This window comes from Scyliorhinus canicula, chromosome 5, assembly GCF_902713615.1.
Source record: "Scyliorhinus canicula chromosome 5, sScyCan1.1, whole genome shotgun sequence".
NCBI lineage: Eukaryota > Metazoa > Chordata > Chondrichthyes > Carcharhiniformes > Scyliorhinidae > Scyliorhinus > Scyliorhinus canicula.
The window spans coordinates 223,755,237-223,827,012 of record NC_052150.1 but is presented as its reverse complement, the minus strand read 5'-3'; the positions used below and the strand labels follow the sequence as shown (position 1 = coordinate 223,827,012).

The following is a 71,776-nucleotide window of genomic DNA, read 5'->3' as shown; positions in this document are numbered from 1 at the left end:
ACCGTGCCGGCGAGAACGACAGCGGTGCCGTTATCAGTGCCCCTAAGCTGGTATCCTCGCATGACGCCGCCTCTAGCCGTTTCCATGCCGCCCCCTCGTTCATTACCCATTTCCTAATCATGGCTATATTAGCCGCCCAGTAATAACCGCAGAAGTTCAGCAGCGCCAGCCTTCCTTATCCCCCCCCCCACCCCACCGGCTGCACTCGAAGAACAGCCTTTTAACTCGCGGGGTCTTGTTTGCCCACACAAATCCCGTGATATTCCTGTTCACCCGCTTGAAGAAGGATTTGGAGATGAAGATGGGAAGGCACTGGAAGACTAACAGAAACCTGGCAAGGGCCATCATTTTCACGGACTGCACCCTACCCACCAGGGAAAGCGGGAGCATGTCCCACCTTTTGAAGTCTCCCTCCATCTGCTCTACCAGCCGAGATAGATTGAGCTTGTGTTGGGCATCCCAGTTCCTAGCCCCCTGTATACCCAGGAACCGAAAGCTCCTCTCCACCCTCTTGAGCAGGAGCTCCCACAGTCTCTCCTCCTGGCCCCTCGCATGGATCACAAATAGCTTCCCCACGTTCAACTTGTACTTCGAGAAACTCCCGAAGTCCTTTCAGATCCGCATGACCTCCCCCATCCCCTCCAGCGGGTCCGGAATATACAGGAGCAGGGCGCCTGCGTAGTGCGAAAGACAGTGCTCCTCCCCTCCCCCCTCCAGTTTCTTGACGTCCTCAACGCCATGGCCAACGGCTCAATTGCCAGGGCAAATAGCAGGGGGGACATGGGGCACCCCGGCCTCGTCCCTCAGTGCAGCCTAAAATACTCCAACCTCAGTTGATTCGTGGACACACTTGCGATGGCAATGCATTCCTCACCAAATCCAAATCTATTTCAATACACTTAAATAAATAAGCGCCTATTCCGAGTATTTGAGTCACTCGTCGACGTATTGTCATCCCACCTAGCGTTACCACAATTGGAACTGTGTGGTGGACTGGGGGTATCTGGCACAGTACGAAATTACCTTTAATTCCGCGGGTATCCCCACCCATCAATTGTGAGCTGTAGGCCGGTTAGTTGTGAACTGTGTGTCCGGAGACAGCCAACCCTTTGCGTCGTCTGACCCGTGGGTACAGACTGACTGTCATCATTTGATCAAAGGATTTTATTTGCAACAGACAAGCAAGTTACTCTAACAACCACCGTGAGGCTACACATGAACATTCGGAAATAACACCGTCTCGCACGTCCTGGGAGAGGCCATCCATCTGCCGTCGCCCGACCCTTCGGGGTTCGGGCAAATGGGACTGTCAATAAGATGGTAGGTGTGGTTCACCAGAACCTCTCTGCCGGTCACCACCGGGATCCAAACGAACAGACCAGCATGCCGACACAAACGGGAGTACGTGACCATGCACTTCCACTCCATCCCGACCTCCTGGACGTCATCCGGACCTCGGGCATTGTGTTGCTCATTCGAGCCGTCGCCCTCCGATGTTGCGAGGCTCATGCACTTCCCCCATCTGGCTGGTTTCCAGCACGCGTGCTGCATGAGCCAGACACGGCGGAACTCCCCCTCAAAAGCATAACTTTTTTAATTGGGTTGCCAGCGGGTATGAACATGTTGGTGATGGCCAGTCGACTTTGAATCGAACCTCCTTCTGCACCTAGAGGTTACGTCGCGAGTATCCCCAGAAACTGGGGCGCGACTCATTGCAATATAGATCAGCAAATTCCTGCAATTACATGTAACTGGTGACCCGGGACCGAAACAGTGACCCAATATTAAGGGCATCTGTCCAGTTACTCACGCTTATTCTCGGCCAGTTGTTTTAGCCGGTTCCTGCTCCTCTCCCCCATCATAGGAACCGTTGCCCGGCGGGACCAACGCGGAGGCGCAACTCACTACGGTATAGAATGGTGCTTAGGGTAAGATTCCCGTAGCTACTGTAACTAATTACACTCTTTATGAGTGCCTTTTTCGAGTATTAATGTTGCTCGTCGACATGATGTCTACCACCTAGCACGAAATCTCAGCCGTTGGCTGTGAGGTGGAACTTATTCCGTAAAGTTCGCGGAAGCATCGTGTGTTTTCGAAGTCTTGTACTTATCCCTGAAAGTTGTTAACAATTCTAGTGTCAGTGAAATGGTTAGTCTGGAGATCATTTGGGCAAAGGACTGGTACCTTTCAATGCCGAGAAATTTGAACAAGGAGTTATTAAGTTCCAGCCATTTGCCTCTAGAACCCATTACGAAGCCAAAATGTTTGGGATCGGAGCCTCCAGTTAGCGCTGTAGTCTCAGAGCCCAGGTGTTCATATTTTAGCTTTTTTTTCTGCCATGCTTTTTCGAGTGACAGGTTGTCATCTTCATACCGGACTGTGACATCGACAACAGCAATTTTCTGTTCCCTCCGGAAGATGATGTCAGGCTTCCAGAGGGTGCCGTCTATTTCTCTTATTCTCGGCTCTAAATAAGTTGTCCAGCCGTATTTTGAGACAAATTTCTGTAATTGGTCTAGGATTTTGTTGTGCCTTTTTATTCTGGCCAGTTTAACGGATGGGCAGCAACCGGAAATATGTGAGAGTTTCATTTGGTGCATCGCACCTCCTGCATGTTTTAATGAATTGCGGACGGCCCCTTGTTAGGGTGGTTCTCGTAGGATAAAGATTGGTTCTGAGCAATAAATTATTAATGAAGTGTCGTGCTTTCATTATATGGAAGGTATTGATCCACGAGTTTGAGATCTTATCATTGTGGTAGTATGTAATGCCAGAGCCTTGGCTAACCAATTTCCTCCATTTTTCGAACTCCCATTCCCTCCACGTAGCGTACCGATTTATTGGTTTCGTACACGGCTGGAGTTGTTCGAGTAATATGGGCGCTGCCACTGCTTCCAAAATACCAGAGTTCTCCTCGTCATGATTGTCTTCCGTTGTTTTTATTTTTGGGGCGAAAACTTCTATTTCTTTAAGGACCTTGAGTGACCTTAGTTTGTTGATGGTTTCAATATTGTTCTCGCCCCGATATTGGAATGATGCTCTTATAATCATATCAGAGGACTTCTCAAGTGCTTTGCGTTTGCGAATAATAGCTGATGGTACTTTGAGCTTTGGCATGCCCAGTCCGCCGCTCCTGTTGGGTGAATACAGGATACCGTCGGAAACGTGTGGTGGAAGGTGTAGGATGTTCATGATGGAGTTGCGGGTGATCTGATCCAACTTGCAGAGAGCGTTCTGCGACACTTCAGATAGGATCAAGTGGAAATATAGCCTAGGAATGACATGTGTTTTCAAGATTGCTATCTTTTGTACTGGTCGCAAAGCTGTCGCCTGTAACGAGGTGGTCCAGGTTTTAAGTTTGTCAGACCAATCCCCCTCTGACACGCCTGCCCAAGGATCGATTCGGGCACCCAGGTATTTTTCAGTCTCACCTGGTGGGATGTAGGAAATAACTTCTCTTCCAAGCTTCCAATTCTCATGGTGGTTGTAAATAAAGGTCTTGGACTTATAGATGAAGTGAAAGCCCTTGGTCGTCTTGACATTAATTGCCAGGCCCGTATTAATACAAAATGTCCGGAGAATCTTTCGATTCCTGTCCATCCCGGCGTGCGAGTCACTTAAAAGGGCAATGTCATCTGCAAAGGCCAGGGCGGAACAGTTGACTCGAGTTCCTCCCAGGGGCATAGCAGCTCCTGAGTTGGCCTCCTCCAGGGTGCAAATCAATGGATCCAAGGCAATATTGAAGAGAATAGGTGAAAGTGGGTCTCCCTGTTTGACACCCCTTTCGATTTTGATTGCTGTGGTTGTGATGTCTTTACCTTCAACCATTGTAGTATTTCTGGAATACAGGTCTGTGACCAGTGATATAAAATTGTGGGGTAACTGCATTCCTTGCAGTGTCTTCAAGATTAATTTATGCCCAACAGGGTGGAATACTTTCACCAAATCGACGAAGACGACTAAGAGGTCCTTTTTATTTTTCTTCGCCCCCTTGATGATATTCTCCAGGATTGCGATATTTTCGTTGCATCCCGGGGTGGCTGCAAGAAAGCCTTTCTGGCGCGGGTTGATCCAAACAGTCTCACTGAGACGTTTCGCCATAATCTTTGTAAAAAGGCGGAGTAGCATGGGTCCAATTGTGATGGACCTCCAGTTGTCGATGTCTTTAAGGCGCTCCTGATCCTCGCATTTGGGAACAGTACAGCACAGAACAGGCCCTTCGGCCCTCGATGTTGTGCCGAGCAATGATCACCCCACTTAAACCCACGTAACCCGTATACCCGTAACCCAACAATCCCCCCATTAACCTTACACTACGGGCAATTTAGCATGGCCAATCCACCTAACCCGCACATCTTTGGACTGTGGGAGGAAACCGGAGCACCCAGAGGAAACCCACGCACACACTGGGAGGACGTGCAGACTCCACACAGACAGTGACCCAGCCGGGAATCGAACCTGGGACCCTGGAGCTGTGAAGCATTGATGCTAACCACCATGCTACTGTGAGGCATCTTTTCGACTCTTTTTGAGAGAATCGGGGATAGTCGCTGATTTGATCCAGAGAGAGAAGAGTCGAGGGATTCGGGTGTTATCCTTCTTATGAATATCTTGTATGTTAACCAACTTCATGCCGTCGGGGCGCGGCGCACTTTCCTTGTCCATTCCCTCGATTGCTTTGGTGACTTCCTCTTCTCTGATTGGCTTCATCGGCTCTCCCTTGTCTATGCAGCCCTTGTATGTGGCGAATTTGCTCACATCCGCCCTGTTATTTGGTTTAGACAACTTTTCACGAAAATAACATTCAAGTTCCTCGATAGCTAGAGGACATGCTGTATTGACCGGTGCGGCCATGATTTGCCTTGCGAGTAGGCGCCTGTTATTTTTATAGAGTAATTGTGTTTTTCTGAAAGTCGCTTTCCGGGCTGCCCGTGCACCGTTGTTAGCGTTACACTTTCTGGTCTTGTTTTTCCGTTCACAACCTTTTTGAGGTCTTCCATCTTTTTGGGGTTTCACCCCCTTTAACATCAGCAAATTGGTGATGTCTTCTACAATCCCCAAGGCCACAGCCCGGCTGTGGGGGTCGTTCTTCTTGTCCATGAGTTGTTTGGCTTTTGTAAGTTGTTCGTCAATCTCTCTATGCCGTAGGATTGAGTTTGTTGGTCTTAGTATTCTCTGTGGGCCAAGGTTCTGATGTAATTGGATTATACGTTGCCCCCTCCGTTTCGGATGCTGGGGTGTCCTCCAAGGGAAACTCCTCAGCAGCTGCTGCGACAACCTTTGGTGTCCTCTGTATAGTTCTACATTTGTCGGAGATTTGTTTAGCCGACTTGGATGTTAAGGTGGAGGCGATCATTACATTAATACGTCGCTCTCCAGCAAATCGAACCTCTAGTTGTCTTAAGAGGGCAACTACTTCTTCAGACCACTTCAGGCCTCATCTTCCCTTATTGGTTCCGACTGTGGCTGTCTCGATTCTTTTTACATTTCGAAGAGCCGGATGTTCATGTATTTCATGTTGCCCAAGCCCGCTTTTCGTCGTGAACCTTTTGACACAAATGCTACAACCAAAGGCTCCAGCCAGAGCCATTTGCCTTGCGCCCTTGCATTTAGCAAAGTGACATGCGATAGAGTGGTATTCGCCAATTTTGTTGCATTTGGAGCATTTTGTCATAATGATTTTAACTTGATGGGATTTAGCCATGTGACTATTGAATAGTCCCATATTGGGGAGGACGGTATCGCATATTTTACAGAGGAGACCATCGGTGGGATAATAAATGACCACCTCATTGACCGATGTTCTGTCACTTCTGGGTGCAATTACGACCTCCTCCAGGTACGCAATCGCGTCAGTTGTTACGTCATCCAGATTTTGTTTGCCCGAATCGAATGAGGCTTCTGTTCCCTGATTCCCTTTCTGGTATGTTCTGTTATAGAAGGTGTGAGAAGCAATTACTCCTGTCGGTTGGGACGACCACACAGGTTCTTCTATCGCATCATTATAGCATTCTACTACTGGGGATGCTGGTCTTTCTAGTCTGGTGTTCAGATCCAGTTCCCAATAGGGTAGGAGATAACGTCTGTATGGTCTCTCATCTACATCTCCCGTTTTGGTTTGGGTTGATGTAGACTCTGTTACTAGCACGGCTAACCGGCTGTGGCCTGTGCAGCATCCGCATTTGTCGCAGAACACTGCCGCTGACGCTTCTGTGGGGCGGTTATTTTTCTGGGACGCCGCCCGTCCGGACTTATCTACCATAGGTAGCATTGTAATTAAAGTTTTTTAAAGGGCGATATCTTAAGATATCCGATCCACCCGGATCACAGTCGTCTCATGTTTTACGACCCATGACGTTTAGTCACTCGATAATCCAGAGGACTATTAAGTTTACCAGTGGGGCCGCGTGGAGGCACGTCAATCCCAGTGATGAAAAAAACATGTAAAAACATCACCTAGGGTAACCAACCAGAATTGACTGTCTCAGGAGAGCCATAGTTACTCCCGGCAAACGTTCGTGTTCGAAGGCCTTCCCGCGCCCATCAGCGACCCCAGCATTGTGGTCACAAATGCGCTTGCATCCGACCCCTCCGCACCCTCTGGGATGCCCAGAATTCACAGGTTCTGCCTCCTCGACCTATTTTAAAGGTCTTCCAGTTTCTCCTGCCATCTTTTGTGCAGGGCCTCGTGCGCCTCCACTCTAACCGCCAGGCCCAAGATCTCATCCTCATTTTCAGAGGCCTTTTTGTCCACCTTTTTGATCGCCTTCTCCTGCATCTTCTGAGTCTCCACCATCCTTTCCATGGAAGCCTTCACAGGGGCCAGCAACTCCGTCTTGAGCTCTGTGAAGCAGCTTCTCAGGAACTCCTCCTGCTCCCGCGACCACTGGGCCCACGCTTCCTGGTCCGCGCCGGCTGCCATTTTGTCATTTCGCGCCCGTTCCCCTTGTTTCACCGATCCAGCCTTCTTTACTGCCCCACTCCTGGTCCACTCTATACGGCGCTGGGAGAGCCTCACCAAAGTGCTGCCAAAGGTCCGTTAATGGGCCCAAATGTCCGATCTCGGCGGGAGCTGCCGAACGTGCGACCGACCCGGGCATGGCCCCAACCAGAAGTCCAGGTAAGTCCTTCATATCGGGAAGTGGGGCCGAGAGGGAGAAATCTGGGAGTGGGGGCAGGCGGGAGAAATCGGGGAGCAGAGCCGGGCAGGTAAGTGGTATTTGTCTCTACAACGATTTGAGTGATTATTTTTACTTAATTAACGAGTGCTTAAATGTCACTGAGTGGGGTGCAGTGCTCCAACTGTGAGGCGTGACAGATCTGTGACGCTTCCAGCATTCCAGTCGACGACGTCTGCAGAAAGTGTAACCAATGGCAGCTCCTCACAGACCGCGTGGTTCCGTTGGAGCAGCGGTTGGCTGCACTTAGGAGCATGCAAGTGGTGGAAAGCATCATAGATAGGAGTTATAGAGATGTGATCACATCCAAGGTGCAGGCAGACAGCTGGGTGTCCGCTAGAAAGGGTAGGCAGTCAGTGCAGGGTTCCCCTGTGGTTGTCCCCCTCTCTAACAGGTATACCATTTTGGATACTGTTGAGGGGATAGCCGATCAAGGGAAAACAACAGCAACCAGAACAGTGGTATCACAACTGGCTTTTGCTCAGCAGGGGAGCGAATAGTTATAGGGGACTCTATAATAAGGGGCACAGATAGGCAATTCTGTGGACGGGAAAGAGACTCCAGGATGGTATGTTGCCTCCCTGGTGCCAGGGTCAAGGATGTCTCTGAACGAGACAGAGGGGGATGTAAAAGGGGCGGCAGAGTAGCATTACTGGTTCACGAGAATATTATAGCCATACTGCGAGAGGACACCTTGGCGGACCCATACAATGACACAATCTGGGGAGAGCTTAGGAACAGGAAGGGGGCAATCACAATGCTGGCATTTATTACAGGCCCCCCAACTGCCAGCGAGAGAGAGAGGAGCAGAGATTTTGGATAGTTGCAAAAAAAGTAACTGGGTTGTTGTGGTAGGGGATTTCAATTTCCCCTATATTACATAAGAACATAAGAACATAAGAACTAGGAGCAGGAGTAGGCCATAGAACATAGAACAGTACAGCACAGAACAGACCCTTCGGCCCTCGATGTTGTGCCGAGCAATGATCACCCTACTCAACCCCACGTATCCACCCTACACCCGTAACCCAACAGCCCCCCCACAACCTTACTTTTAAGGACACTACGGGCAATTTAGCATGGCCAATCCACCTAACCCGCACATCTTTGGGCACCATCTGGCCCCTCAAGGCTGCTCCGCCATTCAATTAGATCATGGCTGATCTTTTGTGGACTCAGCTCCACTTTCCGGCCCGAACACCACAACCCTTAATCCCTTTATTCTTTAAAAAGCTATCTATTTTTATCTTAAAAACATTTAATGAAGGAGCCTCAACTGCTTCACTGGGCAAGGAATTCCATAGATGCACAATCCTTTGGGTGAAGAAGTTCCTTTTAAACTCAGTCCTAAATCTACTTCCCCTTATTTTGAGGCTATGTCCCGTAGTTCTGCTTTCATCCGCCAGTGGAAACAACCTGCCCGCATCTATTCCCTTCATAATTTCGTATGTTTCTATAAGATCCCCCCCCCTCATCCTTCTAAATTCCAACGAGTACAGTCCCAGTCTACTCAACCTCTCCTCGTAATCCAACCCCTTCAGCTCTGGGATTAACCTAGTGAATCTCCTCTGCACACCCTCCAGCGCCAGTACGTCCTTTCTCAGGTAAGGAGACCAAAACTGAACACAATACTCCAGGTGTGGCCTCACTAACACCTTATACAATTGCAGCATAACCTCCCTAGTCTTAAACTCCATCCCTCTAGCAATGAAGGACAAAATTCCATTTGCCTTCTTAATCACCTGTTGCACCTGTCAACCAACATTTTGCGACTCATGCACTAGCACACCCAAGTCTCTCTGCACAGCAGCATGTTTTAATATTTTATCATTTAAATAATAATCCCTTTTGCTGTTATTCCTACCAAAATGGATAACCTCACATTTGTCAACGTTGTATTCCATCTGCCAGACCCGAGCCCATTCACTTAACCTATCCAAATCCCTCTGCAGACTTCCAGTATCCTCTGCACTTTCCGCTTCACCACTCATCTTAGTGACGTCTGCAAACTTGGACACATTGCCCTTGGTCCCCAACTCCAAATCATCTATGTAAATTGTGAACAATTGTGGGGCCAACACTGATCCCTGAGGGACACCACGAGCTACTGATTGCCAACCAGAGAAACACCCATTTATCCCAACTCTTTGCTTTCTATTAATTAACCAATCCTCTATCCATGCTACTACTTTACCCTTAATGCCATGCATCTTTATCTTATGCAGCAACCTTTTGTGTGGCACCTTGTCAAAGGCTTTCTGGAAATCCAGATATACCACATCCATTGGCTCCCTGTTATCTACTGCACTGGTAATGGCCTCAAAAAAATTCCACTAAATTAGTTAGGCACGACCTGCCCTTTATGAACCCATGCTGCGTCTGCCCAATGGGACAATTTCCATCCAGATGCCTCGCTATTTCTTCCTTGATAGATTCCAGCATCTTCTCTACTACCGAAGTTCAGCTCACTGGCCGATAATTATCCGCTTTCTGTCTACCTCCTTTTTTTAAACAGTGGTGTCACATTTGCTAATTTCCAATCCACCGGGACCACCCCAGAGTAGAGTGAATTTTGGTAAATTATCACTAGTGCATTTGCAATTTCCCTTGTCATCTCTTTTAGCACTCTGGGATGCATTCCATCAGGGCCAGGAGACTTGTCTACCTTTAGCCCCATTAGCTTGCCCATCACTACCTCCTTAGTGATAACAATCCTCTCAAGGTCCTCATCTGTCATAGCCTCATTTCCATCAGTCACTGGCATGTTATTTGTGTCTTCCACTGTGAAGACCGACCCAAAGAACCTGTTCAGTTCCTCAGCCATTTCCTCATCTCCCATTATTAAATCTCCCTTCTCATCCTCTAAACAAAGGACCAATATTTACCTTAGTCACACTTTTTTTTTTTGTTTTATATATTTGATGAAACTTTTACTATCTGTTTTTATATTCTGAGCAAGTTTACTCTCATAATCTATCTTACTCTTCTTTATAGCTTTTTTAGTAGCTTTCTGTTGCCCCCTAAAGATTTCCCAGTCCTCTAGTCTCCCACTAATCTTTGCCACTTTGTATGCTTTTTCCTTCAATTTGATACTCTCCCTTATTTCCTTAGATATCCACGGTCGATTTTCCCTCTTTCTACCGTCTTTCCTTTTTGTTGGTATAAACCTTTGCTGAGCACTGTGAAAAGTCGCTTGGAAGGTTCTCCACTGTTCCTCAACAGTTCCACCACAAAGTCTTTGCTCCCAGTCTACCTTGGCTAGTTCTTCTCTCATCCCATTGTAATCGCCTTTGTTTAAGCACAAAACACAAGTATTTGATTTTACCTTCTCAACCTCCGTCTGTATTTTAAATTCCACCATATTGTGATCGCTCCTTTCGAGAGGATCCCTAACTATGAGATCATGAATCAATCCTGTCTCATTGCACAGCACAAGATCTAGGACCGCTTGTTTACTCGTAGGTTCCATTACATACTGTTCTAGGAAACTATCGCGGATACATTCTATGAACTCCGCCTCAAGGCTGCCTTGACCAACCTGATTAAACCAATCGACATATAGATTAAAATCCCCCATGATAACTGCTGTACCATTTCTACATGCATTAGTTATTTCTTTGTTTATTGCCTGCCCCAGCATAATGTTACTATTTGGTGGCCTATAGACTACTCCTATCAGTGACTTTTTCGCCTTACTATTCCTGATTTCCACCCAAATGGATTCAACCTTATCCTCCATAGCACCAATGTCATCCCTCACTACTGGCCGGATGTTATCCTTAAATAACAGAACTACACCACCTCCCTTACCATCGACTGTCCTTCCGAATAGTTTGATACCCTTGGATATTTAACTCCCAGTCATCACCATCCTTTAACCATGTTTCAGTATTGGCCACTAAATCAGGCATTCACGATGATTTGCGCCATCAACTCATTTACCTTATTCCGAATACTACGAGCAGTCAGGTGAAGTACACTTTACTGGGACTCACTTATTGCTAGGGGTTTGGATGGGGCAGAGTTCATAAGGTGTATCCAGGAAGGCTTTTTGATGTAATATGTAGATAGTACAACTAGGGAAGGGGCAGTACTGGACCTGGTATCGGGGAATGAGCCTGCACAGGTGGTTGAAGTTTCAGTCGGGGAACATTTTGGGAGTAGTGACCATAATTCTGTAAGTTTTCGGGTACTTTTGGATAGGGATGAGGGTAACCCTCACGTTAAGGTTCTAAATTGGGGAAAGGCAAATTACGATAACATTAGACAGGAATTGAAGAATTAGGATTGGGTGCGGCTGTTGGAAAATAAAACATGTGGGAGTCTTTCAAGCGACAGTTGATTAGGATTAAGGAAAGTCACGTTCCTGAGAGAACGAAGGATAAGTATGGGAAGTTTAGGGAGCCTTGGATAACGAGCGATATTATGAACCTTGTCAAAAGGAAAAGGAGACTTTTGTATGGTCTAGAAGGGTGGGGACAGTCAAAACCCTTCAAGTGCATAAAGAAAGTAGGAAGGTACTAAAGCAGGAATTAGGAGGTTAGGAGGGGTCATGAAAAGTCCTTGACAAGTAGGATTAAGGCGAATCTCAAAGCTTTTTATTCATATGTAAAAAGCTAGAGGGTGGGCAGGGAAAGGATTGGACCACTTAAGGCCAGTGGGGGGAATCTATGTGTTGGGCCAGAGGAAATGGGTGAGGTACTAAATAATACTTTGCATCAGTGTTCACCAAAGAAAAGGACTTTGTGGAAGTTGATTCTTGGGTGGGGTGTGTGGACAGTCTGGATCATGTTGACATCGAAAAAGAGAAGGTATTGGGTCTTTTAAAAGATATTAAAGTAGATAAGTCTCCTGGGCCAAATGGGATTTACCCCAGAATACTGAGGGAAGCAAGGGAGGAAATGGCTGGAGCTTTGACTGACATCTTTGTATCCTCATTGGCTACAGATGAGATTCCAGAGGGCTGGAGAATAGCTAATGTGGTACCGCTGTTTAAGAAAGGCCGCAGGGATAATCCTGGAAACTATAAGTTGGTGAGCCTCAAGTCGGTAGTAGGTAAATGATTGGAGAGAATTCTCGGACAGGATTTATACCCATTTGGAAAAAATGGACTCATAAGCAATAGACAGCATGGTTTTGTTAAGGGGAGGTCGTGCCTCACTAACTTGATTGAGTTTTTTGAGGAGGTGACAAAGTTGATTGATGAGGGGAGGGTGGTGGATGTTGTTTACATGGACTTCAGTAAAGCCTTTGACAAGGTGCCTCATGGCAGACTGGCACAAAAGGTGAAGTCACACAGGTTCAGAGGTGATGTGATAAGATGGATACAGAACTGACTCGGTCACAGAAGGCAAAGGGTAGCAGTAGAAGGTTGTGACTACTGGTGTTCCACAGGGATCTGTGTTGGGGCCTTTGTTTGTGGTGTACATAAACGATTTGGAGAAAAATGTAGCCAGTTTGATTAGTAAGATCACGGATGACTCCAAGGTTGGTGGAATGGCAGATTGTGTTGAGGATTGTCAGAAGATACAGCAGGACATCGGTTGGAGACTTGGACAGAGAAATGGCAAATGGAATTTAATCCGGACAAATGTGAGGTAATGCATTTCGGTAGGTCTAGCATAGAGGGTAAATATTCTGTAAATGATAAAACTCTTGGGAATATAGAAAGTCAGAGAGATCTTGGCGTACAGGTCCACAGATCTTTTGAAGGTGGCAACACAAGTGAACAAGGTAGTCAAGAAAGCATACGGAATGCTTGCCTTCATTGGACAGGGCATCGAATATAAAACTGGCAAGTCATGCTACAGTTGTACAGAACCTTGGTACGGCCGCACTTAGAATATTGCGCACAATTCTGGTCTCCACATTACCAGAAGGATGTGGAGGCTTTGAAGAGGGTGAAGAGGAGGTTAATCAGGATGTTGCCTGGTCTGGAGGGTGTTAGCTTGTGGATAGACTGAATAGACTCGGACTGTTTCCATTAGAAAGACGGAGGCTGAGGGGTGGAGATTTACAAGATTATGAGGGGCATGGATAGAGTGGATGGGCAGGCACTCTTTCCCAGGGTGGAGGGGTCAGTCACCAGGGGGCAGAGGTTTAAGGTCCGTGGGGCAAAGTTTAGAGGAGATGTGTGAGGCAGGTTTTTTTACGCAGAGGTGGTGAGTGCCTGGAACGTGTTGCCAGGGGAAGTTGTGGAAACAGATAGATTAACGCCGTTCAAAAGGTATCTTGACAAACACACGGATAGGATGGGTATAAATAAAATACATTAATAAATAACCTTTATTGTCACAAGTAGGCTTACATTAACACTGCAATGATGTTACAGTGAAAAGCCCCTAGTTGCCACATTCCGGCTCCTGTTAGGGTACACACAGGGAGAATTCAGAATTCTCAGCTGATACAGGAATTGAACCCGTGCTGCTGGGCTTGTTCTGCATCATAAACCAGCTGTCTAGCCCACTGAGCTAAACCAACCCTATAGTATAGAGGGATATGGCACAAGGAAGTGCTGAGGATTTTGGCAAAGGTTGATATCATGACCGCTACAGGCTTGGAGGGCCAAAGGGCCTGTTCCTGTGCTGTACTGTTCTTTGTTTTTTTGTCTGAGGATTGGGAGCAGTTTAGAATTCAGCAAAGAAGACCCAAAGAACTGATTAAGAAGGGGAAGAAACAGTATGAAAGGAAGCTTGCAGGGAACATAAAGACTGACACTAAGAGTTTCTATAGATATGTGAAGAGAAAGAGATTGGTGAAGAGAAATGTAGGCCCCCGACAGACAGAAACAGGGGAATGCATAATAAGGGACAAAGAAATGGGTGAGCAATGGAATACATACTTTGGTTCTGTCTTCACAAATGAGGACACAAATCAGATCCCAGAAATGTTGGAGACAAAGGTTTAGTGAGAGGGAAGAACTGAAGGGAGATCAATATTAGTAGAGAAATGGTGCTGGGAATATTTATGGGATTGAAGGCAGATAAAATTCCAGGACCTGATAATCTGCATCCCAGAAAATGAAATGAAAAATGAAAATCGCTTATTGTCACGAGTAGGCTTCAATGAAGTTACTGTGAAAAGCCCCTAGTCGCCACATTCCGGCGCCTGTCCGGGGAGGTTGGTACGGGAATTGAACCGTGCTGCTGGCCTGCTTGGTCTGCTTTAAAAGCCAGCGATTTAGCCCAGTGAGCTAAATCAGCCCCTTAAGAATGCTTAAGGAGATGGCTCTGGAAATAGTGGATGCATTGGTGGTCATCTTCCGGGATTCTATAGACTCTGGAACTGTCTCTGCAGATTGGAGGGTAGCTCACGTCACTCCGATATTCAAAAAGGGAGGTAGAGAGAAAGCAGGGAACTATAGGCCAGTAAGCCTAACATCGGTAGTGGGGAAAATGCTTGAATCCATTATTAAAAACTTTATAACTTAACATTTAGAAAGCAGGTGCAGGATAAGTCAGGGTCAGCATGGATTAATGAAGGAAAAATCATGCTTGACAAATCTGTTGGAATTCTTTGAAGATGTAACTAGTATAGTTGACAAGTGGGAGCCAGTCGATGTGGTATATTTGGAAGGCATTTGACAAAGTCATGCAGAGTATTGTGCAAGATTAAAGCGCATGGGATTGAGGGAAGTGTTATGAGTGGATTAAAAACTGGTTGGTAGAAAGGAAACAGAGTAGGAATAAATGGGTCCTTTTCAAATTGGCAGGCAGTAACTAGTGGGGTACCACAGGGATCAGTGCTGGGACCCCAAAGATAAAAGAAGATGGCGCCGGAGTGAGGCGACTCTCTGCGAGCTCTCCCCAACAGATCCACTTTTTACTTAACTTATACTCGTTCTAATCTTTTAAAATTTAATTCTAAGACTAACATTATTACTAACCTCTCTCTTTTATCTTTGCTTGCAGGCTTGAACATCCTCCGAGGCCCGTGGAGACCTTTTGACCTAACCCGACCTGACCTCCAGGCCCTGGAAGTGGATCGGGCCCAAACCGGAAGTGAAGCCCCGACCTCGGTTTGGAGCCGACCTGGACCTCTGAGCTCCCGACCCGGCCTAACAACTGATGCCAGCCTCCAGATCACCCGGCCCAGTCCCTGGAGCTCCCAACCCGACCCCCGACGACGAGTCCCGGCCCAGGCAACCCGGGGAGACCCGCACAGCGACCCGACCCGGAGAGGCTCGCCCAGCAACCCGACCTACCTGGAGATGGAAGAAAAAAAAATCCACATGGAGGCCCGACCGGGCCTACTTCAAGACCCGACCCCAGGAGCGCCCACGGAGGGAACAGACCACTGGACTCAGCCCAGCCTGCCTCAGGAAGCCCCTACCCACAACCCAGGACCCCCGAAATGGTGGAGACCCCGCGCGATGACCCAAACGCGCTCAAGGTCCCAAACGCGCTGCAAGGTATTCACGTGCCCGCAGAATGCCGGGACCAATCCGGATCGCAAACATGCCCCCCTAGCAACCCCTCTACCTCAACCAGTGCCCGGGACCCTGCCAAACGTGACCCCGGAAACGTAAGCAGCGCCCTGATCCCCGCTAGCGCCCTGGCCCCGCCAGATGCAACACCTACCTTCAACAAGGTCAGACTTTTCCCATTGGATCCCAGGATCATCAGCAACAGCCGCCGACCAAGGAAGCGAGGGAAATGCAGTGGTCTGCAGGTTAGACTGAAGCAAAGTGGTTTCAGAACCCCTCTCCCCAGCATACTCCTGGCAAACGTCCAAGCGATCGAAAACAATTAAGAGACTGCTGTGTGCTCTGTTTCACAGAGACATGGCTCACTCCCATCTCATGGACTGTGCCATACAAACTGAAGGCTTTTTTCAATTGACCAGGCGGACCGCACCGCGTCATCAGACAAAGCAAAGGGTGAGGGGGTTTGCCTCATCAACTTCTCCTGGTGCTTAGATGTTGCGCCCCTGGCAACCTACTGCTCCCTGCACCTGGAATACCTGACCGTGAAGTGCCGCCCATACTATCTTCCACATGAGTTCACGTCAGCCAGTATCACAGCGGACTACATCCCACCCCAGGTAGAAGTGAGGAAGGCCCTGGACGAACTGTAAACAGTATAAACAACTACGAAACAAAACATCCGGAGGCCTTGTTCATTGTGGCCGGAGACTTCAACAACACCAACCTCAAGGGTGTACTGCCAAAATTCCACCAGCACATCTCCTGTACCGCCAGGGGCGACAACACTCTTGACCACTGCTACTCAAAAATCAAGGGCGCCTACCGTTCCATCCCCCGACCGCATTTTGGGAAATCAGACCATAAGACGGTGCTCCTTCTCCCGGCTTACAAGCCGAAACTCGAGCGGGAGCATCCAGCTAAGAAGGTCTGGCAATTTTGAGTTATTTTTGCCCTCAGTCTGGTCTCAGAGAACTCTGAGTCGGATTTGTAGGTATCAATTATTGTTTATTTCAAACAGCTTGCAAGCTTGACTCACTCTGACTACAGCAGGCCCACCACAGTTCCTGAGATCCCCAGAGCAAGTCAGAACAAAGGGACAAAGCATTTCATTTCATATACATTCAGGTAGCATCACGTTTCACATAGGCACGACCAAATAAGGTAATGGTAACGAATGCAAGATTCCCATAGGTCTTCCTCACACATTCCTTGACCTGGCCATGGATCCTGATTGGCCCACTATACATTCCTCAGCCCTGGGGGCCCCTTTCACCCAGCATCCTTTGCAGCACCCTTTGCACAAAGACCCGGTCCTAATGGCTACCCATCCCCCCCCTTCCTGGCCATGCTTTGCCCAGTTCCTTTGTTCATTGGCAGGACATTTGGCAGGGGCAGCAGGGTAGCATGGTGGTTAGCATAAATGCTTCACAGCTCCAGGGTCCCAGGTTCGATTCCCGGCTGGGTCACTGTCTGTGTGGAGTCTGCACGTCCTCCCCCTGTTTGCGTGGGTTTCGTCCGGGTGCTCCGGTTTCCTCCCACAGTCCAAAGATGTGCAGGTTAGGTGGATTGGCCAGGCTAAATTGCCCTTAGTGTCCTAATAAAAAGTAAGGTTAAGGGGGAGGTTGTTGGGTTACGGGTATAGGGTGGATACGTGGGTTTGAGTAGGGTGATCATGGCTCGGCACAACATTGAGGGCCGAAGGGCCTTTTCTGTGCTGTACTGTTCTATGTTCTATGACAGTAGCATTGTGGATAGCACAATTGCTTCACAGCTCCAGGGTCTCAGGTTCAATTCCCGGCTTGGGTCACTGTCTTTGCGGAGTCTGCACATCCTCCCTGTGTCTGCGTGGGTTTCCTCCGGCTGCTCCGGTTTCCTCCCACAGTCCAAAGATGTCCAGGTGAGGTGGATTGGCCATTCTAAATTGCCCATAGTGTCCAAAATTGCCCTTAGTGTTGGGGGGGTTACTGGGTTATGGGGGTAGGGTGGAGGTGTGGACTTTGGGTGGGGTGCTCTTTCCAAGAGTCGGTGCAGGCTCGATGGCCCGAATGGCCTTCTTCTGCACTGTAAATTCTATTCCCTGCAACCTGGATTAATGCCTATAAATGCACTATCCTAATCTTCGGCTCTTCTATACTAGGGTCTACCTCTACACTATCCTAAATAATTATCCCATTTTATACCATGCTCTTTTGTTCAATTCCTCAGGTCATGCAGTGCTGGTCCGAGGAAACAGAAGAGCTGTTACGTGACTGCTTAGAGACAGCGTATTGGTCCATATTTAAGAACTCAGCGACCAACTTAATGTGTATGCCACCACCGTCACAGACCTCATCAGCAAATGTGTGGACATCTGCGTGCCAAAGAAAGCAGTACGTACGTTCCCCAACCGGAAACTAAGGCTCAATCACGAGACTGACTCCCTACTGAAGGACAGGTGTGAGGTGTTCAAGTCAGACAACCCTGACCGATACACAAAATCCAGGTACGACCTCTGCAAAGCCATCCGAGGTGCCAAGAGAGAATATCAAACCAAGTTAGAGTCACAGACAGACTTCCGGCAATAAACAACATAACGGGCTACAAAGCGAAACCGAGCAGTATCTCCGGCAGCAGCGCACCCCTCCCCGATGAACTCAATACATTCTATGCTCGGTTTGAGCAGGTAACCAACAATCCGCTGTCGAGTGCCCCAGCAGCCCATAACTCACCCATACCCACCATCACAGCTTCTGAAGTCAGATTGGCCTTGTTGAAAGTGAACCCTCGGATGGCGACGGGCTCGACGGGATCCCTGGTCATGTACTCAGAGCCTGCGCATACCAGCTGGCAGATGTGTTTGCGGACATATTTAACCTGTCCCTAATCCACTCCGAGGTCCCCACCTGCTTCAAGAAGACCACCATCATACCGGTTCCAAAGAAGAACCAGGCAACATGCATCAATGACTACCGTCCGGTGGCCTTGACTTCAGTCGTAATGAAGTGCTTCGAGAGGTTGATCATGAAGCGCATCAACTCCATACTCCCAGAACGCCTAGATCCACTGCAATTCATATATCACTGCAACCGGTCCACAGGAGAGGCCATCTCCCTGGCCCTACACTCATCCCTAGAGCATCTCGACAACAAGGACTCCGACATCAGACTCCTATTTATTGACTACAGCTCCGCCTTCAACACCATAATCCCAGCCAAGCTCATATCAAAGCTCCAAAACCTAGGACTTGGCTCCCCACTCTGCAACTGGATCCTCGACTTTCTGACCAACAGACCACAGTCAGTAAGAATGAACAACAACACCTCCTGCACAATACCGGGCCCCGCAAGGCTGTATACGACCATAGTGAGCCGGATCTCGAGTCAGAATACAGGAAGGAGATAGAGAACCTGGTGGAGTGGTGCAGTGACAACAATCTCTTCCTCAATGCCAGCAAAACTAAAGAGCTGGTCATTGACTTCAGGAAGCAAAGTACTGTACACACCCCTGTCAGCATCAACGGGGCCGAGGTGGAGATGGTTAGCAGTTTCAAATTCCTAGGGGTGCACATCTCCAAAAATCTGTCCTGTTCCACCCACGTTGACGCTACTACCAAGAAAGCACAACAGCGCCTATACGTCCTCAGGAAACTAAGGAAATTCGGCATGTCCACATTAACCCGTACCAACTTTTACAGATGCACCATAGAAAGCATCCTATCTGGCTGCATCACAGCCTGGTATGGCAACTGCTCGGCCCAGGACCGCAAGAAACTTCAGAGAGTCGTGAATACCGGCCAGTCCATCACACGGACCTGCCTCCCATTCATTGACTCCATCTACACCTCCCGCTGCCTGGGGAAAGCGGGCAGCATAATCAAAGACCCCTCCCACTCGGCTTACTCACTCTTCCAACTTCTTCCATGGGGCAGCAGATACAGAAGTCTGAGAACACGCACCAACAGACTCAAAAACAGCTTCTTCCCCGCTGTTACCAGACTCCTACATGACCCTCTTATGGACTGACCTCATTAACACTACACCCTGTATGCTTCATCCAATGCCGATGCTTATGTAGTTACATTGTATACCTTGTGTTGCCCTATTATGTATTTTCTTTTCTTCCCATGTACTGTTGAGCTGCTCGCCGAAAAATACTTTTCACTGTACCTCGGTACACGTGAAAATAAACAAATCCAATCCATTCCAACTATTTACAATATATATTAATGATTTGGATGAGGGAACAAAATATAACATCTCAAAGTTTGCAGATGATACCAAGTTGGGTGGGAGGGTGAACTGTGACGAGGATGCTGAGATCCGACAGCATGATCTGGACAGGTTGGGCGAGTGGGCAAAGCAATGGCAGATGCCATATACTTTGGATAAGTGTGAGGTTATTCACTTTGGAAGCAAAACCAGGAAGGGTCAGTCACCAGGGGAGGGGGGGGGGGGGGGGGGGGAGGAGGGCATAGGTTTAAGGTCTGTGTGGCAAGGTGTTGCACGTTTTACTATGGGCGTAAAACGCGTTTATTGGAGTGTATTAACACGCCTCCGTATTCGACGTGTGCTTAACACTACTAGGCTCTGTTCTATGTATTTATTCAGCTCTGGAGTCGCCAGGTGCCGTATAGACACCGTCACAAGTATTCCAAGGTCAAGTTCAAAGTAATAAAGACGATACACCGATTAGTAAGGTTCAAACGATCAATATTTATTATACAGTTATAATAAATACTCATGCACACACTAAGAGACTAAGCTATAACTAAACTTAAGTGATCAGAATACTTATCTAACAGGAACAGGCAAGGTCAGAGAACGAGGCCTTCGTCCTGGTCTTGTACTGCAGCCTTCAGCAAGCGTTCTGGTACTGGGGGTCTAGTGGGCTTGGATCGCGTAGCGAGCGTTGAACTTACGGTTTCGGCGGCTGGTGCTCAACGGCTGGAGTCAGGATGCAAGATGTCTATCAGGGCCGGAGCACGGGTTTAACAGACCGGGCTCTGTGGGGAATTTGCCTTTATACCCCCCTCTAATGTCCTTGCCCCCTTCTAGGCGGGCTCTACCTTTCGGTACCGATTGGAGCGTTTCCAAACGGTTACCTTCGAAATCCTCCAATGCGAGGGCCTTCCTCGATGTGGGGGGGTAGTTTCGATATTCGTTACTCTGGTGCCATCCTGCCTGCACAACCAATTAAGTGTTACATTGAGATGGAAATGTTGCCATTGTTCGTGCCTGGATCTGGGCTGCCTCATCAGAATGCTAAGCACTTTGCCATTAACACCTTTGGCTTGGAGATCTTGCACCTGGCCAGAAACTGGTTTGCTGCTTGCAAAATGCTAATTAGTTGAGAGCAGACTGTCTGTTCTCACTAAACAGGCTTTTCCTTCTGTCTTCCATTTTACTTTGGCTCAGTGTCCATTTTGCGTGGCCAGCATGGCTACAAAGGTTTAGAGGAGATGTGCGAGGCAGGTTTTACGTAGAGGGTGGTGAGTGCCTGGAACGTGTTGCCAGGGGCGGTTGTGGAAGCAGATACATTAACGGCGTTCAAAAGGCATCTTGACAAACACATGAATAGGATGAGTAGAGGGATACGGCACAAGGAAGTGCTGAGGGTTTTGGTAAAGGTTGGTGATGGAACCATCAATTCACCAGACACGTGTTTCCGATGTGAATCTAGGCTTTAATCGACTTACTTCAGAGCCAGCCTGTTACCTGTCGATGAACTCGTAGTGAACTCAGGCTGACTCTGGACACGAGTATTTATACAGCTGCACGAGGGGGAGGAGTCATGGGCGGAGCCAAGGGTGGAGCCCATTACAAGTTCCTGAGTGCTCCCAGCGCTACTCCCCCTAGTGGTAGGATAGCGCTACTGCTCTTACAAAGACAGTGTGAATTAACATATATACATCTATATTACATTCACCACAGTTAGTATCATTTTTTTAAAATAAATTTAGATTACCCAATTATTTTTGCCAATTAAGGGGCAATTTAGCGTGTCCAATCCACCTACTTTGCACATTTTTGGGTTGTGGGGGCGAAACCCACGCAGACACGGGGAGAATGTGCAAACTCCACACGGACAGTGACCCAGAGCCGGAATCGAACCTGGGACCTCGGCGCCGTGAGGCGGTTGTGCTAACCACTAGGCCACCGTGCTGCCCTCATAGTTAGTATCATGACCGGTACAGGCTTGGAGGGCTGAAGGGCCTGTGCTGTATTCTTTGTTCTTTGTACTACAGACCGACCCCCTGAGGCACACCACTTGTCACCAGCTGCCATCCTCTTTTATCCCCACTCTCTGCCTTCTGATCTATATCGCTCCTTGCTATCGATTTAACTTCATTCCTTACTAACAATGCAAATCCGCCCCCTTTGCCCATCTGCCTGTCCTTTCAATAGGACATATGTCCTTGGATATTTAGATCCCAGACCTGATCACTTGCAGCCACGCCTGTGATGCCCACAACATGGTACCGGGCAATTTAAATGTGTGCAACAAGCTCATTTACCTTGTGCTGCATACTGCGCGCTTTCAGGTACAACGCCGAGTCCTGCATTGACGACCTTCCTTTTTGGAGGAGATATTCTTCACCCGAAGAGTGGCGAGCCTGTGGCATTCATTACCACTTGAAGTAGTTGATGCTAAAACATTGAATATATTCAAGAGGCGGCTAAAAATAGCACTTGGGGGCGATGTATCTATGTATTCTCCGGAACACACTATGATGCCGAAAACAGTCAAATGTAATAGATATCAGAAATAGGACTTGTGCTACCTTCCTGGGAAGACCTGAGCCGAGGTTGTAAAATACCCGCGATGTTTGCGTACGAGAACAAGGCGGATGGTGAAATGCTATATTGTCGAGGGAAGGATAGTTAGGTTTATTAAGGAACGTATTGCATTGTGAATTAACCTAATTTTCCACTAACGTGGCCTTCACCCCACTCCACAGACATCCTCCACTGGTGTCCGTTCGGACTTGTCAGTTAACTGAACGGAGGCTCTCCATACCAATAGATCGAAAAGTCACCATTGGGTCTTCTTGAAATATACCTGTGCTGGATGACACTCTGCATAACTGTGCAGGTTTTTTTTGACAAGGCCCCCCAAGGTCATGAGTTGAAAAGAAATACAGGAAATAGCTAGTGTTCTCCCGTCCGCCATGTTGAAAATACTGTACAATGCCCACTTATTGACACATCTTCCCAAACGTGTAGCTGTGTAGGGCCCCCTGTGGACACATTATGCTTCCTCTTTGAGACTTGGTGAATGAAGCAACAGTTTATCTGGAAATGAAAATGGCCGTGAAACATTCGGAGGGGCAACTGTTTCAGGAAGTCGCAGCAGCTTTATCTCGAAAGGACTATCCATTGATGAGGATTATCTGACGCATGTAATAACCAGAAAATGCGCAAGAATGGGTGGGCTGTTTGTGCACCACAATATAGTCCGGAAACTGCAAAGAAATGATGGTTTTATTTGGCAAACTGCAAATCAGCCAGCTACAAAGTATTTCAAGGTAATTGCCCAATGATTATCAAAGAACTATTGATGCAAGACACAGCCCCATTCTGTAGGCCAGACCAGGTAAGCACTGCAGATTTCCTTTGCCAAAGGACATTCGTGCACCAGATGGGATTTTACAAATGATCATGGTCATCATCAGATTTTTAACTTCAGAAATTTATTGATGAAAAATTAAATGGAAAAATGAAAATCGCTTATTGTCACAAGTAGGCTTCAAATGAAGTTACTGTGAAAAGCCCCTAGTCGCCACATTCCGGTGCCTGTTCAGGGAGGCTGGTTCGGGAATGATTTCAAACTTCCCCATCTACCATGGTGGGATTCGAACCCATGTTCCCCACAGCATTAGCCTGGTCTCTGGATTACTGTTCCAGTGACAAATACCACTATGCGGCTCTTCTCTGAACGGCCAAACTGTGGCACCTGAAGAGGCAGTGATCAGCAGTGTTACACTGGAGTTCAGTGATGGGGTCAGATGCTTTCCAAATGACATGTCTCCGAACGAGACCTCTGATCTGAACATTTTGAAACTGAGACCGAGTCGTTCTGCAGGCATCGGCCTATCATCACGCTTACAACGGTGGGAGAGAAATGTGTCAATTGGTTGGCCACATTGTACAATCTACTGAATAATAACCATGCTAAGTTGGTGATTGAGATTAAGAAATCTTTTTATTGTCTTTCTGATGGAATCCTGCCAATGCTGGTTTAGCAAAGGGCTAAATCGCTGGCTTTGAAGGCAGGCCAGCAGCACGGTTCAATTCCCGTGCCAGCCTCCCCAAACAGGCGCTGGAATGTGGCGACTAGGGGCTTTTCACAGTAACTTAATTGAAGCCTACTCGTGACAATAAGCGATTTTCATTTCATATCAAGTTTACATATAAATATACAAATAAAGTTCAAATGTGCAAAACATTTCAGCAGATGCAAATCTCCATTGCTCCTTATATAATTTTGTTTCTGCAAACTAAATTAATGAAAATCCATTTGAGGTGCAGGTCACCCATTTTTTTAAGAATACACTCCAATCATGAGAAAATTGATTCATCTTCCCTTTTAGCCATATTTGGAAAGTACCTTTTTTAAGTTGTGGCAAATAGAACTTCATTGGTGGCTACAGTGACATTTAGTGCTAATAAAACGTAGGAATTTTAATTTGGGTACAAGAGTGGGGTAGTTTTTAAGGTTTGATCTACTTTTGTCATGCAAATGTCACTAAGAAATGTTTGGCTGCTCATGTTACTGCAGTGATGTCAGAGTGTGGGTGGAGCTGAGCTCTGGCTCTGCTTTTTAGTTTCACTTTGAGAAAAGCTTGGGTGTGTCTGTCTTTTTGGTTTCATTATCAGTGTTGGAGCTGAAGCCAGACAAAGCAGCTGTACTGCTGTTCTCTCTGCCATGAAAAGACTGTCTCTTGATTATTTGGTGAATTCAGAATTATAAATGTTCTCAGTAGTGACTTTAACCTGATGTGCTTCTGTTAAAGGTTATGTTTTTTGTAAGTCTTCTGGATGTTAAAAGGACAGCGTAAGCATTACTTAGTGTTGTATTCTTTGGGGGTTGTATTTGAATTGATGGCTGCCAAGATGTTCACTATGTTTTAAAAAGGTTAACTTGAGTTCATAGAATAAACATTGTTTCGCTTTTAAAATTACTTTTCCATTTCTGCTATACCACAGAGTGGGCCGTGTGCTCTCCATACCACAATCTATTAAAAGTTGTGGGTCAGGTGAACTCCATGATACACTTTGGGGTTCTCTAAACCCTGGCCCATAACAGTTTGATCTGGAGCAGTTTGGGTCCCCCTTATTTAAGGAAAGATATTATTACATTGGAGGCCGTTCGCGGAAGGTTCACTAGGATGATCTCCGGTATGGAGGGATTGTCTTAGAGCAGAAGATTAGACAAGTTGGACTCTGCTCATTAGAGTTTAGAAGAATGAGCGGTGATCTCATTGAATCATATAGGATTCTTAAGGGGCTTCACAGGGTAAATGCTGAGAGGATGTTTCCCCTCGTGGGAGAGTCTAGGACCAGAGAGCACAGTCTCAGAATAAAGAGCCACCAATTTAAGACTGAGATGAGGAGAAATTTCTTGTCAGAGGGTTGGAAGTCTTCGCTCCCACAGCTCTCTGCAGCAAGGAGTTTCTAGTCCTTGTGTATATTTGAGGCTGAGATAGATTCTTGATCAGTAAGTGAATCAAGGGGAAAGGGCAGGAAAGTGGACATGAGGAATGTTGGATTAGCCATGATCCTATTGAATGGAAGAGCAGGCTCGAGGGGCCGAATGGCTGCCTCCTGTTCCAATTTCTTCTGGTCTTATTTTGGATGTTTGAGGAGAGATTGTTTAATCAGCTGGGCTGAATTAATCGTGGGTCAGAATCTAATTCTGAAAGCAAAAATATTTTGGGAATGATTGGGAGTTTAATTTACAATGTTCCATCATGTCTTTTGTTTGGATGTAACCAGTTTGAACTAGTGTGCGCATATTTCTTGGAGAAGTAATTGTCCTTTTTTAACAAAGGGGTTGGTGGTTGACATAATTACCTGAATGAGAACGTTTGTCCCACCCCACCCCTTTCTCAAACTAGCAGCATCATGCCAGGAATCAAATAGGAATGTTTATATATTTAAAATGAAACATTTTTAAATTCATTCATGGGATGTGGGCACATTGGCCAAGCCACCATTGCCCATCTCCGAACACCCACAGCGCTGTTAGGGGCTTCCAAGATTTTGACCCAGCGAGAGTGAAGGAACAGCCGATATTATATTTCCAAGTTAGGATTGATGAGTGACTTGGTGGGGAACCTCCAGATCCTGGTGTTCCCATGTCTCTGCTGTCATTCCACTACAAATGAAGTCCTCATTGGTTTGGAAGGAAGTTTCTCCAGGGCTCAGTGAACTGGTATTGGAATGGGAATCATGGCAGATGCAAGAATACTGTCTTCAGGTGATGTCCCGGAGGACTGGAGAATAGCTAATGTTCCTTTGTTTAAGAAGGGTAGCAAGGATAATCCAGGGAACTACAGCCCGGTGAGCCTTACGTCAGTGGTAGGGAAATTACTGGAGAGAATTCTTCGAGACAGGATCTACTCCCATTTGGAAGCAAGTGGACGTATTAACGAGAGGCAGCACGGTTTTGTGAAGGGGAGGTCGTGTCTCACTAATTTGATAGAGATTTTCGAGGATGTCACATAGATAATTGATGCTGGTAGGTCAGTGGGTGTTGTCTATATGGACTTCAGTAAGGCCTTTGACAAGGTCCCTCATGGCAGACTGGTACAAAAGGTGAAGTCACACGGGATCAGGGGTGAGCTGGCAAGGTGGATACAGAACTGGCTAGGTCATAGAAGGCAGAGAGTAGCAATGGAAGGGTGCTTTTCTAATTGGAGGGCTACGACTAGTGGTGTTCCGCAGGGATCAGTGCTGGGACCTTTGCTGTTCGTAGTATATATAAATGATTTGGAGGAAAATGTAACTGGTCTGATTAGTAAGTTTGCGGACGACACAAAGTTTGGTGGAATTGCGGATAATAATGAGGACTGTCAGAGGATACAGCGGGACTTAAATTGTTTGGAGACTTGGGCAGAGAGATGGCAGATGGAGTTTAATCCGGACAGATGTGAGGTAATGCATTTTGGAAGGTCTAATGCAGGTAGGGAATATACAATGAATGGTAGAACCCTCGAGTATTGAAAGTCAGAGAGATCTAGGTGTACAAGTCCACAGGTCACTGATAGAGGTGGAGAAGGTAGTCAAGAAGGCATACGGCATGCTTGCCTTCATTGGCCGGGGCATTGAGTATAAAAATTGGTAAGTCATGTTGCAGCTGTATAGAACCTTAGTTAGACCACACTTGGAGTATCGTGTTCAATTCTGGTCGCCACACAACCAGGTGGATGTGGAGGCTTTAGAGAGGGTGCAGAAGAGATTTACCAGGATGTTGCCTGGTATGGAGGGCATAAGCTATGAGGAGCAGTTGAATAAACTCGGTTTGTTCTCACTGGAACGAAGGAGGTTGAGGGGTGACCTGATAGAGGTCTACAAAATGAGGGGCATAGACAGAGTGGATAGTCAGAGGCTTTTCCCCAGAGTAGAGGGGTCAATTACTAGGGGGCATAGGTTTAAGGTGCGAGGGGCAAGGTTTAGAGGAGATGTACGAGGCAAGTTTTTTTACACAGAGGGTAGTGGGTGCCTGGAACTCGCTGCCGGAGGAGGTGGTGGAAGCAGGGACAATAGTGACATTTAATGGGCATCTTGATAAATCCATGAATAGGATGGGAATAGAGTGATACGGACCCAGGAAGTGCAGAAGATTTTAGTTTAGATGGGCAGCATGGTCGGCCCAGGCTTGGAGGGCCGAAGGGCCTGTTCCTGTGCTGTACTTTTCTTTGTTCTTTGTTTTGTTCTAATAAGCAAAGAGATTTTGGGAATTTGGCACAGAGGGCAAGGAAAATAATATTTGGCATGAATTATGCATGGCATGGATGGAGATAACAGAGCTGAGGAATCTTTCACATCCATGCATGATCTTTTATTTTAATATTGAATGAGGTGATCATCAACCCAAGGCATAGGGAGCGGCACGTGATGCAGTGGATAGCACTGGGACGACGGTGCTGAGGACCCGGGTTTGAATCCCGGCCCTGGGTCACTGTCCGTGTGCAGTTTGCACATTTTCCTCCGTGTCTGTGGGGGTTTCACTCCCACAACCCAAAGATGTGCTGGTTAGGTTAATTGGCCACACTAAATTGCCCTAATTGGGGAAAAATATAATTGGATACTCTAAATTAATTAAATAAAATCAAACCAAGGCACGTCCATCTGAGTTGATAGTATTCAGAGAGCATGATTAACACACATTTAATGAAACCAAAATCAAATGGGGATTTAAAAAAAAAAATCTTATGTATGTGTTGGAGAAGAGTGGTCAAGAACAAAAAAATGAGGGAGTAAAATCTTGTCCAAGAAAGGTTTTTGCAATGACTTAAGCAGGAAATGTCCACGTAATCCCTGTAAGAACTTCAGTGGACTCCATGACAGATATGATAGCATAGGAAATACAAATAGAAAATCACTTATTGTCACGAGTAGGCTTCAATGAAGTTACTGTGAAAAGCCCCTAGTCGCCAGATTCCGGCGCCTGTTTCGGGGAGGCTGGTACGGGAATTGAACCCGTGCTGCTGGCCTGCATTGGTCTGCTTTAAAAGCCAGCGATTTAGCCCATTGTGCTAAACCTGATAGCATTAGGTGTGTGGGTTACCATAAAACAGAGAAGCCGAATTAGGCCATACGGCCCATTCAGTATGTCCTTCATTCAATCATGGCTGATTCGTTTCCCATTCTCCAGCCTTCACTCGTGGAAATATGGCACACTTAGTGAAGGCTGCCTCACATCTCCAGGGATCCGGGTTCAATTCCAGCCTCAGATGTCTGCGTGGGTTTCCTCCCACCGTCCAAAGATGCACAGGTTAGGTGGATTGGCTATGTTAAATTGCCCTTAGTGTCAAAAAGGTTAGGTGGGGTATCGGGTGGAAGTCTTGAACTAGCGTGCTTTCCAAAGGCCAGTGCAGACTCGATGGGTTGAATGGCCTCCTACACTGTAAATTCTATGATTCTAGGAAATGAGACCCTGGTACCTGTGTAGTCATTTGGCTACTTCATTTATGGAATGAACTAAGGAAAAAATTCCTGATGTAGAAGATTGAGAATCTCTCCCTGGATTAGGATAATAAATGGATGTAAGCAGGCTTTATTACGAGGGAGGTTATGTTACAACTGTATACGGTGTTAGTGAGGCCACACCTGGAGTATTGTGATCAGTTTTGGGCTCCTTACTTGAGAAAGGATGTATTGGCGCTGGAGGGTGTGCAGAGGAGATTCACTAGGTTAATCCCAGACCTGAAGGGGTTGGATTATGAGGAGAGGTTGAGTAGACTGGGACTGTACTCATTGGAATTTAGAAGGATGAGGGGGGGGATCTTATAGAAACATATAAAATTAAGAAGGGAATAGATGCGGGCAGGTTGTTTCCACTGGAGGGTGAAAGCAGAACTAAGGGGAAGTAGATTTAGGACTCTGTTTAGGAGGAACTTTTTCACCCAAAGGGTTGTGAATCTATGGAATTCCTTGCCCAGCAAAGCAGTTCCTTCATTAAATGTTTTCAAGATAAAGATACGGGCAGCATGGTGGTTAGCATAAATGCTTCACAGCTCCAGGGTCCCAGGTTCGATTCCTGGCTGGGTCACTGTCTGTGCGGAGTCTGCACGTCCTCCCCGTGTGTGCGTGGGTTTCCTCTGGGTGCTCCGGTTTCCTCCCACAGTCCAAAGATGTGTGGGTTAGGTGGATTGGCCATGCTAAATTGCCCGTAGTGTCCTAAAAAGTAAGGTTAAGTGGGGGGGTTGTTCGGTTACGGGTATAGGGTGGATACGTGGGTTGAGTAGGGTGACCATGGCTCGGCACAACATCGAGGGCTGAAGGGCCTGTTCTGTGCTGTACTGTTCTATGTCTAAAGGAATAAAGGTGGTCGGGCAGGAAAGTGGAGCTGAGTCCACAAAAATCAGCCATGATCTCATTGAATGGCGGAGCAGGCTCGAGGGGCCAGATGGCTTACTCCTGCTCCTAGTTCTTATGTTTATCCTTGGTGGTGCTGAGCTTATTGAGTTTTGTTGACTTAATTGTGTGGGATCAGATGTACTTTATCCTCAAGATAGGTACTAGGATTTATTAGGGTCCCCCCACCCTGATTTTTATATTTTTAATTATTCCTTTAATGTGTTGTATTGCTCAAAGCATATGGGTTTGAGATTGTCCTTGATTAGTCTAATCTAATCAAGGAATATGTATGGAAGGGTGAGACTTGGCAAATCAAGTGGAGAATGGCCAAATACGGTATTACAGGGGCTAAAAGGAGGAAGACATTGAAGCAGACTTTAAAACAAGGCTGGTGAAGACCTGGCCTACAACAACTTGTGTTGTTAGTTGCACCATACTGTCATGTGAGAGTACCTTTAAGAAATGGAGCAGCTCATATTACTGAAGTGATGTCAGAGGGTGGGGGAGCTGAGCTCTAATCTGCTTTTAGTTTCAGTTTTAGAGAGGAGATGAAAAGTGCCTGGCTGGTTTGCTGAGAGCTGCATGAAGAAAAAGAGCTTGGGTGTGTCTGTGTTTGCAATGAGCTGGATCTGCTGTGATCTCTGCCAGGAAAGACTATCTCTGAATCATTTGGGTAATTTAAACTCATAATAGTTAATGTCTTTAACCTGATGTGTTTCTGTTTAAAGGGGTTAAAAGTCTTTTGGAGGTTTGAAGGAACATTTTGAGGGATTATTTGGTGTTGTATTTTTTCGGGGTTATCTTTGAAGTAAGGGATCTAATGTTTATTTAAAAAGGTTAAGTTGAATTCATGGAATAAACATTGTTTTGTGTTTAAAAACCCACATGTCCATAATTGTAATACCACACCTGGAGACCAAGCCGTGTGCTTCAAAAGCAATGATACATTTTGGGGTTCTGAAAAGGCCGCTCCCATAACAATGTTATAAAATCTCACTTGATTCACTGTACTTGCTGGATCTGTATTGGATCATGATCCAGTCTGTAACCACCTTTTACAGGGGAGGCGAGAGTGGACTGCCCTTGACATCATGGCAGCATTCGACAGTGTGGCATCAGGGAGTCCCAGCAAAACTAGAATTAACGGCAATCAGGGAAAAACTCTCCACAGGTTGAGGATAAATGTGATAAATGACAAAATACGGCAGCTGACCACCACCTCGGGGCAACAAATGTTGGCCTAGCCAGCAACGCCCACATCACAAATATTAGTGATGGGAAATAAATTACGGTTTTTCCAGTGAAATCTGCATCCCATGAACTGTGAATATAAAAAGTTTTCCTCTCAAACAGCTTTGCGTGATTTATGCAGCTCAGGATGAGTTGATGCAATAATACGCAGAACTCCACAGCTTCAATAACGTCATCCAATAGGTGGACGAAATGAAATGGGGTTGAAGGGACAGTGCATGTTTAGGATGTTTCCCTTCCTTCCCAGTGGATGTGTGCACTCCAATGGTTCTCAGTTTTCCAGCACTTTTGAGTAACAGTCAATGGGGGATGGGTAGAAAATGCTGGCCAGGCTAATGCCACTTACATTCCCATGGAAGGAGTTGCCGCAGAGCAGGAATTTAATGAAAAACCTTCAAACGCCATGAACAAAACTAACCTGCTGAGTGCCACCTTAAATAGGCCAAGACATGGTACTCAAGGTGGGAAACAAGAAACCACCTTATGTCAACTCTTTCTTTGTGCAAGACGACATTAAGACATTATTCCTTCCCCACATTTGTACATCATCACCGGTGGTCACAGAGCAAAACCAACAGGAACTAAATGGAATCGTGCATTCATCTCCAAAGAAAAAATAATTCCATTTTAATGTATACATCTGAAGTACAAGTACTCCGGCTCCAATCAAACCTACATTTATATAGGTCAGCTAAAATAAGTTGTGCACTTTGTACAAACATAATGGATCAAACGCGACTGGAGTAATTCAAGATGGCAGAAAGCACCACTGGAGGTTTTGGTGTCAGTGTGCAGAAAGCAGGTTACGGTGGAGATATCATTCGCCCCAATTCTCGATTTACACTTTTAGTATAAATTTAGGGTCCCCACTTTTTTTTTCCCCCAATTAAGGGGCAATTTAGCGTGGCCAATCCACCTACCCTGCTCATCTTTGGGTTTGTGGGAGTGAGACCCACACAGACACGGGGAGAATGTGCAAACTCCACACGGACACTGACCCGGGGCCAGGATTGAACCCAGGTCCTCGGCGCCGTGAGGCAACAGAGTTCAATTTTACACTGAGGCACAAGCAGAAAATACTGGAAGCAACAGACCAGACAGCATCTGCAGGGACAAAGAGATAGAGTTGCCTTGTTAATTCTCCCACTCTGACATTGGTCTGCTAGTGTTCTAACAATGCAAGCTTGAGAAACGTTTGTCTGTTTCTCTGTCTACAGATGCTGCCTGACCTGCTGAGCATTTTACAGCATTTAATGATAGATTTATAGTATCTTGCTTTTATCCTGAGTTAGGAGGCAGATGATTGGCGCTGCTGCAAATAGGCAGGCCATCTCTACCCAATTTGGTTTGCAATCCACAGGCTGTCTGATTTGGGTTGCCTGGTTAATTTGACAGCTTCTGCTAGTCTATGAAATTAAGCACCTTAGTTTCTGGCAGAGCGTAATATTGCACACAAGCAGTTCTTCAGGAAGTAAACATCAATTTTAAGAATGACAATAAATGATGGGCAAGTCAGCAACATTCACATCCCATGAATTAATTAACAAAAAATACATCTCTATAAGGCTCTGTATCGCTCTCGGCCATTTCAGCAGCAATGGTGCAGAGAGTGAAGATATCCTGTAGAAAGTCCAATCCCTATTACTCACTGGTGACTCACAAATGCACAGCCGGCAATCAGGAATATGCTGTGCAGGGAACAAACAGGCCGTGCACAAGCCAGGTCTTTCAGTGCAGCAAGTCAATCACACACACATATTAGAGAGAATATTGATGATGACGGGTTCATGTATTTCTTACCCGGGGGGCGGCAATCCCACATGAGCAAGCTGGCTTCTTTGAATAAAATAATGACACTTCTCCATCTCTTGGGTGCCATGCAACATTTCCCTGGGCCCAAACCTGGTGACCTCAATCTAATGGATCAGCCAATCTCCACTTGGCTTGTAGGTTACTCAATGTTGAGCCTTCAACTCCTTAACAAGCTGTGTGGAGTTCAGCATCTGATGCTCGCCAGTCTGTGTTGACAATATATGCCGTATACATTCCACTCTGCTGACACATATATAATTACAACACAGCGCCCCTATTATGGTTAATGTGAGAATGAGTTACGCAGAGTTTGATCATTCTAACAAGCTACTTTCTGCATCCATCTTCCAACAAGGACTCACTTTAAATAGACTAAGAAATAAAATGTTCCCTATCATCTCTAATTTGACAGTTTAACAAAACTGCCTGTTACACTTCGAAACTCACCAATTTGGTAAATTGCTACTTAACATCTAACTCAGTGAAAGGGTTAATGGTCCGATGGCTGCTATAACTGAACAGCACAGAATGTGGGCAAACAGATTTGAGAATATGGATGAACTTCTCCTGAACATCGACAAAAGAATCTCCCACCTGGGAGATTTTCTCCATACTTACACCCTCTCAAAGCACAAATTGGGTTGGAATATCAAAAAGTGGGCCCAGGGATGCAGCAGAATTTCAGAGAACCTGACTACAGTTTCTTTGGAATCACTTGCACATCCTCTCAAAGCTGGACATTGGGCAAGGCCGGCTCTATATCTGCATGCGCCAGTGTCACTATCGGCCCTTCCAATGGTCGAAGGGTTAATTCATGTTACGGCCTCCCCCCAACACACCAAACAGCCTCTCGAGGAGACATTTCAGATTTCAATAAACCCACCTTCCATTTCAAACTGAAGCCACTGGCCAAGGGACTGACTTGAGTGGAGAAGAGGGGAAATAAAGAATTGGTTCCACTGTGTACCCTTTAAGTGCACTGCGGGCAGGGGAAGACATTGAAGAAAATGGCCCATCTCATTCCTTCCTTAAAAAGATAAGTCAATGACCTGAAATTTATTACAATTGCGTCAATGTTTTTTAACTATGAGATATAGATATATAATTATGATCTAATGAGTTAATAGAGAACATATAAAACCAATGCATACAGATTGTATCTGTCTCAAACGCATTTAATACAAGCTGTTCGTTCCTGTTGTTCAAAAAAAACAATGGGTGTTTGCCTCAGTACAATTGCAACATGTCGAGCGAGAAGTCATTGTATAACTCGACTGTTGTAACAATATCTGTTCGCACTGCCTTTAACCGTATCTCGTTCAGTTCTGAATCAACTCGACTTAGTTTCTCTTGATCAATGCTGTAGTCAATAAGGTCATATGTAGATGGGGGCCAGGGGAGTCCCTCTTCATAACAGTCAACTGGGATAGGGTGCACAACGATTTTAAGGACTGGGAGCTGCACCGCGGTGTGAAGCAAGGCCTTGAGACCCTGGCTGGAAATGGGGTTGCAGAAACAGCTGAAATATTGGAGCTGAGAACAGTGCCTGAGGGCGGGCAGGAAGGAGGTGAGTTGTCGGTCCATCACCCTGCACTCCATGATGTCCAGATAGACTAGCGAGGTGGAGGAGTGCTGCAGGATCTGGCAGAAGGGACCCAAGAGGACGTCAGACAGGTTGTTGCCACTCAAATCCAGCTTTCTCAGGAAAGGGGCATGATGGCTGTTGGCCAGGTAGGTTGCATCAGTTGGGAGAAGGTAGCAGTAAGCAAGTTCCAAGCTCTCCAAGGGTTTCTGCAAGACACTGTTTCAAACAAATCCATTATATTCCACAGCTCAGAGCCCAATGTGTCAGAGTTACACAGCAAACAGCACAACAAAGAGGTCTTTTCTGTGCTGTAATACAGTACTCTAGAATAATTTCATCAGATCGCCCGTGAGGATCCCATAGCCCTTCAAAGAATCATGCAACACGGTGGCTCAGTGGTTAACACTGCAGACCTCACTGGCGCCGAGGTCCCAGGTTCAATCCCGGCTCTGGGTCACTGCCCGTGTGGAGTTTGCACATTCTTCCCGTGGTTTTGTGGGTTTCATCCCCACAACACAAAAAAGATGTGCAGGGTAGATGGATTGAACACGCTAAATTGCCCCTTAATTGGTAAAAATGAATTGGGTACTCTAATTTTTTTTTTAAAGTATAGAAATAGGTTAGTCCAGATGAATGTGTGGCTGGAGAGATGGTGCAGGAAGGAGGGATTTAGATTTCTGAGTCATTGGGACCGTTTGTAGGGACAGTGGGACCCGTACAAGGTGGATTGTTTGCACCTGAACCAAAATGGGACCAGTGTCCTTGCAGTGACGTTTGCTGGTGCTGTTGGGGAGGGTTTAAACTAACTTGGCAGGGGGATGGTATACTGAGAAACGGTTCAGCAGGCCTAGATGCACAGCCAAAATTAGAAGAGACATCAATTGAGTCAGGAAGTCACAAGGGGGTTTGGCAAAGTTGGATGCTATTTATTTTAATGCAAGGAGTCTGACGAAGAAGACTGATAAGTTGAGGGTAGGAGGTCATTGCTGTCACTGAGACATGGTTGAGAGAGGGCCAAGATTGGCAATATTCTAAGATATAGGATCTTCAGGCGAGCCAGGAAAGGAGGTAAAAGAGGTGGAGGTGTCGCAATTTTGATGACAGAATCGGGGGGGGGGGGGGGGGGAGGCATCTCAGAAGGCACTTCAAAGAAAGCCATATGGTAGAACTTAAAAACCAAAGGAGCAATCACGTGTTAGTCAGAGTATGAATGACTGGATAGACAGGATGAATACGTGGCTTGAGAGATGGTCCAGGAGGCCAGTAAGAGCAGGCAGGGAGTGGCTGTTCAACGCAGTGGGGCTGGTAGGCTGAAGTGCTTTAGTTTCAATGCAAGGAGTATTTAAGTAAAACAGATGACCTTTGAGCTTGGATTAGTATGTGGAATTATGATGTTGCTATTACAGAAACTTGGTTGAAAGAGGGACAAGATTGGCAACGAAACATTGCGGATTTAGATGCTCCAGGCAGGATAGAGGGAGATGCAAAAAGGGTGGGGGAGCTGCATTATTGTTTAAGGAGAATATCACAGCTGTGCTGAGGGTTCAGGCAACGAGACAATATGGATAGAGCTCAGGAATAGGAAAGGTGCTGTCACAATGTTGGAGGTTTACTACAGACCTCCTAACAGCCAGCGGGAGATAGAGGAGTAGATATGCAGACAGATCTTGGAAAGATGCATAAACAATAGGGTTGTCGTGGTGGGTGATTTTAACTTTCCCTATATTGACTGGGACACACTTATGCTGGAGGCATGGATGGAGCAGAATTTGTAAGGAGCATCCAGGGGTGTTCCTTGAAGCAATATGTAAATAGTCCAACTCGGGATAGAGCCATATTGGTCCTGGCCTGGCCAGGTGATCGAAGTTTCAGTAGGAGATCATTTCGGTAACAGTGATCATAATTCTGTAAGTTTTAAGCTGCTTATGGATAAGGACAAGAGTGGTCCTCAGGTGACGGTGTTAGACTGGGGAAGGCTAATTACAACAGCATTAGGCAGGATCTGGAGAGTGTTGACTGGGCGAAGCTGTTCGAGGGAAAAATCAACATCCGGCACGTGGGAGGACGAAAGACAAGGGAGGCAAGTATAGGGAATCCTGGATAATGAGGGATATTATGAACCTTGTCAAAAAACAAGCATTCGTAAATATTCACCAAAGAGAAGGACCTGGTGGATGAAGAGTATAGGGTAGAGTGAGTGGGTAGATATTCTGAGTCCTGTTGATATTAATAAAGAGGAGGTACTGGGCATCTTAAAAAGCATTAAAATAGATAAATCCCCAGGGCCTGATGGGATCTACCCCAGAATACTGAGGAAGGCAATGGAGGAAATTGCTGGGGCCTTGACAGTAATCTTTGTCTCTTTATTGGCTACAGGTAAAGTTCCAGAGGACTGGGCAGTAGCCAATGTTCTATTGTTTAAGAAGGGCAGCAGGGATAATCCAGGAAATTATAGGCCGGTGAGCCTTATGTCAGTGGTAGGGAAATTATTGGAAAAGATACTTAGAGACAGGATTTACTGACATTCGGAAACAAATGGACTTATTAGTGATGGACCGGTCGTGTCTCACTAATTTGATTGAGTTTTTCGAGGAAGAGACAAAGATGATAGATGGGGGAGAAGGCAGTAGATGTTGTATACAGCCTTTGACAAGGTAGACTGGTACAGAAGGTGAAGTCACATTGGTTCAGAGAAGAGCTGGCAAGTTGAATACAGAACTGGCTTGGGCACAGTAGACAGAGGGTAACAGTAGAAGGGTGCTTTTCTGAATGGAAGGCTGTGACTAGCAGCGTTTCACAGGGATCAGTTCTGAGACCTTTGTTGTTTGTAGTGTATATAAATGACTTGGAACAAAATGTAGCTGGTCTGATTAGTAAGATCGCAGACGACACAAAAACTGTTGAAGTTGCGGATAGTGAAGAGGATTGTCAGAGGATACAGCAGGATATAAACTGGTTGGAGTCTTGGGTGGAGAAATGGCAGCTGGAGTTTAATCTGGACAATGAGGGAATGCACTTTGGAATGTCCAATGCATGTAGGAATTACACAGTCAATGGTAGAACTCTTGCGAGTACTGACAGGCAGAGAGATCTGGGCATGCATGTCCACCGATCACAAAGTGGGAAGGCATACAGCATGCTGGCCTTCATCGGTTGAGGCATTGAATATAAAAGTTGGCAAGTCATGTTGCAGCTGTACAGGACCTTAGTTAGGCCTCATTTGGAATATTGTCTACAATTCTGGTCGCCACACTACATACTACCAGGAGGATATGGATGCTTTAGAGAAGGTACAGAAGCAGTTGACTAGGATGTTGCCTGGTATGGAGGGCATTAGCTATGAGAAGAGCTTAGATAAACTCGGTCTGTTCTCACTGGAACAACGGAGGTTGAAGGGGACTTGATAGAGATCCACAAGATTATGAGTGGCATGATTAGAGTGGATAGTTAGATGCTCTTTCCTAGGGTAGGAGAGTCAAGCACTAGGGGACATAGGTTTAAAGTGCATGGGGAAAAGTTTAGAACAGTTGAGTTTTACACAGAGGGTGGTAAATATATGGAACGCACTGCCTGGGGAGGTGGTGGGAGCAGGTACGATAGCGGCATTTAGGAGGCATCTGGACTGTATGAATAGGGTGGGAATGGAAGGATACGGACTCCGTAAGTGCATATGATTCTAGTTTAGGCAGGTACCATGGTCGGTACAGGCTTGGAGGGGCAAAGGGCCTGTTCCTGTGCTGTATTGTTTGTTTATTCTTAAACTGAGGGAAGGCTGATTTTAATAAGATTATATATGATTTGGCCAGAGTGGACTGGAAGCCGACACGTTTAGATAAATCTGTATCAGAACAATGGGATGTGTTCAAGAAGGAAATATGGAGTGCAGGGCCAACATGTTCCAATAAAGAAGATGGGTGGGGACCAACAAATCCAGTGAATCCTGGATATCGAGGGTGTACAGCATTGGATCAGGAGGTAAATGTTTATAATCTTTTGTCACAGTGGGCTTACATTAACACTGCAATGAAGTTACTGTGAAAATCCCCTAGTCGCCACACTCCGGCACCTGTTCAGGTACACGGAGGGAGAATTCAGAATTTCCAAATTAAATGTTCCTTTGAGAAATGGAAGCTGAGAGGAGACTTGATAGAGATTTTCAAGATCCTGAGAGATATGAACAGGGCAATTAGTGAGAAACTGTTTCGATTCAAGATTGCATCAAGAACTGGAGGGCACAGGAAACAGCAAGATGATGGAGTCTCGAACAAACATCCTGAGAGGATGATGGGGGCAGATTCGATCAAAGAGAATTGAATTGTTGTCTGAAAAGAGAAAGGGTACGGGGACAAGGCAGGGGAGTGGGACTTGGTAGAATACTCTTTCAAAAAGCTAACGCAAACTCAAAAGGGCCAAATGGCCTCCTTCTGCACTGTAAAGATTCTGTAATTATGTGGCCTCGCTGGCTCGGCCAGTATTTATTCCCCATCCCTAATTGTTCTCGATAAGGTGGTGGCGAGCTGTGTGCAAATATGATGTGGCTGTAGCAGAGACCTGGCTCAAAAAAAGGGCAGGACTGGATACAAATATGCCTGGATTGAAGGTGGTCAGGAAAGGAGAAAGAGTGGCAGTCTTTATTGAAGAGAACACTGCAGTGTTACATACATAGAACATAGAATTTACAGTGCAGAAGGCGGCCATTTGGCCCATCGAGACTGCACCAACACTTGGAAAGACCACCCCACTTAAGCCTAAACTTCCACCCTATCCCCGTAACTCAGTGACCCCACCTAACCTTTTTGGACACTAAGGGCAATTTAGCGAGGCCCAGCCACCTAACCTGCACATCTTTGGACTGTGGGAGGAAACCCACGCACACACGGGGAGGACGTGCAGACTCCGCACAGACAGTGACCCAGCCGGGAATCGAACCTGGGACCCTGGAGCTGTGAAGCATTTATGCTAATCACCATGCTACCGTGCTGCCCATTCGGATGTCGGAGGTAGTTTTATTACTAAAGGCGTGGAATGCCCTGCCTGCAACAGTAGTGGACTCGCCAACATTAAGGGCATTTAAATGGTCATTGGATAAACATATGGATGATAAGGGAATAGTGTAGATGGGCTTTAGAGTGGTTTCACAGGTCGGAGCAACATCGAGGGCCGAAGGGCCTGTACTGCGCTGTAATGTTCTATGAATGCAAAGAGGCTGCAGAGGAATACCCACAGAATAGAGGAATGGACATAAATATGGCAGATTGGGGGGTGCAATGTTATGAAGCACTAAATTATCCAGATGGTAAGAGACTGCTGTGAATGGAAGTGACAAGGACAAGATCTAAGAACAATAGACATGTTTGATCACTTACCTCAGCAGTTCACGGATGCGTCCAGATAGTCTGGAGGATGCAAAATTTAACTCCTTTACGTTGGGCATCTGACTGAATGCTGACACCATGCTTTGGAAGGACTCCTCCATCTCAGGAGTCATGTGCCTCACATCGATGTTACTGTAGGGAAGCTTGAGGCTGATCAGATTCCCAAACATCGGGAAGTAAGGGAACACAGCACTGAGCCCACAGAGACCGAGATTGTTGTAACGCAGTTCAATCTTCTTGAGAACCGCCGGGTCTAAGAGTTCCAGGATACTGACCGTCTTTTTCGCAGACAATTCCTCTGCTCGAAGGTCTCGGCATTTCAAACACAAGGGAGAGGTTTTGCCAATTTGTAGTGCGTCCCTTACTGTTGCATAAGAGTTACTTGTGATGAAGAGATTGGCGTGGATCTCTACGCACATCTGGCTGTCACAGGCTCCATCCAGAGGGGCACCACCTTTGCCTTTCCTCCGCTTTGATGTACTGTACTCATCCCTCTTGCTGGTCCGAGAAATATCAATGCAAGCTTTGGCCAAAGCCACAGTTCGTGACCACTGCCCAATGGTATCTGCATCCTGCCTGTCTCCATCATCCTGGAGTCCTGTGAGGTCCACAACACGGAGCATTCGGTGTTTCCTACAAACCAAGGTTGGAAACATTCGGGATCACCATTACTCAGCTTAAAAACATCACAGTGCCAGCACAATGACTCAACTTTCTAATCAGGCAATGAAGCTACATTCAGCCCAATCATCAACACAAGAAGCCTATTATGGTGTGAGATTGAACAGGCTGGTTTCTCTTCTCTAATGAAATTAATTGAAAATCGCTTATTGTCACAAGTAGGCTTCAAATGAAGTTACTGTGAAAAGCCCCTAGCAGAGAGAAAGCCAAGGTACTACCAGAAAGGAGAATTTAATAGGGTAGAATATGTTTCTATCTGTGGGGAAGACCAGAACTTGAGGTCATAAATATAAGGTAGCCTTTCCTAAATTCTTTCTTGGTTTTAATAGAAATTTCTTTATCCAGAGTGGTGAGAATGTGGACTGAGCTGAATAACAAATGCTTTTGAGGGAAGTTAGATAATGCATAAGGGAGGAATGAACAAAAGGCAACTCTGAATGGCCGAGCTGAAGTGGGAGAAGGCTCTTTTGGGGTATCGAGACTAGAATGGGACAAATTCCCAGTGACTGAATGCTCCATATTTTTAATTCTCCAAATTGAAAGATAGAGAATCAATTTATTTTACAGCCCCAATTCAGACCAGAATCTGTAACTTTGCTGGTGATCGTGCTGTTTAAACACAACATGTGCAAGAAAAGATCTGAACCCAATATGTTAGTTAACCTGGCTATAGCATGTAGCCTCTCCCACATCAGATCTCACTCACACAATAATAATAATCTTTATTGTCACAAGTAGGCTTATATTAACACTGCAATGAAGTTACTGTGAAAAAGCCCCTAGTTGCCACATTCCGCTGCCTGTTCAGGTACACGGAGGGAGAATTCAGAATGTCCAATTCAACTAACATCACGTCGTTTGGGGCTTGTGGGAGGAAACCCACACAGAGACAGGAATAATTGCAGACTCTGCACAGAAAGTGCGCCCCCTGGCGCTGTGAAACAATAGTGCTAACCACTCGCTACCGTACCGCCCATTCGAACGTCAAGAGTACAATTACTGCGAATCATCAAAATTCTGATCACAAGTAGGCCATATAACTCTTCAAACCTGCTCTGACACTTAATAGGATTGTGGTTGATCACCCCCCACACTCTCACTGTACCCCATATCCCTCTATTCCCTTCATGCCCAAATATCCATCAATGACTGAGGATCCACAGCCCTCCCAGTTCGTGAATTCCAAAGATTCACAGCTCTTTGCATCAAGAAATGTCTTCCCCACACAAATGTCTTCCCAGTTGCTTCACAGCACCAAGGTCCCAGGTTCGATTCCCGGCTTGGGTCACTGTCTGTGCGGAGTCTGCACTTTCCCCCCGTGTTTGCGTGGGTTTCCTCCCAGTCCAAAGATGTGCAGGTTAGGTGGGGTTTAAGGGGATAGAGTGGAGGTGTGGGTATAAGTGGGGTGCTCTTTCCAAGAGCCGGTGCAGGATCGATGGACCGAATGGCCCCCTTCTACTCTGTAAATTCTATAAATGGCCAAGACCATGATTACAAGTTCTAGATTCCCCAGCCAGGGAAAATAGCCTCTCAGCATCTACTCTGTCAAGTCCTCTAGGAATGTTATACATTTCAATAAGATCACCCCTCATTCTTTGAAACCCCAGAGGTGAAAGGCCCATTCTACTCCAATCTCGGGACACCCCTCACCCCAAGTATCAGTCTAGTGAGCCTTTGGTGTGATAAGATATGATGAAAACTGTATACTACACAAAAGCTCCATATCACTACAGCACAACCACCTTACCAGTCAATCACTGCTCATGCCACATGTCCACCAAACTCTCAAACTGGCAAACAGAATCTTACTCCAGAACTTCACCGAGCAGTCTATTCCACGTGAAATGAAAATCGCTTATTGTCCTTTCAATAAGGTCTTTGTGATCTTTATTGGAAACATTTCCCCTTTCTGAATCTTGATTTCTATCTCAGTCCCACCCTCATCTATTTTCATTGAAGGCCCAAAGTTCACTGCTTTGACTTGATCCCCCTTTCTACAACCCTACAGTCTAGCAGAGGCTCACATGCTCATGTTAGCTTTTCACATTCACTCAGCTAGCTAAACCCATGCCTTGGTGAGCTCATGCAGTACTGCTGACACCATAAGGGGCAAACTAAACTACATGGGGCCATTCTAAAAGGGATTATACATACATAAATTCTAAGGTGACAGGACATTGTAAAAGGTTTCGTTGAGAGTACAAAGCAAGGAAGTTATGCTAAAGTTTTATAAACACTGGTTAAGCCTCAGCTGGAGAATTGTGACCAACTCCAGGCACCTCACTTTAGGAAGGATGTCAAGGGTGCAGAAGGGATTTACTCTATGGTGGTGGACATCATTTCCATGGAGACAGTGAAGAAGATGGGTTGCTGTATTTGAAGGAGAATGTTAACGTGAGATTTAACAGATGTTCAGGATCATGAAGGAGACTCCAGCAGAAGGATTGGTAACCAGAGGACACCGATTTACAGTAATTATCAAAAGAACAGAAGCAAGAGGAGAGGATTTTTTTAAATGCAGTAACATGTAATCTGGGGTGCATTGCCTGAAGTAAATTCAATGCTAACTTGAAAATGGAATTGGAGAAAAACCTGCAGGGCTATTGGGAAATAGCAACATAGGAATTAGAAGCATAAGTAGGCAATTCAGCCCTTCGAACCTTTTCTACCATTCAATCAGATCATGGCTGATCTCTTCCTAGTCCACCTCCCCGCCTGTTCCCCATATCCTTTTGACCCATTTTTTAAAAATCAGAAATATATCTATCTCCCTCTTTAAATCATTTATTGATTCAGATTCCACCGCTCTATGGGGCAGCGAGTTCCACAAATTCACCCCCCTCTGCGAGTAGTTCCTCCTCATCTCAGTTTTAAGTCGACCGCCTCTCAACCTATATCTGTGACCTCATGTAGATTGCATGGGAGGACTAATCCAATCACACTTTCAAAGAGACTGCACAGATGAGCTGGAATGACCTCCTCTGTTCGGTATCAATCTAGCGTCCTATAAAAAATCCCATCTATCACTCATTGCCGAAATTCACATTCAGGCCCCACATCAAATTGATGGCTTCTTCATCAGGCAGCAGTGATGGCCTTTGGGAATCGAAGCTGTTCGGGATCTCTCACCAGGAGGCCGTGGCCTTTGTATGCCCAATGATTCCCATCTCAGCTGATCCTATCACAGATTGGGATATTGCTTCTACATTTGCAGGTTTTCTTCTATTTTTAAACAACCTTTCTCAATTCTACTTGATCAATATTTATGATCTGCACTTTCCCGAAAACTCCTTATCATTCTTTTTAAAGCACCAGATACGCCACCTTCCACATCAGATCCTCTGCAGCTTCACTCGAGGCTCATCACACTCTCTACGATATATTTAATGGGTCGGTCATGGTGCTGGACTCGTAATCCAGGAAATATGAACTAATGACCAGAGATATGAGTTCACATCCCACACAAAGATTTTAAATTCAGTTCATTAAATAAATCACAAATAAAAGCTAGCCACAGTATTGTCGACCATGAAATTACCACCTTATTACAAACCCATCTGAATCTGCCATGCTTACATAGTCTGGCCCATATTTGCCACCAGACCAACAGAAACGTGTGTTCTGGAAAATACAGAATGTGTCATTTGAAACATAGAAGTTTGCCAATATCTGGTCTGGGAGAGTGCAGGGAAAGATCCCACAAGAGGTTGGTGGCAGCTGAAAAGAGCAGAAACTGTGGCCAGCTCTTCTGTCAGAATTGTTATTACAACCTGCAGCAGGAGAAAGGGAAAAAGAAAAAGAGAGTTTGCATAGATTTCTTTGTGCTGTGTTGAAGCACTGTGATGTACTGAATAGAGGGGAACCCATTGGCCTGGTTGTGTCCCACCATGCCCCTTTAAGCCCCGTAGCCCATCCCCTATCGGAGGTCCCGATCTCTCCCGCCAAAAAGCACTAAGCGCGGGCTCCCCTCGCTCGAGGCAGAAACAGAGAGCAGCAGAACGCAAAGCAGCAACAGCTGGCGGCCGGGGCGCGGCCCGGGGGAGCTCCGCTCCCCTCAAGGAGGTGGAAGGCTCGAAGATCAACGCCAGCAAGAACGGGAGGAGAACGAAAAGAGCGAGAAACAGCAACAGGAGAGAAGGGGAGGAGAACTAAAAGAGAGAGAGAGTCTGAAGGTCCCTACAACAAACCAGCAGCAATGGGGAGGACAGAGGACAGAACACAGAGAACAGAGAAAACAGAGAAACAGCAACAGGAGAGAAGGGGAGGAGAACTACAAGAGAGAGAGAGTCTGAAGGTCCCTACAACAAACCTGCAGCATCCAGAATCACTAATCGTTTTTCCTTTCTGTAAAGAAAGTGTTTGCAACTTAAAGAAAAAAAAGTATAATAATAAAATAACTTAACCTGAAAAAGTGGTTATTAGCTTACTTCACTTCCTTAATAACGCAGGACCCAGGACATCGATGCTATTAAGGGGTAAGTAGGTAAAATTCTTCGGTGAAGGTATGGGTTATACCGGGGAATAACTTGGAAATATAGTTTGACCTGAATAGCACCCACCGAAGCCTGCATCGGAGTCAGGGAGTGAGAATCCCTGTTCACCATTTGGAATATCGGCCCTTTTTGGTATAGGGGGAATTCTAAGACAGAGTGGTGAATTTACAAAAACACGTGGCAGGCTCTAAACTGCACTGTGCAATGGCCCAGCTATGGTTATATTCAAGACGGTGGGCCACCTTCGAAGGCAATTAGGGATGAACAATAAATTCTGATTCAGCCAGTCAATGAATTATAAGACCATAAGACATAGGAGCAGAATTTCACTGTACTTCGGTACATGTGACAATAAGAATCAATCAGTTTCCTGTAACTTTCAATGAGGTCCCCCCTCATCCTTCTAAACTTCAATGAGTACAGCCCCAGAGTCCTCAAACACTCTTCATTCCAGGGATCATTCTTGTGAACTTCCTCTGCACCCTTTCCAAGGCCAGCACATCCTTTCTTAGATACAGGCCCAAAACTGCTCACAATACTCCAAATGGGGTTTGACCAGAGCCTGATACAGCCTCAGAAGTACATCCCTGCTCTTGAATTCTAGCCCTCTCGACATGAATGCTAACATTGCATTTGCCTTCCTAACTGCCGACTGAACCCGCATGTTAACTTTGAGAATCCCTTTGGGCTTGATTTCCTATACATTCTCCTATTTAGACAATAGTCTATGCCTCCATTCTTCCTTCCAAAGTGCATAACCTCATACTTTTCCACATTGTATTCCATCTGACACTTCATTGCCCACTCTCCTAGCCTGTCCAAGTCCTTTTGCAACCTCCCCTGCTTCCTCAACATCACCTGTCCCACTGCTGGAAGCATTGAATTGAAACTCCTAATCTCAACCTTTCAGACTCAATTAGCAAGTGGCTAATAGCTGACCCAACCTATCATCTCTTTACAACCTAAAATTTCATTAAGGGGAATGGCTTTTCCCAATTAAATGAGCCATTTTCAATTGTAATTTTAGAATAGCTGTCACGAGATGACTGATTACAAAACACTCCTTATCCACCAACCAAGAACAGCAATAAATCAGAGGGAAAATCCATCAGTGATATACATTTCCTTTTTGCCTTCTGATGTCTCCATGTGCACCGTACCATTCCATTACTGAGGGTACCGAGTGAAAACCTGCCCCAGGGCAGTCGAAAAGTTCAAGAGTGGCATCTTCCAATTCCCCACCACGGCACCCTTAAGGGTAATCTCCTTTGTAACTAGAATCACAAAGGATCTCCTTCTCCATTGCTCCATCTTAACTGCCTCGGTTGGACAGCCAGAACACTGACTTTTCCTCCAAAATAAAAAATAATCTCCACGCTATTTTACCTACAGGCTTATCTTTAGGTAACTGCACGGCTAAGGATCGACAGGATAGTTTCAATGCAAGATTCTTTCCCATCTATATTTGTACCATTTTGAAAGCACTCCTCTGCACACCCCGGCACCCTAACATGGGGCAGTTTCATCAGCAAGGATCGGGCATTCTGATTTGAAGCATACACCAGCCACCAGCTGATGTGTATAGTTCGATAAACGAGTCATGTTTTCCATTTTTAAGTTCATTTCCCAAGACATTTACAGTTACTGGGTGGCAGTGGGAGAGGAGAATATTTCAGTAAAGTATTAATGCCAACCAGCTTTAAAACAGCCAAATTACTTCCTGCCCAATTTCCCCTCCATCCGCATTATGAAAAAATGAAATTGCTTGTCACAAGTAGGCTTCAAATGAAGTTACTGTGAAAAGCCCCTAGTCGCCACAATCTGGTGCCTGTTCGGGGAGGCTGGTACGGGAATTGAACCGTGCTGCTGGCCTGCCTTGGTCTGCTTTAAAAGCCAGCGATTTAGCCCTGTGCTAAACCAGCCCCTTCCAGGAAAGAGTCCATGGCTCTCCCACTTTAGAGGGCTTTGGGGTGGAGGGCAAGGTCTATGACTTTCTCACGAAGCATACGATAGGCAGATCAAGCAGGTATCTCCAGTTTAAGAGGAGGGGACAAAGTCAAAGACACTCCTGCCGAGCACCACAGGCAGGGAGAGGATTGCATCCCAAATTATTCTGAGCAGGTAGGGGTTTATTTTGAGACTCGCCCTGAGACACACAAAAACTCTACATGATAAAGTACTAACTTTCTGTGCTTTAATAATATTTGCTGTACCTAAACTTGATATTGTCCTGAGATGTTGATGCTTTTGATTTTCTGCAAAATAATAAAAAGAAGTTAACAATTCCAGCTTGGCTCTTTGTCCCCCCGCCCCCTCACCTTCCCTTTCCTTCCAAGTGTAGGAAGTCTCCCAGTCCTCTCCTAAACTCATCAGTAATGCCCAGGTTCTCTCTGCCATGCCTCCTGCTTTAATCCAACCCTGATTCTCCTGAAAGGATCCAATACAACCAAACATGTAATACACCACACTGTCGATAAGTACAGAGATCAGCCAGTCTAATAGACCGAGTGTGTGAGAACAGAAGACTCAGAGACTCAATTGCTGCCCATCCCTAATTGCCCTTGAACTGAGTGGCTTGCTCAGCCATTTCAAAGGGCAGTTAAGAGTGAACCACATTGCTGTGGATCTGGAGTCACGTGTAGGCCAGACCAGGTAAGGAGGCAGATTTCCTTCCCTGGTGGACATCAGTGAACCAGATGGGTTATTGCAGATTTATTAATTGAATTTTAATTCCACCAGTTGACAGTGGGATTTGAACCCAGAATATTAGCCTGGGCCTCTGGATTAGCAGCCCCCACCGACATTACCACAACACCACCATCTTCACTTCACATCAGTCTGATGCTATGACATAGAATTTACAGTGAAGAAGGAGGCCATTAGGCCCATCGAGTCTCCACTGGCCCTTGGAAAGAGCACCCTACCCAAGCCCACACCTCCACCCTATCCCCTGTAACCCCACCTAACCCTCTTGGACACTAAGGGCAATTGAGCATGGCCAATCCACCTAACCTGCACATCTTTGGACTGTGGGAGGAAACTGGAGCACCCGGAGGAAACCCACACAGACAGTGACCCAAGCCGGGAATTGAACCGGGGACCCTGGAGCTGTGAAAGCATCTGTACGAACCACTGTGATACCATACCCTCCAATAATCCAGGTTACAGAACAGAAGTAACACTGTGCTTGGCTACTGCAGCAGGACCAAACATCTCCACTGAAGAATCTTTGAAGAAGCTAACTGTATACCTTGTCCTTCGTGCACCAGATCAGGTGCATACGGTGCAGTTCCCACTCACAAAACTAATTGCAGCCTCACTCAGGTTGGATATTCTTCTGTTCCTACCCCTGCCAGCCCCCTCTACGGAACAGAAGGACTTCCAGGACTGCAGACACTCATGGATTTCTCAGCTAAGACACCATCCTCATGTGGAATAATAATCTTTATAATAATCTTTATTATTGTCACAAGTAGGCTTACATTAACTCTGCAATTAAGTTACTGTGAAAAGCCCCTAGTCGCCACACTACGGCGCCTGGTCAGGTACACAGAGGGAGAATTCAGAATGTCCAAATGACCCAACATCACGTCTTTCGGGACTTGTGGGAGGAAGCCCACGCAGAGACAGGGAGAATGTGCAGACTCCGCAGACAGTGACCCAAGCCGGGAATCGAACCTGGGACCCGTGTGCTGTGAAGCAGCAATACTAACCACTGTGCTGCCCAAGATGTATTGATGAGCATCGGCATGGGGGAGGGAGATACTGGCCAGTTATTTCTTCCTGAGTTTGTCGGGAGTAGGCAAGGTGAGTTAACAGTAATACCCAATGCCGAGGTTAGAAGGTTCAGGAGAGAATGGAGTTGGCATGTTCCTGGTCTGTGTCACTCAGCTGATATCAGTGGAGCAACTAAAATGGTTTTAAATTTACAGTTGTCAAATGATTAACAGGCCCCAATATTAGACAGCAGTAAACTCAAGCTGGAAACTTTCCACTTAGTACCTGTTGGTGGGGGTGCGGTTCTGTCTTAGCTCATTCATTAGGTAGTCCTTCACTCCCATTATTACTGCTTGCAAGCACTGCTTGTTTGGCTTCTCCCGGATCACATCCCGGTCGCAGTGCTTGCACCTCTTCAGGATGGTGGAGAAGTTGAGAATGCTAAAGGGCCATCTCTGTACAACATCGCGAAGCACCAGTGTCCGAATGTCCAGGAAGGCAGCTTTAAACAACACTGGGTAGATCTCACGGGGGATGTAATCAAGGGCTTTGCGGGTCGAGGCGTGGTCTGAGATCACTTTTTGTGCACAGAAGAATACCAGTGAATTCATCCTTCCAAAAAAACAGCCCAGATCACGATGGTGGAATCAGTGGATGGCTGGTGGGTGGGAGAGAGAAAGATAACTGTCAGATCCAAGAAACTCATCTTTATATACCGTTGTCTCTGCTGAACCTCTGGGCCAGCAACCTGTTCAGTCATGTTACTGTGCAGGACTACCTGATCCCAGCTGTACCATGATCAAATGCTCAAAGCCATACAGATTAATGAACTTTGGCAGCTGGTGGAAATACACACCCCTGTCTGCATCAATGGTGCCGCAGTGGAGATTGTTGACAGATTAAACTTCCACGGTGTGCACATCACCAACAATCTGCCCTGGTCCACCCATGTCGCCGCTACCAAGAAAGCACAACTGCACCTCAGGAAACTAAGGAAATTCAGCATGACCACATTGACTCTTACCAATTTTTACAGATTCACCATAGAAAGCATCCTATCTGGCTGCATAACAGCCTGGTATGGCGACTGCTCGGCCCAAGACTGCAAGAAACTTCAGAGTCATGAACACAGCCTAGTCCATCACACAAACTTGCCTCCCATCCATTGACTTGGTGTACACCTCGCGCTGCCTTGCAAAAGCAGACAGCATAATCAAAGACCCCTCCCACCCAGGTTATTCTCTCTTCCAACCTCTTCCCTTGGGCAGGAGATACAAAAGTCTGAGAAGACTTCAAAAACAGCTTCCCTGCTGTTACGACTCCTGAATGACCCTCTTATGGACTGAACTGATCTCCCCACACATCTGAAATACTGCACTCCGTGTGCTTCACCCTATGTCTGTGTCTATGTATTTACATTGTGTATTTATGTATGCCCTATGTTTTTCACGTATGGAATGATCTGTCTGGACTGTAGGCAGAATAATGCTTATTGTACCACAGTACAATAAATCTTAGAACCCATCTGATTCACTAATGTCCTTTAGGGAAGGAAATCTGCCGTCCTTACCCCACTGTAGCCTACATGTGACCCCAGACGCACCTATCTGGCCTACTCCAGTGACATGGACTTATCACTACACCCCAATCCCTTGATAGGGGAACAGGACTTTGCTGGGAATTAAATTCTGCTGTCCCGGTCTGGAGGGCAGGGAGCCGATGCTTGTGCTGCCTTACAGACAGGCCAAGGGGAGATGGGGCTTTGCAATGAGTTCTTTAGTATCAATGTCTTCCCCAAAGAGACAAAGTGAGGCTGCAGTCCAGCCCGGCAGCTGACACAAGCGGACCTTCCACCCCGATGGCTCAGCACAGCAAATCTAATATTAACCAACACACTGGAATGTCTGGCCCAGGAGACCCCCGGCTGGGCCTGCAGTCTGGCCCAGGAGACCCCGGCTGGGCCTGCAGCCGCCCCCGAATCCGGGCCTCAGGCAGGGGCCCTGCCTGAGGCCTTGCCCCTCCCCCGGGCTGCACCTTGCCTGTTCTCGGGCCGCGGTTGAGACTATGGGTGGGGACGGCGGGCGCTGACACGCCATGGAGACGGAACCGTTGCCATGTCCCCGCGGAGGAGCTGCGCCTGCGCAAAGGCTACCCTTCCCGTCCTGCTCTCCGGATTGTGACGTCATCTCCTAGCGCGGACGGCTTGGGTAAGGGGGCGGGGCCTGGGAGAGGGGTGTGGCCTCTGGGGAGGCGGAGGCGGGGACGAGGCCTCCTCTCCAGCAGGAGGCGGGGACCATGAGGGGCGTGGCTCGGTTAGCGGCGAGTCTCGTCTCCCCCCCCCCCCCCCAAATCTCCCGAGGCAGCAGGCGGGGCCCAGAGTTAAGGAGGCGGGGTCAGATTAGCGGCGCTCTCCATTCCCGGCCTGCCCAGGACTGCGGCATCCCCTCACAGCGCCACCTGGAGCCGGGAGGTCAAAGGTTCGAGCTCCTCCGCTGCGCCAGCTCCTGGCCACCTTTGGAACTGTAGTTTGGGGAAAAGGCGAAGCCAAAATAAACTGGCGGGAAATGGAGTCCATTCGGCCCCTCGTGCTCCTTGAAGCAGTTGCCCACTCAGTCCCACACCCGCTGCGTTTTCCCTACAGCCCTGTAAAATCTTTTCTTCAAACGTTTATTCTTCCTTAAAAAATATTTATAATATTCAGAATCAGAGAAGCAACGACAGATATTTAAGGAGATAATTGCAATACTCTGGGCAAAGATATGTTCCATTCAGAGAGAGATTCACTACAAGAAGGATGCACCGTCTGACTAATTGTGCGGCACGGTAGTGGTTAGCAGTGTTGCTTCACAGCGGCAGGGTCCCAGGTTCGATTCCCGGCTTGGGTCACTGTCTGTGTGGAGTCTACACGTTCTCCCCGTGTCTGCGTGGGTTTCCTCCGGGAGCTCCGGTTTCCTCCCAAAAAACAACCAAAAGACAATCCGACTGTGAGAAAGGAGCCGGGATAACAATCTGACAGTGAGGTGGAGTGAGAGGGTGTTCCAGAGTGAGTGAGAGAGAGGGTGTTCCTGAGTGAGTGAGGCGGAGTGGGAGGGTATTCCAGAGTGAGTGAGCAAGGCAGAGAGAGAGGGTGTTCCAGAAGTTAGCGTCCTGGCAGCGAAGTGGTGGGTCGATTCTAACTGGCAATGGCCAGGATGACAGGAGCAGGGACATCTCAGAGGTTGGGGAGGGTGCAGTTTGCAGGAGGTTAGAGAGAGGGACAGGAGCGAGGATACGGAGGGAAGTAAGGATGAGAATTTTGAAATCGACTCATTGCTCGACTGCGCTGCTGAAGGTCAGTGAGCACAGGTGTGAAAGATGAACGGGGCTACGCTGACAGTGAAGGCACACGCAGACGATGAGAGGAAAAGGTGCTGGGACAGGCGTAAAAATCAGGCAGGGCCAGAATTTACTACCCGTTCCCTTGAGAAGCTGGTAGATGAGCCATCTTCTTGACAACTGAGTGGGCGGAACGGTAGCATAGTGGTTAGCACTTCCAGCGACAGGGACCCGGGTTCAATTCCCGCCTCAGGTGACTATGTGGAGTCTGCACGTTCTCCCCGTGTCTGCGTGGGTTTCCTCCGGATGCTCCGGTTTCCACCCACAGCCCAAAGATGTGCAGGTTAGGTGGATTGGCCGTGACAAATTGCCCTTAGTGTTCAGGGGTTATGGGGATAGGGCGGGGCGTGGGCCGAGGCAGGGTGCTCTTTCGGAGAGTCGGTGCAGACTCAATGGGCCGAGGCATAGTGGTATTGTCGTTAGACTAGTAATCCAGAGACCCAGAGTCCTGATCTGGGGACAAGGGTTCGATTCCCACCATGACAGACGGTAAAATTTGAATTCAATAAAAATCTGGAATTAAAAGTCTAATGAGGACCATGAAACCCGTTGTCAATTCTTGTTAAAAACCCATCTGGTTCACTAATGTCCTTTAGGGAAGGAAATCTGCTGTCCTTACCTGGTCTGGCCTACATGTGACTCCAGACCCACAGCAATGTGGTTGACCCTTAACTGCCCCTCAGGGATGGGCAATAAATACTGACCCAGCCAGCGACGCCCACATTCCGTGAATGAATAGAAAAAAAAAGAATGGCTTCCGTCTGCACTGCAGGGATTCTATGAGTTGGTGACTCGATCATTTGAGGGGACAGACCAGAGTTAACTACGTTATTTGTCACCCTGCAGACACAGAGGCCAGATCAGGTGAGGATGGCAGATTTCATTCCCGGGTGACTAGATGCGTTTTTACGAGATAATCCAGTAGCTTCAAAGTCACCATCACGGATGAGGTCTTTTTATTCCACCTTTATTTAATTGAAATTAAGTTCCCACAGCTGCCATGGTGTGATTCAAACTCGTGCCTCTGGGTTACTGATCCAGGAACGTTACTGCTCGAGGCGACCGTACTCTTCAAACTGAGTCAGCTTCAGTCTTCGCTTTCCTAGAAAGAACGAGGCTGAACATGTTCCGCATTTGCTGCGAGCGGAAACATCATCATTGAGCATCATCCTTCTCAATGCTTCTGACATCTCCGTACAGATTCTATACCGTCTTAGAACGCGAAGACCACAGAGGCGCAAACTGCTTCCAGATTTATTTCCTCGCCTCTGGTGGAGTCTGAATTTACCACTCGCGGTAAAAACAGGGTGTAGTCTGCCTGCGCGATGGCCCCAATACAAAGCCACAGGCTCATTATACAGAGATGGGAACAGTCTGAGACACGGCAACATTATCCCCGCAGAGATTTTATTGTTAAAAATAATTCTCAAAACACGGAGGAACCCTGCCTTAAAGTGACAGGAGTTAAACTTGCAGTTTATGCTGACATCAGGCTACTGCAGAAGTCAATAGTCCCTTTTCAGCTTTCTCCTGTTGACAGATCAGCCAACAGGGGAACTACAGGCAAAATCAGACTGTTGCTGCTCAAGGCACACAGGTTCTACCAGGTCAAAGTTCAAAATATTGGGCCATGTTCGTCTTCTGGTGTTCAACAGCAATGCTGGGAAATGACACCAATCCTCTTTCACCCAGTTTCAGTATCAAACACTCCCAGGACAGGTACAGCACGGGAAAAGATACACAGTAAATCTCCCTCATCAATGTCCCCATCAAACACTCCCAGGACAGGTACAGCGCAGGGTTAGATACAGAGTAAAGCTCCGTCTACACTGTCTCCATCAAACACTCCCAGGACAGGTACAGCACAGGGTTAGATACAGAGTAAAGCTCTCTCTACACTATTCCCATCAAACACTCCCAGGACAGATACAGCACACGTTTAGATACGGAGTAAGCACCCTCTACACCATCCCCATCAAACACTCCCAGGACAGGTACAGCACGGGGTTAGATACAGAGTAAAGCTCCCTCTACACTGTCCCCATCAAACACTCCCAGGACAGGGAAAGCACGGGGTTAGATACAGAGTAAATCACCATCTACACGGTCCCCATCAAACACAATCAGGGCAGGTACAGCACGGGGTTAGATACAGAGTAAATCTCCCTCTACACTGTCCCCATCAAACACTCCCAGGACAGGTACAGCACATGTTTAGATACGGAGTAAGCACCCTCTACACCATCCCCATCAAACACTCCCAGGACAGGTACAGCACGGGGTTAGATACAGAGTAAAGCTCCCTCTACACTGTCCCCATCAAACACTCCCAGGACAGGGAAAGCACGGGGTTAGATACAGAGTAAATCACCATCTACACGGTCCCCATCAAACACAATCAGGGCAGGTACAGCACGGGGTTAGATACAGAGTAAATCTCCCTCTACACTGTCCCCATCAAACACTCCCAGGACAGGTACAGCACGGGGTTAGATACAGAGTAAAGCTCCCTCGACACTATCCCCATCAAACACTCCCAGGACAGGTACAGCACGGGGTTAGATACAGAGTAAAGCTCCGTCTACACTGTCCCCATCAAACACTCCCAGGACAGGTACAGCACGGGGTTAGATACAGAGTAAAGCTCCCTCTACACCATCCCCATCAAACACTCCCAGGACAGGTACAGCACGGGGTTAGATACAGAGTAAAGCTCCCTCTACACCATCCCCATCAAACACTCCCAGGACAGGTAGAGCACGGGGTTAGATACAGAGTTAAGCTTCCTCTACACTGTCCCCATCAAACACTCCCAGGACAGGGAAAGCACGGGGTTAGATACAGAGTAAATCACCATCTACACGGTCCCCATCAAACACAATCAGGGCAGGTACAGTGCAGAGTTAGATACAGAGTACACCTCTCTCTGCACTGTCCCCATCAAACACTCCCAGATCAGATACAGCATGGGGTTAGATACAGAGTAATGCTCCCTCTACTCTCCCAACAGGAGGGGTTGGGAAGGTGACACTGAAAAGAGGGTCAGAGGGGCGGTTATCTGTGAGGGTTGAGTGAAGAGTTAAGGGGTTATGAATGGAGAGTTAAGGGGTTATGAGTGGAGAGTTAAGGGGTTATGAGTGGAGAGTTAAGGGGTTACGAGTGGAGAGTTAAGGGGTTACGAGTGGAGAGTTAAGGGGTTATGAGTGGAGAGTTAAGGGGTTATGAGTGGAGAGTTAAGGGGTTATGAATGGAGAGTTATGGGGTTATGAGTGGAGAGTTATGGGGTTATGAGTGGAGAATTAAGGGGTTATGAGTGGAGAGTTAAGGGGTTATGAGTGGAGAGTTCAGGGGTTATGAGTGGAGAGTTCAGGGGTTATGAGTGGAGAGTTAAGGGGTTATGAGTGGAGAGTTAAGGGGTTATGAGTGGAGAGTTAAGGGGTTATGAGTGGAGAGTTAGGGGTAGAAAGGGTTGAGGAGAGGGAAGGGGTAAAAATAGATTCAAATAGAAATAAGGCATGGAAAGTGATATCTGGGAGGGCGGATCAGAGGAGCCAGGTGTCAGAGTGCTGAATGCAGTAACATGCCTGTGCCAGTACCTCTGCCAGGTCCCCATCGGCCTCACGCTGCCAGGATGGTAGCAGCTGGTGGTGGTTGAGTGTCCGCAGGTTGGGCACTCCCTCCTGGAGGAGGGTATAGAGGCAGGGCCAGCGGCTCTGGATGTCCAGCTGGGTCTGAGTGTTCAGGACAATTCCCCTGATGGTCTTCCTGATCTTCAGCTCCTTCAGCTGAGGGAGATTCAGGAGGTTGAAGACCAGGCCCCGGCTCTGGGAGACATCCAGGAACTCCAAGGAGGTGGATTCCAATGTGTACGTGACCTCCAGGTCTCTAACAGGGATGAGAACCTGCAGGATCAGCCTCTTGAGGTTCGGAAGGGCTCGAGTTAGCCGGTGCATGCTGCTGGGACAGACTCCTTTAAAAACCCAAAAGTTCTTCAGCTCCAAACACTTTAACTGCTGGAAGCCAGTCAGTAACTGGACCGAGCGCTCTGACCAATCAAAGGGCAAGCTGGCCTGTCGGAGACCTGGTGAGACAGGGCCCAGTCTCTCTAGAAGGGTCTGGAAGTTGGTGACCTGGCCGGCCTTGGTCATGCCCACCTGGGTCATGCTGGGCTGGCGATTAGTGGGCAACGGCTCCAGGGGATTGAGGGTCCAGTTCAGTTCCAGCTCCTCTAAATCCCGGCAGTTCACCCCCTCCAGGAATCGCAGAAGGAACTGAGTCCAGTTGGTCTGCTCATCTCCCAGGTCGAAGCTGGCGCGTAACACCAGGAGGCTGGCACCACGCGACATCAGGTGGTAGGCATAGTTCTCCACCCGCTCCTTCCAGCGCTCGTGGTCCCTGGCACCGGACAGTAGTGCTCCTTCCCAGCCCCAGAAAGTGCCCAGGCAGGCAAAGTCCGCTTGCTGCCACAGCCTGGAGGTCCTCATCAGCTGGCTCCAGCCTTGGCAGACCAAGGCTACCCGGCACTTCTCCACGTCCGACAGGAACGAGAAACAGTAGACTTGGCACTCGGGTGGCAAAGCGTTAAAGAGGAAAAGCTGGCGTCCCGCCAGCTCTCTGCCCGTCCCTCTCTGCACACCACCAGCTCTGGCTGGGCGAACTCGCTTCCTCTTCCGCGGCATTGCCAGATGATGCGGATAGCCTTGGTCAGAGGCATCGCCGTCTTAGTCTGACAAAGAAATGGATTTGTCACTCAGCATGTGGGCGGTGTGGGGGTCTTACATCAATCTCTGTCACCCGCTCTGGAACACCCAGAAGCTTCAGCACCTCCTGGCCGCTGGAGATTCCTAAAAGAAGTGAGGGGAATAAAAAGAAAGAAGGTGATTTAACTGAGTGTTAGTAAACTGAGTGCACAATTCCCCCTCTTGAAGGAACAAACTCCAATTCCATAATCAACAAGTGTCCTCTAATTGTTAAGTGATCTCTGGATTTCTCTATCGGGGCAGTTGATCTGAGAGAGAAGCTTCACTCTGACAATAAATATACCTTTCATCTTTTATTACCCATCCCTAATTGCCCTTGAACCTAGTGGCTTGCTGGGCCATTGCTGAGAGCAGCTAAGGTGTGGAGTCACATGTAGACCAGACCAGGTCAGGACGACAGATTTCCTCTTCCCCAAAGGACATTAGTGAACCAGACAGGGTTTTAACAACAACCGGTGACCATTACTGAGACTAGTTTCCAATTCAACATTGTACTAATTGAATTTAAATTCCACCAGTTGCTGTGGTGGGATTTGAACCCTTGCCCCCCAGAGCATTGGCATGTTGCCAGTGAGAACTCTGTCTCGTTATTTACTCCATCCAAACCCATTCATCATTTCCAACATCTCTATTACTTAACCTTCCCTGCTCGAAGGAGGACACTCCCTGCTTTCCCAATCTCTCCACATTGACCGAAATACCTGGAGCCGTTCCTTGAGTGCGATGCCCAGAATTGAACACAATGTCCAGGTCATTAATTTGATCGCAAAGATCAGTGATACCAATGCTGAGCCCATGGGGACCACCTTTACTTGCTGTCAGTTTGAGAAACACCCATGAAGTGAAAATTGAAAATGAAAATCCCTTATTGTCAAGAGTAGGCTTCAATGAAGTTACTGTGAAAAGCCCCTAGTCGTCACATTCCGGTGCCTGTTCGGGGAGGCTGCTACGGGAACTAAACCGTGCTGCTGGCCTGCCTTGGTCTGTTTTAAAAGCCAGCGATTTAGCCCTGTGTGCTAAACCAGCCCCAACCTTCACCCCAACCTTCTGATTAGTCACTGTCCATTTTATCCCGCAAGTCTATCATGTGGCACTTTATCAAGCACCTTTTGAAAGTCCATTTACCCAGCATCAGCTGCACTGCCCTCATCCACACTCACCGTTACTTCAAACAGTTCAATCAAGTTGGTTGAGCACAAATTTACCTCTAACAAATCTGCGATTAATTTAATTACTTCAACCTACTCTTTCCCAAATATTAATTCATTTTATCCTGAATTATTGCCTCAAATGTTCTTGGGCTAACTGACTGACCGTGAGTTTAAAAAAACGTAGGGCTCTTAAATTTGCAACGTCCCTCCACCAATCTCATAGATGTGGAGGTTTGGAAAACTCAGGTCAAAGCCTCTGCAATTTTCACCTTTACTTCCCTCCGTGCCTGGGATAGAACCCATCCAGACCAGCTGACCTTGAAGTCTAAGGGGAGGCGATGACCTAGTGGTATTGTCACTGGACTAGAAATGCAGAGACCCAAGGGGCCCCCAGGTCCCAAATTCCACCACAAATTCAATGATCTGGGATTAAAAAACCATAAAACCATTGTCGTTAAAAACATCTGGTTCACAAATGTATTTTAGGGAAGGAAATCTGCCGCCCTTACCTGGTCTGGCCTACATGTGACTCCAGTAATATGGTGGTCTCTTAAATACCCTGTGAAATGGTCGAGCAGGCCGCTCAATTCAAGACACCCGCATCCCACAATGAAACAAAAAGTATATTCTCTATCTATTTTTATTCCATCCCGTTTCTCTATAACCGCTTTTACTGACATCGACTCAATCTTATTTGGTGAAGATAGATGCAGAGTACTCACTGAGTACCCCACCATGTCCTCCACCCTGACAAGAACATCTCTCAATTCCTAATTGTCCCATCTTTGACCACCACTTTTCTATTTGTGTTTATAAAGAAATCTGTTGGTTCCTTGCTGCGTTACTCATTGATCGATTCTCCCTCAAACTGTCCCTTTACAAACATATGAATCAGGACCAGGAGGCCGCCACTCGGCCCCTCAATCCTGCTCTGCCATTCAATAAGATCATGGCTGATTTGATAGCAACCTCAACCCCACATCCCAGGGGAAAGGAGGTGACCGTGGAAATATTGGATGTTGGTTGTCAACTTGCAAAAGTCTGTAGATTCTGGAATAGCTCCAGCAGACTGGAGGCTGGTAGATGTAATCGCACTGTTTATAAAAAGGAGGGGAGAGACAAAACAGGGAATTACAGACCAATTAGCCTAACATCAGCCATAGGGAAAATGCTCAAATCTATTATAATGGACATAATAATAGGACACTTAGAAAATATCAATGGGATTAGACAAGTCAAAATGGATTTATGAAAGGGAAATCATGTTTGAATAATCTACCAGAGTTTTTTGAAGAAGTAACGAGCAGAGTAGATAAGGATGAACGAGTGGATGTGATATATTTGGCTTTTCAGAAAGCTTATGATAAAGTCCCATGTAAGAGGTTAGCGTGCAAAAATTAAAGCGCATGGTATTGGGGAGGTAATATGTTGACATAGATTGAGAATTGGTTAACAGACAAGAAACTGAGAGTCTGAATAAATCAATATTTTTCAGAGTGGCAGGGAGTGACTAGTGGGGTCCTGCAGGAATTAGTGTTTGGGACACCGCTATTCACAATATACATCAATGATTTGGATGAGAGAAACCAAAGTAATAGTTCCGAGTTTTTTTTAAATATGTTGGCAGCACGGTAGCATTGTGGATAGCACAATTGCTTCACAGCTCCAGGGTCCCAGGTTCGATTCTGGCTTGGGTCACTGTCTGTGCGGAGTCTGCACAGAGTCTGCACGTCCTCCCCGTGTGTGCGTGGGTTTCCTCCGGGTGCTCCGGTTTCCTCCCACAGTCCAAAGATGTGCAGGTTAGGTGGATTGGCCATGCTAAATTGCCCTTAGTGTCCAAAATTTCCCTTAGTGTTGGGTGGGGTTACTGGGTTATGGGGATAGGGTGGAGGTGTTGACCTTGGGTAGGATGCTCTTTCCAAGAGCCGGTGCAGACTCGATGGGCCGAATGGCCTCCTTCTGCACTGTAAATTCTATCTATGTTTATTAAGGTTTTACATTTTGACAAATAAACACTGCAAAACCACAGGAATGACACAGCACAGGAAGCAGACATGAATACAGAGGGAGACAGGAGAACAGCATTAGAACCAGCTCGATACAATCATCAGACATAACTTGATGCCTTGAAAAGCCCCACCGGATAAACAAGGAGAAATGGGTCATGCAAACATGGTAAAATTACGCAGGATCATCCCCAAAGCTGTTCACGGCCGTTTGATTTGAAGACGTGTGGGAAATCCGGCCGCAGCCCAATGTGCGCACAGCAAGATCCCATAAACAGCATAGGTGTCATAGAATTTACAGTGCAGAAGGAGGCCATTCGGCCCATCGAGTCTGCACCGGCTCTTGGAAAGAGCCTACCCAAGGTCAACATCTCCACCCTATCCCCATAACCCAGTAACCCCACCCAACACTAAGGGCAATTTTGGACACTAAGGGCAATTTATCATGGCCAATCCACCTAACCTGCACAGGGAGGAAACCGGAGCACCCGGAGGAAACCCACACAGACACGGGGAGGATGTGCAGACTCCGCACAGACAGTGACCCAAGCCAGAATCGAACCTGGGACCCTGGAGCTGTGAAGCGATTGTGCTAGCCACAATGCTACCGTGCTGCCTCGCTGAAAGGAGAGGTACACCTTCCCATTCAGCGATTGGTCGGAATTGCCACGTGAGCTCAGGATAATTTTCCTGGGCCATGTTCTACTGCACACCAATATATACCTCCCTCCCGTCCAGCACTGCCACTCACGCACTGCCACCTCCTCTCCTCCCTCCCGTCCAGCACTGCCACTCACGCACTGCCACCTCCTCTCCTCCCTCCCGTCCAGCACTGCCACTCACGCACTGCCACCTCCTCTCCTCCCTCCCGTCCAGCACTGCCACTCACGCACTGCCACCTCCTCTCCTCCCTCCCGTCCAGCACTGCCACTCACACACTGCCACCTCCTCTCCTCCCTCCCGTCCAGCACTGCCACTCGCGCACTGCCACCTCCTCTCCTCCCTCCCGTCCAGCACTGCCACTCACGCACTGCCACCTCCTCTCCTCCCTCCCGTCCAGCACTGCCACTCACGCACTGCCACCTCCTCTCCTCCCTCCCGTCCAGCACTGCCACTCACGCACTGCCACCTCCTCTCCTCCCTCCCGTCCAGCACTGCCACTCACGCACTGCCACCTCCTCTCCTCAGATACCAGACCCAGCTGTTCCCCTGCAGGAACCAATCATGGATTCTTTTTGCCGACATTTAAAAAAAAGTAAACATGCAAAGAAAATTGGAGAGGACCCCAGTTCTAATGGGATGTTACATAAATACCACACAGCACAACATAACCACAGCCTCAGACCCAGTACAGAACCAACATCATTGGTTCTGGCACATGCCAGGTTGGGGGAATTAGCTCAAATGGTAGAGCGCTCGCTTAGCATGTGAGAGGTAGTGGGATCGATGCCCACATTTTCCACTTCATTAGGGCGGCACGGTAGCACAGTGGTTAGCACTGTTGCTTCACAGCTCCAGGGTCCCAGGTTCGATTCCTGGCTTGGGTCACTGTCAGTGCGGAGTCTGCACGTTCTCCCCGTGTGTGCGTGGGTTTCCTCTAAGTGCTTCGGTTTCCTCCCACAGTCCAAAGATGTGCGGGTTGGGTGGATTGGCCATGCTAAATTTCCCTTGGGGTCCAAAAACGTTGGGTAGGGTTATGGGCATAGGATGGAGGTGTTCTTTCCAAGACCCAGTGCAGACTCGATGGGCTGAATGGCCTTCTTCTGTACTGTAAATGCCATAATTCTATCATTCCGTACAGTTATTCAGGGAGGACCAGCAGCCATACATTCTGATTATGATCAGGGCCGTCAATGCCTCCCAACAAAAGGGACAGAGAACTACCTGGGATGGATCTTAGGATAACAAAGGGTCAGGACCCAACAGAGCCCGTATTCCCCTGGTGAATGCCCATCGCCCAGTATGAAGAAGAGGAAAAGCTGCTCCATGAAAAGGTCCCGCCCATTTGGGAGGGAACAGGATACGAATCAAAGTTCAGGACTGGGCTCAACCCCAGGCCCCGATGTACAGAAGAAGCAAAACCCAGCCCCTGGGGATGTCCTTAATCAGCGTCTTCGAGAAAGGACATCCCAAGCTCCAGGGGGAAACAAGGAGACCAACCACAGCACCAGACCTGGCCTACACCAGCACACTTCCACACACAGGAATCAATACCCGCAGGACCTCCAGTATACCCAAAAACCTACACCCCCAGCTGCTCCTACACCTTACCAACCACACCCAGGGCAGTACACCATCCCCATTTACACTAAACAAATTTACACCAGCCCCAAGCCAGGGAGACCCCCATCACTGAAAAAAAGAGGAACCGTCAAGACTCCTAATAACTGGACAGCCTGAGAAGGATGGGCCGAATTCCTCCCCCCCCCCCCCCCCCCACCGTAATAATAAGGAGAACCTCCCATAGACCATAAGACTGGGAAAAGACAACAACAACATCGAGGGTTATTGAAGAATTGCAGGGTAACAACACCATTTGTGTTGTTCGAAAAGGCCAAAGGCGTGACAGGATCAGCGAACACTCCTCAGGATCTCTCCAGCATACCAACGAACAAAGCACCTTCACTTCCTCCATTCCAACGCCCAAGTTATTCACAGCCGAGGGGGGGGCGATGACACAATCAGCCACCTCCCCCTCATGACAAGTATCGAGGACAGAATAATATTGGATGAGTTGTGGGGTGGCCAGATACACTGTGCCGTGTCGAAGCTGAGATGTCCTGCCTCCAGATCAACATTGATAAATCATGGCCGCCAATTTTCAAACCCAATCGGGAACATTTCTCTCCAGGGACCGGGCTCACAGACCAATCCTTGTCCAACGCCTAGCTCCTGAACCCGTCAGGATAGACGTCACACCATGCAGCAGGATGGCAACGAATCCAAGGGGGGCCCTGACCAGGGAAAGAGCTCTCCACCATTCTCCCAACGAAACCTCGCAATTGTGCTGGTTCGCAAAGTGAGCTCCAAAGCCCTGCACCACGGAGCGGAGATCCTCATCCAGAACAACATTCCCATAATCCCCATACACCCAGCACCGCCAGGGCAAAGTCCCGTTCACAGTAACAACGGCACCTCCAGCCGGGCCTCATTCCGACCACCACGGTCAAACCAGGATCTTCTCTGAGTTAACACAGCTCCTCATCCCAGAACTCTGGTCGGGATTGTCCAGGGACACAGGACAAGACATAAATCCCCCCAAAGAAGACCATTATGAAATGTGTACTCGGATAAAGGATTGAAAGCTGAGCAGAGCTTGTGAAATCGCAGCCGCTCCCACACCAGATTGGGAAATGTTGATGTACAAAGGGTCCTGGGTGTCCTCATACACCAGTCACGGAAAGTAAGCACACAGGTACAGCATTTCGGAAGGTCAATGGTATGTTGGCCTTCATTGCGAAAGGACTTGAGTTCAGGAGCAAGGATGCCTTTGTGCAGTTGTACAGGGCATTGGTGAAATCACACCTTGAGTATTGTGTGTAGTTTTGGATTCCTTAACTAAGGAAGAATTACTTGTCGGAGCGGGAATGCAGCGAAGGTCGCCAGGCTAATTCCTGGGAAGGCAGGATTGCCGTGTGAGGAGAGATTGTGTTGACTGGGCGACTATTGGACCAGGATTAATGAAAGGGGATCACATTGAAACATATAAGATTCTGACAGGGCTGGGCACACGGGGCGTAGAGATGATGTTTCCCCTGGCTGGGGGAGGCAAGGGGTCTAGAATAATGGTGGGCAATCAGCGGGCCGAAGGCCACCTGTGGCCCGGAAGACAGTTAGTTGACCGTTGCTCACACGCAGCGTTCCCACGTTCTGCCGATTTCCATTCCCTATCACTTCTGTTCCTGCCTGTATGACTGAAGTGATGCACACATAGAGCGAGGACGAATGAAGTGAGATGTGTGCTAATTGCTCACAACATGGACTCTGAGAACCCTGCCCATCCCTCTGTGTCCAAACTGTTCACCTTTCCCTTGTTTTTAACCATTTGAAGTTAATGACAGTTCTGTTATTATAGAAATGATCCAGCATTTTCTGTAACTTGTGAAATATTCAGCGTGTGTTAAATGTATTTAATCTTATTTGTGGGGTCATGGTTTGTGAACAAGCCCAATTTCAACCTTGGGGCCCACGGAGACAATAATAATCTTTATTAGTGTCACAAGTAGGCTTACATTAACACTGTAATGAAGTTACTGTGAAAATCCCCTAGTCGCCACATTCCGTCGCCTGTTCGGGTACACTGAAGGAGAATTCCGAATGTCCAATTCACCTAACAAGCACGTTTTTCGGGACTTGTGGGAGGAAACCGGAGCACCCGGAGGAAACCCACGCATACACGGGGAGAACGTGCAGACGCCGCACAGACATTAACCCAAGCCGGAAATCGAACCTGGGACCCTGGCGCTGTGAAGCAAGTGCTGACCAGTGTACTACCGAAACGGGGGCCCACTCGTGCGGCCCACTCTCTGGCCCAGATTGCCTTCACTGGCCGAGAGCAGGGGTCACGGCCTCAGGATACGGGAGGGCCGTTTCAGACTGAGATGGGGAAGAAATGTCTTCACTCCCGAGGGTGGTGAGCCTGTGGAAACGTGTTCTCAGTATCAATCCTGTGAAGCTGCTTCAGTATTTTGTATGTTTGCCTCTCACTGTGTATCTCTCCCCTCCCCAGTTGCCAGGTTGATCCCTGTAAAGTCAGCCTTTGCTCCCCATCTGTACACAAGCCCCATGGGGGGGGGGGGGGAGGGTACCCCTGGGGTATCTCAGGGCAAAGGAGGGATCCAGGAAGTGAAGGGTTAGAGTTCAGAGATCCATTGGAGACACATTAGCCCCAAAAGCAGAATTAGCCCCATAGCCAGGGGTGCAAGCAGCTCAGAGCCAGGACTCAGATACACTGGGCTCTCACCCTGGGGGGGTTCCAGCTCTGGGGGCAGGGGTGGGGGGCGAGGGGGCAGGGGGCTGGGGGGGAGCAGGGGGCAGGGGAGCAGGGGGCTGGGGGCTGGGGGGAGGGGCAGGATGGAGGGGGCAGGGGAGCAGGGGGCTGGGGGGAGGGGCAGCATGGAGGGGGCAAGGGGGCAGGGGCGAGGGGGCAGGCGGGCAGGGAGCAAAGGGGCAAGGGGGCTGGGGGGGGGGGCAGGATGGAGAGGGCAGGGGGCAGGGAGCCAAGGGGGCAGTGGGGCAGGGGCAGGGGGGCGGAGGGCATCTTTGATCAGGAATAAAACACAAGTTAAATGATCTGAGGAATCCGCACATCCACACAAAGAGCCTCTTGTTGCTGTGCAGAGATCCCACTTACCAGCCCCTCCCTGCAACACCCCCTCTCTGCAAACTCCACTCGCTGCATCCAGCTGCCCAGTCAGCCGGGCCCCGGTCGGCTGCGATTGGAGCCGTCAGCCCGGGAACAGCCCCCAGGAGCCGGATCCGGATCCGCCACCGACTCCTTCCGCGATCCGGAGGAGCTGAGCCGGGAGCCGGGGAGGTTCGCCCCAGTGTGGACAGAGCCGGTACTGCAGCCTCTCACCTGTGGGTCACAGTGCCCCAGTGTGGACAGAGCCGGTACTGCAGCCTCTCACCTGTGGGTCACAGTGCCCCGGTGTGGACAGAGCCGGTACTGCAGCCTCTCACCTGTGGGTCACAGTGCCCCAGTGTGGACAGAGCCGGTACTGCAGCCTCTCACCTGTGGGTCACAGTGCCACAGTGTGGACAGAGCCGGTACTGCAGCCTCTCACCTGTGGGTCACAGTGCCACAGTGAGGACAGAGCCGATACTGCAGCCCCTCACCTGTGGGTCACAGTGCCCCAGTGTGGACAGAGCCGGTACTGCAGCCTCTCACCTGTGGGTCACAGCGCCACAGTGTGGACAGAGCCAATACTGCAGCCTCTCACCTGTGGGTCAATGTGCCCCAGTGTGGACAGAGCCGGTACTGCAGCCTCTCACCTGTGGGTCACAGTGCCCCCGTGTGGACAGAGCCGATACTGCAGCCTCTCACAAGTGCGTCACAGTGCCCCAGTGTGGACAGAGCCGGTACTGCAGCCTCTCACCTGTGGGTCTCAGTGCCACAGTGTGGACAGAACTGGTACTGCAGCCTCTCACCTGTGCGTCACAGTGCCCCAGTGTGGACAGAGCTGGTACTGCAGCCCCTCACCTGTGGGTCACTGTGTCCCAGTGTGGACAGAGCCGGTACTGCAGCCTCTCACCTGTGGGGCACAGTGCCCCAGTGTGGACAGAGCCGGTACTGCAGCCTCTCACCTGTGGGGCACAGTGCCCCAGTGTGGACAGAGCCGGTACTGCAGCCTCTCACCTGTGGGTCAATGTGCCCCAGTGTGGACAGAGCCGGTACTGCAGCCTCTCACCTGTGGGGAACAGTGCCCCAGTGTGGACAGAACCGGTACTGCAGCCTCTCACCTGTGGGGCACAGTGCCCCAGTGTGGACAGAACCGGTACTGCAGCCTCTCACCTGTGGGGCACAGTGCCCCAGTGTGGACATAGAACATAGAACAGTACAGCACAGAACAGGCCCTTCGGCCCTCAATGTTGTGCCAAGCCATGATCACCCTACTCAAACCCACGTATCCACCCTATACCCGTAACCCAACAACCCCCCCCCCCAACCTTACTTTTATTAGGACACTACGGGCAATTTAGCATGGCCAATCCACCTAACCCGCACATCTTTGGACTGTGGGAGGAAACCGGAGCACCCGGAGGAAACCCACGCACACAGGGGGAGGACGTGCAGACTCCACACAGACAGTGACCCAGCCGGGAATCGAACCTGGGACCCTAGAGCTGTGAAGCATTTATGCTAACCACCATGCTACCCTGCTGCCCCCTGCTCCCCCCCCCCCCCCCCCCCCCCCACATAGCCGGTGCTGCAGCCTCTCACCTGTGGGTCAATGTGCCCCAGTGTGGACAGAGCCGGTACTGCAGCCCCTCACCTGTGGGTCACAGTGCCCCAGTGTGGACAGAGCTGGTACTGCTCCTCTCACCTGTGTGTCACAGTGCCCCAGTGTGGACACAGCCCGCACTGCAACATCTCATCTGTGTGTCACAGTGCCCCGGTGTGGACAGAGCTGGTACTGCAGCCTCTCACCTGTGGGGCACAGTACCCCAGTGTGGACACAGCCCGTACTGCAACATCTCATCTGTGGGTCACAGTGCCCCAGTGTGGACAGAGCGGGTACTGCAGTCTCTCACCTATGGGTCACAGTGCCCCAGTGTGGACACAGCCCGTACTGCAACATCTCATCTGTGGGTCACAGTGCCCCAGTGTGGACAGAGCGGGTACTGCAGTCTCTCACCTGTGGGTCACAGTGCCCCAGTGTGGACACAGCCCGTACTGCAACATCTCATCTGTGGGTCACAGTGCCCCAGTGTGGACAGAGCCGGTACTGCAACATCTCATCTGTGGGTCACAGTGCCCCAGTGTGGACAGAGCTGGTACTGCAGCCCTTCACCTGTGGGTCATAGTGCCCCAGTGTGGACAGAGACGGTACTGCAGCCTCTCACCTGTGGGTCACAGTGCTCCAGTGTGGACAGAACTGGTATTGCAGCCCTTCACCTGTGGGTCATAGTGCCCCAGTGTGGACAGAGCCAGTACTGCAGCCCCTTACCTGTGGGTCACAGTGCCCCAGTGTGGACAGAGCTGGTACTGCAGCCTCTCACCTGTGGGGCACAGTGCCCCAGTGTGGACAGAGCCGGTACTGCAGCCCCTCACCTGTGGGTCAAAGTGCCCCAGTGTGGACAGAGCCGGTACTGCAGCCCCTCACCTGTGGGTCAAAGTGCCCCAGTGTGGACAGAGCCGGTACTGCAGCCCCTCACCTGTGGGTCAAAGTGCCCCAGTGTGGACAGAGCCGGTACTGCAGCCTCTCAGCTGTGGGGCACAGTGTCTCAGTGTGGACACTGCCGGTACTGCAACATCTCATCTGTGGGTCACAGTGCCCCAGTGTGGACAGAGCTGGTACTGCAGTCTCTCACCTGTGGGTCACAATGCCCCAGTGTGGACAGAGCCGGTACTGCAACATCTCATCTGTGGGTCACAGTACCCCAGTGTGGACAGAGCTGGTACTGCAGTCTCTCACCTGTGGGTCACAGTGCCCCAGTGTGGACAGAGCCGGTACTGCAGCCTCTCACCTGTGGATCACAGTGCGCCAGTGTGGACAGAGCCGGTACTGCAGTCTCTCACCTGTGGGTCACAATGCCCCAGTGTGGACAGAGCCGGTACTGCAGCCTCTCACCTGTGGGGCACAGTACCCCAGTGTGGACACAGCCCGCACTGCAACATCTCATCTGTGTGTCACAGTGCCCCGGTGTGGACAGAGCTGGTACTGCAGCCTCTCACCTGTGGGGCACAGTACCCCAGTGTGGACACAGCCCGTACTGCAACATCTCATCTGTGGGTCACAGTGCCCCAGTGTGGACAGAGCGGGTACTGCAGTCTCTCACCTATGGGTCACAGTGCCCCAGTGTGGACACAGCCCGTACTGCAACATCTCATCTGTGGGTCACAGTGCCCCAGTGTGGACAGAGCGGGTACTGCAGTCTCTCACCTGTGGGTCACAGTGCCCCAGTGTGGACACAGCCCGTACTGCAACATCTCATCTGTGGGTCACAGTGCCCCAATGTGGACAGAGCTGGTACTGCAGCCTCTCACCTGTGTGTCACAGTGCCCCAGTGTGGACAGAGCTGGTACTGCAGCCTCTCACCTGTGGGGCACAGTGCCCCAGTGTGGACAGAACTGGTATTGCAGCCCTTCACCTGTGGGTCATAGTGCCCCAGTGTGGACAGAGCCAGTACTGCAGCCCCTTACCTGTGGGTCACAGTGCCCCAGTGTGGACAGAGCTGGTACTGCAGCCTCTCACCTGTGGGGCACAGTGCCCCAGTGTGGACAGAGCCGGTACTGCAGCCCCTCACCTGTGGGTCAAAGTGCCCCAGTGTGGACAGAGCCGGTACTGCAGCCTCTCAGCTGTGGGGCACAGTGTCTCAGTGTGGACACTGCCGGTACTGCAACATCTCATCTGTGGGTCACAGTGCCCCAGTGTGGACAGAGCTGGTACTGCAGTCTCTCACCTGTGGGTCACAATGCCCCAGTGTGGACAGAGCCGGTACTGCAACATCTCATCTGTGGGTCACAGTACCCCAGTGTGGACAGAGCTGGTACTGCAGTCTCTCACCTGTGGGTCACAGTGCCCCAGTGTGGACAGAGCCGGTACTGCAGCCTCTCACCTGTGGATCGCAGTGCGCCAGTGTGGACAGAGCCGGTACTGCAGCCTCTCACCTGTGGGTCACAATGCCCCAGTGTGGACAGAGCCGGTACTGCAGCCTCTCACCTGTGGGGCACAGTACCCCAGTGTGGACACAGCCCGCACTGCAACATCTCATCTGTGTGTCACAGTGCCCCGGTGTGGACAGAGCTGGTACTGCAGCCTCTCACCTGTGGGGCACAGTACCCCAGTGTGGACACAGCCCGTACTGCAACATCTCATCTGTGGGTCACAGTGCCCCAGTGTGGACAGAGCGGGTACTGCAGTCTCTCACCTATGGGTCACAGTGCCCCAGTGTGGACACAGCCCGTACTGCAACATCTCATCTGTGGGTCACAGTGCCCCAGTGTGGACAGAGCGGGTACTGCAGTCTCTCACCTGTGGGTCACAGTGCCCCAGTGTGGACACAGCCCGTACTGCAACATCTCATCTGTGGGTCACAGTGCCCCAGTGTGGACAGAGCTGGTACTGCAGTCTCTCACCTGTGGGTCACAGTGCCCCAGTGTGGACAGAGCCGGTACTGCAACATCTCATCTGTGGGTCACAGTGCCCCAGTGTGGACAGAGCTGGTACTGCAGCCCTTCACCTGTGGGTCATAGTGCCCCAGTGTGGACAGAGACGGTACTGCAGCCTCTCACCTGTGGGTCACAGTGCCCCAGTGTGGACAGAGCTGGTACTGCAGCCTCTCACCTGTGTGTCACAGTGCCCCAGTGTGGACAGAGCTGGTACTGCAGCCTCTCACCTGTGGGGCACAGTGCCCCAGTGTGGACAGAACTGGTATTGCAGCCCTTCACCTGTGGGTCATAGTGCCCCAGTGTGGACAGAGCCAGTACTGCAGCCCCTTACCTGTGGGTCACAGTGCCCCAGTGTGGACAGAGCTGGTACTGCAGCCTCTCACCTGTGGGGCACAGTGCCCCAGTGTGGACACAGCCCGCACTGCAACATCTCATCTGTGGGTCACAGTGCCCCAGTGTGGACAGAGCTGGTACTGCAGTCTCTCACCTGTGGGTCACAGTGCCCCAGTGTGGACAGAGCCGGTACTGCAGCCTCTCACCTGTGGATCACAGTGCCCCAGTGTGGACAGAGCCGGTACTGCAGCCTCTCAGCTGTGGGGCACAGTGTCTCAGTGTGGACACTGCCGGTACTGCAACATCTCATCTGTGGGTCACAGTGCCCCAGTGTGGACAGAGCTGGTACTGCAGTCTCTCACCTGTGGGTCACAATGCCCCAGTGTGGACAGAGCCGGTACTGCAACATCTCATCTGTGGGTCACAGTACCCCAGTGTGGACAGAGCTGGTACTGCAGTCTCTCACCTGTGGGTCACAGTGCCCCAGTGTGGACAGAGCCGGTACTGCAGCCTCTCACCTGTGGATCACAGTGCGCCAGTGTGGACAGAGCCGGTACTGCAGCCTCTCACCTGTGGGTCACAATGCCCCAGTGTGGACAGAGCCGGTACTGCAGCCTCTCACCTGTGGGGCACAGTACCCCAGTGTGGACACAGCCCGCACTGCAACATCTCATCTGTGGGTCACAGTGCCCCAGTGTGGACAGAGCTGGTACTGCAGTCTCTCACCTGTGGGTCACAGTGCCCCAGTGTGGACAGAGCCGGTACTGCAGCCTCTCACCTGTGGATCACAGTGCGCCAGTGTGGACAGAGCCGGTACTGCAGCCTCTCACCTGTGGGTCACAGTGCCTCAGTGTTGGTCCAAAGGAGGTTAACAAGAATGATCCCTGGAATGAAGAGCTTGTCGTATGAGGAACGTTTGTCGACTCTGGGTCTGTACTCGTTGGAGTTTAGAAGGATGAGGGGGGATCTTATTGGAACTTACAGGATACTGTGTGGCCTGGATAGAGTGGACATGGAGAGGATGTTTCCACTTTTAGGAAAAACTAGAAGCAGAGGACACAAACGCAGGCTTAAAACAGAGATGAGGAGGAATTTCTTCAACCAGAGGGTGGTGAATCTGTGGAACTCTTTGCCGCAGAAGGCTGTGGAAGCCAAATCACTGAGTGTCTTTAAGACAGAGATAGATAGGTTCTTGATTAAGAAGGGGATCAGGGGTTATGGGGCGAAGGAAGGAGAATCGGGATGTGAATAATATCAGCCATGATTGAATGGTGGAGCAGACTCGATGGGCCAAGTGGCCTAATTCTGCTCCTATATCTTATGGTCTTATGGGATCAGGCGTGATCTAATTGAATTGTGGAACAGGTTTGAAGGGCAGAATGGCCTCCTCCTGTTATTTTCTGATTATCGACGTGCCAAGCTCCTGTCGACCTCATGTAGAGTGGTGCGGAGAGCTAGTGATCTGTCTCCTTCCTGCCGTTCCTCCACCCCCCCCACCCCATCCCTACACAATGCCAGGTTGACAGGACTAGACCACTGTGGAATATTAATGGGAAGAGGGGAAGAGGGGGCGGTGGGGCAAGGAGGAATATTCCTCTGGACACCTCTCACAATTACTGAGCAACCTGGTTCTCTGACACTTGGTGAGTCTACCTTACAACAATTCGGCCAACGGGACTGTGCCATTGTTTATGCACTACAGAAACCTCTTCCCAACCTGTTCCACCTCATTACAG

At 48.5% G+C, this 71,776-nt stretch overlaps 2 protein-coding genes across 5 annotated transcripts; both read right to left on the bottom strand.

The window, feature by feature from the left end:
- Positions 1-31,521: 31,521 nt before the first annotated feature.
- si:ch73-174h16.4 (leucine-rich repeat-containing protein 14) lies at positions 31,522-55,714 on the bottom strand. Of its 4 annotated transcripts, none has more exons than XM_038798618.1 (5): positions 55,552-55,714; positions 48,866-49,238; positions 47,077-47,118; positions 39,681-40,322; positions 31,522-34,530 (listed from the first exon to the last, which is right to left on the bottom strand). In XM_038798618.1, exons 2-5 carry the CDS (start codon positions 49,189-49,191, stop codon positions 33,957-33,959), a joined length of 1,584 nt encoding a protein of 527 aa, XP_038654546.1. In that variant the 5' UTR covers positions 49,192-49,238; positions 55,552-55,714; the 3' UTR covers positions 31,522-33,956. The 4 variants fall into 4 exon arrangements, with proteins under 4 accessions (XP_038654546.1, XP_038654544.1, XP_038654545.1 ...); XM_038798616.1 differs by lacking the exon at positions 55,552-55,714 and adding an exon at positions 50,620-50,763; XM_038798617.1 differs by lacking the exon at positions 55,552-55,714 and adding an exon at positions 50,615-50,755.
- On the bottom strand, positions 54,832-65,466 carry si:dkey-12e7.1 (uncharacterized protein LOC557553 homolog). Its single transcript, XM_038798620.1, has 2 exons — positions 65,226-65,466; positions 54,832-56,799 (listed from the first exon to the last, which is right to left on the bottom strand). The coding sequence occupies exon 2, from the start codon at positions 56,632-56,634 to the stop codon at positions 55,498-55,500; it is 1,137 nt and encodes a 378-aa protein (XP_038654548.1). The 5' UTR covers positions 56,635-56,799; positions 65,226-65,466; the 3' UTR covers positions 54,832-55,497.
- Between the last annotated feature and the right edge of the window lie 6,310 nt (positions 65,467-71,776).

Excerpts from the sequence above, each read along its gene's own strand:
- si:ch73-174h16.4 (XM_038798618.1), bottom strand. The coding sequence starts at position 49,191 with ATGAATTCACTGGTATTCTTCTGTGCACAAAAAGTGATCTCAGACCAC. Across the intron at positions 40,323-47,076 it reads CAGGACAATATCAAGTTTAG|GAAACACCGAATGCTCCGTG; the intron begins GTACAGCAAATA and ends CTTGGTTTGTAG. Across the intron at positions 34,531-39,680 it reads CGCATCCGTGAACTGCTGAG|TGTCTTGCAGAAACCCTTGG; the intron begins GTAAGTGATCAA and ends TGTTTGAAACAG.
- si:dkey-12e7.1 (XM_038798620.1), bottom strand. The coding sequence starts at position 56,634 with ATGCCGCGGAAGAGGAAGCGAGTTCGCCCAGCCAGAGCTGGTGGTGTG.